At 37.7% G+C, this 72089-nt stretch overlaps 2 protein-coding genes across 3 annotated transcripts; one reads left to right on the forward strand and one right to left on the reverse strand.

The window, feature by feature from the left end:
- Positions 1 to 751: 751 nt before the first annotated feature.
- LOC134655532 (ATP-dependent RNA helicase vasa) lies at positions 752 to 11430 on the reverse strand. Its single transcript, XM_063511003.1, has 13 exons — positions 11398 to 11430; positions 10724 to 10844; positions 10216 to 10350; positions 7403 to 7680; positions 6788 to 6973; positions 6556 to 6642; positions 6331 to 6468; positions 5518 to 5694; positions 4853 to 5048; positions 2813 to 3010; positions 1836 to 1966; positions 1566 to 1691; positions 752 to 938 (listed from the first exon to the last, which is right to left on the reverse strand). Exons 1-13 carry the CDS (start codon positions 11428 to 11430, stop codon positions 879 to 881), a joined length of 1866 nt encoding a protein of 621 aa, XP_063367073.1. The 3' UTR covers positions 752 to 878.
- Positions 11431 to 12376: 946 nt separating this feature from the next.
- Positions 12377 to 48601, forward strand: LOC134655530 (tyrosine-protein kinase hopscotch). Of its 2 annotated transcripts, none has more exons than XM_063511001.1 (22): positions 12377 to 12841; positions 13004 to 13155; positions 21419 to 21577; positions 25423 to 25600; positions 26317 to 26471; positions 26954 to 27046; positions 27531 to 27650; positions 28510 to 28658; positions 29913 to 30047; positions 30166 to 30293; positions 30600 to 30736; positions 31170 to 31364; positions 32216 to 32366; positions 33236 to 33374; positions 36231 to 36308; positions 36998 to 37110; positions 37752 to 37949; positions 39386 to 39538; positions 45542 to 45712; positions 46749 to 46921; positions 47442 to 47591; positions 48314 to 48601. In XM_063511001.1, the coding sequence occupies exons 1-22, from the start codon at positions 12602 to 12604 to the stop codon at positions 48450 to 48452; spliced, it is 3306 nt and encodes a 1101-aa protein (XP_063367071.1). In that variant the 5' UTR covers positions 12377 to 12601; the 3' UTR covers positions 48453 to 48601. The 2 variants fall into 2 exon arrangements, with proteins under 2 accessions (XP_063367071.1, XP_063367070.1); XM_063511000.1 differs by lacking the exon at positions 31170 to 31364 and adding an exon at positions 31389 to 31583.
- Positions 48602 to 72089: the final 23488 nt, after the last annotated feature.

Below are 72089 nucleotides of genomic sequence, written 5' to 3' on the forward strand. Positions count from 1 at the left end.
TGCACCTTGGCCACTCTTTTTAACTCTTAAGTACTAGAAATTGACTGCGCACAGGCCAGTGACGTACTCTACGGTCACTTCCACATAAGTGTAAGGCCTGAGTGGACGCTCGAGTTGGGCGTGCAGCGGGGCGGGGCGTGCGGCGTGCATGTTAAACAAATGCAAGCGTATAGGAGCGGCCTTAGTGCACGCTGCTCAAATCACTTGTGAGCCCGAAGCCACGCTGCACGCCCCGCCGAACGCTCCGCTTCGAGCGTCCACTCAGGCCTTACACTTATATATCTTATGTTCATTGTACTTTACAAAATAACGATAAATCTATGTACTAAATGCAACTAATATTAAAATTTAAACTGAGCAACTTTAATAATAACATCACAGAATTGACTGGGTATAAAATAACTAATTTGTTTTTATGTTGTTAAAGAAGAAAAAAGAAAAAAAAAAACAATATGCAGGCTTAACTATGCGAAATGCAATCAAGAAATAATGAAACCTTAACACTAAAACACAACAAAATAATGATCCATGTGATATTACAAATGTGAATCGGAAATGTTTTAAGTATGTTCTATTGATGCAGGAGTTATTAGTTCTTAAAATTAGGTGCTTATATCTAAAATACTTGTCCATATAAGTTGCAGTCTTGTAGTCATGACAGTATAAATCTATGGGCTAAACTTTCTTATACATATGTATTATTGTTATTTGTACAACCAACTCCTAAGAGTTTTTGTGTAGGTATTATCTTTATTCTTGTCACTTAAAACTTTCACAGCGTCACCAGCACCAACAAATCAAAGAATTCACTTGTTCCATCACATGGGCGAATTTCAAGAAGTCTTGAACTTTTATATCTAACACTCAATAACTTGTATTTACCACTCTTCCTCGGGCTCTTGGCCTTGCGACACAGCAGCACCCGCGTTGTTAAAGTTCTGGAATCGAAAATAAATACTTGTAATGTTAATTGAGCGATTTTAAACCTTCAAAGGGTGTAAAATGTTATCACTACATAGTATAAAACAAAGTCACTTCCCGCTGTCTGTCTGTATGTATGCTTAGATCTTTAAAACTACGCAACGGATTTTGATGCGGTTTTTTTTAAATAGATAGTGTGATTCAAGAGGAAGGTTTTTGTATAATTTGTTAACCCGTGCGTATTTGAAGGTTTGACGTATGGGCGGCTTTTAATGTTTTTGTTGTAAAAAACTTGAGACTACCTTAGTAAATTCATACTAGTTGCATGGTTATGGTAGTAATACTAATAAAATAACAAATGCACGTCTTGGCCCACACTCCCCGTGTCCCAAACGAGAGTACACTTCTTAAGCCCCGTCTCCATATCGCGCGGCAAGCTATCGAACATTGGCTCGCGCGGCAGCCGCGCGCAATGGATACCGGGCTGCCGCGCGAGCCAACCCGGTATCCAATGCGCGCGGCTGCCGCGCGAGCCAATGTTCGATAGTTTGCCGCGCGATATGGAGACGGGGCTTTAGGGTACCATTTTAGGATTCCGAATATATGGGTAATTTTCATGGTAATATTGTTGCTAGACTACTTACTCGGACGTCGCTACCGCCATATTTGTTGCCCCGATACGTAGCGGTGCCTCCGCCCTGCAGGAAGTCCGGAATGGGCTGGTCGGCTTGCCGTAGTATTTTGGCCAAATCCGCGACTAACCCTGCATCCTGAAATTTGTTATAAGTAGAATGAAACTTGTTGGTGAGTCATGCAATTTTCAAAATATCCAAGTACATATTGTGGGCCTAAGACAACCAGCCATGACATGACATACTTTTTTTTTGACAAATGGTAAATAAACGATGGCTTACTTGGTCTGCATCAAAAAAGGAAACAGCTTTGCCACGGTTTCCAACGCGGCCCGTGCGCCCGATCCTGTGGACGTACTCGTCTATGCTCTTGGGCAGATCATAATTTACGACGATGTCGACGTTCTTGATATCTGTAAAAATGTTCCTTTTTATTTGAGTTTTTCTTTATCGCATAATAATAGTTGCTTAGAAGTTCAACTAATGATATTAGAATTGGACATAGGCTATAATATATAACATGTAAGTCCTATGCTTAAAGGCACATTATGTACTGAGAGACTTAAGGGCTCACAGATTACCAGTTATACCACAGATTACTGCTATCATCCGGAGAACTGGTGGGCTCCCATAAATCACTTTGAAAGTTGGTTCCCTTAAATAAAATACATACAATCAAATTGTTTAAAAGGATACGGAATTACGGATCCTCCGTATCATTGTTGTCAATATTAACCGACTATTTTGTAAAGCTTAGACAGAATAGGGTTTTCTAATAACAAATCCTATGTAGGTACAGTCACCTGCAATAATAGGTTACTCTTCGGAGGCCGCAAAAAAATGTGACACACTCTTTATGGCTCTACAAATAAGATTATGTCAGATATTTTGGCGGCCTTTGTTATGTAACATATTATTGCAGGTGACTGTACATAGGGTAAATCGTCAATTACTGGCCACGTTAGGGTATTTATCCTCTACATTAGTTGGACAGTAGCGGTAGTGTCGGTAGCATAGACTAGGAATCCTCTAGACTGAGCATAGTAACGTTACCCCCTCTGCCACTTATACGGTAGTTTTACTCCATCTTCGAGTCAATCCCGTGCCGTGATTGGTCAGTGTCTTTAAACGGACCAATCACGGCACGGGATTCGCTCACCTCGTCCCCCCGCACCCCCGTATTTTTGGCAGCATCGGTTTCATGAAATAATTGCTCTAAACTCAGTCTAGAGGATTCCTAGTCTATGGTAGGTAGTTACCTAAGCCGCGCGCGGCCACGGCGGTGGCGACGAGGATGCAGTGCGCGCCGGTCTTGAAGTTGTGCAGCGCCAGCTCGCGCTCGCGCTGCATGCGGTCGCCGTGGATGGACGACGTCAGCATCTGCTGCTCCGACAGCAGCGACGCGATGAAGTCCGCGTTGCGCTTCGTCTCCACGAACACGAGGACGCGCTTCTTGTCTAAACGTTTAAAGTGTCATTCAATAGAACTTGCTAACTATGTAAACAAACCGCCATACTAAAATTGACACTGAATGTCAGTTTACTAGTAACTTTTGTTTACATAGTTAGCAAGTTCTATTGAATGACACTTTACAATCTACATTACTAATCCATAACGAACAATTTGATAGAATTTTAATTTTGAACACGACTTGGGGCCAGTTGCACCAACCACACTTAACAGACTGATCAACATCACTCAACAGAGTACTATGAACATTCCCATATATGAAAAGACGGTTTCTGTCATCGTTAAAGCGTTCGCTATATTTTATTGTATGGGAATGTGTGAACGTGTCAACTGTTCGTATCGCTAAACTTATAATAGTACATTACTGCAGACGCCGGGAAAGAAGGGCTTGCCGGGTGAGTAGGTATAGCCGGCCGACCGTAGGGAGGCCGGATAGTGATACGAAGCCGGCAAGACCTTTTCACGGCTAGGCATGTATAGTGCTTTTCTCAAACATGCAATGAAATAAAAAAATACACCACTCAAAAAAACAAATTTATAATCTTTATAATAAAAATCCAACTTCACAACAAAAGTTTTTTAATTTTTCTTCCAATCCCGCCATAATTGTTTTTTTTTTTTTACGGAAGTCGTCCGTATTTCGCGTGTGTAGTGTTCGAATAGACCTTATTAGGGCCATTATACACAATCTGATAATAAGAATCTCAATTTCAATAAATAAAATAAATGCAGAGGATTTAAAATATTGTCTATGGTCTCTGGTGACTTACGTATAGACAAAATTTTAAATTTATTCATCAACACATTGAATCATACAGATTCGTATTCTTAATATCAGTACGTTCGTGTATAACAGGCGTTAACACGGATATTTTGGTCCGATAATCATTCATTCACCAAAAATATAAAAAAAAAATATAATTCGGCTGTTTAGTCTGTTCATAGACACAGACCCCATGTTTACATTAGAATTTAAAAAAAAAATTACTTCCCGGCCTAGGCCTTCAATTTCGTATGAAATTCCTTTACAGTTCTCTGGAGTTGCTCCGCCCTAAACGTGATACTTCGAAGCCTGATATAACGCCCGGAGCGACGACATTTCATTGCATGTTTGAGAAAAATAAATTTGACAGTTTGGTACAAATCTTGCGCTGACTCTCGTGAGTCTACCTACATATACCTACGTTGATACTAACTTAGTACCTAGTACCTTATGTTTTTGTTGCTATATTTTGTAGACTGCAATTTATATACTTAATAAGGAAACTCCAGGTCTTATTGTAAGAAATATTATAGTATTCTTGTTTGTAAACGACTGTTTGTTTCTTAAAAAAAAAAAGAGTTCGCTAAATTTTTATGTATGGAAAGTTTCATAGTAAAGCGCCGGGGCGCGCCGGCTGACGTTGATCAGTCTGTCAAATGTGGATGGTGCAACTGGCCCATAGAGGTAACGTTAAATGCAAAGTGAGGCCCGCCTGCTGTAGAATTGTAGATAAATTAAAATAGACAAATGAGTTCATTAATGTTGGATTTCCTCACAAACACAATGGTTGTGAGTGCGGTCGCAATGATTAACCGTGTGAACGCCAAGAGCACCTAAAGATGTAACTAGTCGTGCACACAGTACCTGGGATGACTATAAGTGTTAAGGAGGATGCTGTCAAAGTAACCTTCACACTTTCAAGTACATTAGTTCGCTTGCGCCCGGGACCTTGTCGTGTCAGTGAAGTTTTTGTTTATGACGTAAAGCGTTCAAAAGGTTAAAGCGCGTTAGCGAAATTAGGAACTCTAATTAATTCAGTATAATTTGATATAATATAATTTATTACCGTTCTCTTCAATCAGTTTCTTCAAAGTGTTCTGCTTTTCATACTTTGTGACCTGGTGAAATATTTGTTCGACGTCTGCGCTTGCACCGCCGACTATTCCGACGGCCACGAATAAATAGTTGTTTAAGAACTTCATAGCCAAATTTTGTATGTCCTCAGGGAAGGTCGCGGAGAACATGAGCGTTTGACGTTGGTCCTGAAAAATAAGTACAATATATTTATTTCAAAAACAACAAAATCGGTGTTACATTTAGACGGTGCGAGAACTCGCATGCGAGTTTAATTACATTGCGATCAAATATCAGTCGGCTGAATTGGATGTTACGTAAAGAGTCCGCAATGTAACTAAACTACCATGTGAGTTAGCGCGCCGTCTAAATGAGCCCTTATATGCTGACCCTGTTATGTGTGTTATGACCAGTGCTTGAAAAATAAGCAATTAAGTATAATAAACTAATTTTCACACCTCCTATTCGGAAAAGAGCTTTTTCTTCCTTGCTAGGAGATCCCTCCACTAACACTTTTCTGTTCAAGCACACTATTTTTACATTTTTTTTGCACATTATTAATACGACGGATGCAGCGTGTTTTGAGATAGATAACAGATGATAATAGTTATTTCAACTAAGCACATTAAACGGTGTTGGTTGGTAGTATTCACTTACACTTGGAACCATAGTGGGATGGTCCATCATCTTCTCGACGCTGGGCATGAAGCCCATGTCCAGCATGCGGTCGGCCTCGTCCAGCACGACGAACCGGATGCTGCCAAACGACACGCGACTGCGATCAACGAAATCGTGCAGACGTCCTGGTGTCGCGACGAGAATGTGACATCCTCTCTGTAAAAATGTCAGCAAGTTAAATTTCTCTGTCGTCATTAGCGTGGTTTACATCGAGTTACTTATTCAATTTACATACATATAGTTCGTTTTTTTAGCATTAGAACTTGAAAGAAGGTAAGCGATTTTGACATGTCTTTTAATTGAAAAACACTTTAAAAATCAATAACTATTACTTATGAAAGCAGAATACTATAAAAGATCGTATTAGATTCATAATTGTTACATATTTACCGTAACTTATTTTTAAAATGTGTTTTTCAATTAAAAGACACATCAAGATTGTTTACCTTATTTCTAATGCTAAAAAAAACGAACTATAGGTATGCAAAATGTTAGCTTCATCATCAATCATTTATTTTGCTAGCTAACCAGCCAAAACAGCAGCAATAGCGGTAAAAACCACCAGTTTAAGGAATCTGAGCATCATCATAATTTAAGAGCATGGCTTTTGTCGACGGAAGTATACGCCAGTTTTCGCGGTTCTTGGCCAGGTTCTTTAGGAATCTCAAAGACCCGCTAATGTTGTTATCAATGGTGTGACTCTAAGAACTCTCAAATGTTCATTTGTGACTTGAAGAGCCGCAATTCGCGGATAATTATAATATGTATGTGTAACTGAACTACATAACTTACAGAAATATTATCTCCTTGATGTCTGACAGCTACTCCTCCATAAGCGACGGCTATTTTTAAGACTGAACCATGCGAGAACTTTCTAGCCTCATTAAAAATTTGTATTGTCAATTCACGAGTAGGCGACATTATCACAACCTGGAAAAATAGACTTAAGTTAATACTCAATGACCATATAGTCTCAAACTTTAATTTTTAATACTGTATTTGTTAATTTATGTTTACCTGTGGTTCAGCACAACCGCCAGGTCCAACGACTAACTCACGGGTGTCTTGAAGCAGTGTATTTATAATAGGAAGGAGGAAGGCAGCCTGAAAAAAGGAAAAGATGTTCATAATGGCAAACAAGTCAAGCAGAGGGCTTAAATTTTCTCTCACGCCAAATAGGCGTTAGTGTTATTTGCTTGTTTAAAGAGTCTTACTTGGTAATATTTCCTAAATCCAAATTTTTACTTACCGTCTTTCCAGATCCGGTCTGTGCGCAGCCCATCAAATCTCGGCCACCCATAATGACGGGTATGGCATGCTTCTGAATGGGCGTAGGCTTCTTGTAGCCAGACTTGAGAATGTTGTCCAAGACATACTTTCTGAAGTTGGCAGTTTCAAAACTGTCAATGTTTCGTGGTGGATTTTCACCACTTACCTGAAAATGATCAATAAATATTGTAACACGATCCAACATTTGAAAGCACCTGGCTTTGACCTGGCCGTGAACACTACTCATGCACTGTTATGAGTAGTGTTCACTGGCCAGTGCTTGAATATTGTGACCTAGGCTCTCCGAAACATGTCGCGCGAGTGACTAAAAATACGCGGGTTAAACCGTTTTCTTAGCTCGAGCACCCAGTTAACCTGGTTTATTTAAAGAAACCAATCAAATCATGTAAAAAAACTTAAAAATCAAACTATACCAAAAATAAAAATTTGACTGCTCTAAAGCCCCGGTCTCCATATCGCGCGGCAAGCCGGCGGCAAATATAGTTTGCCGCGCGATATGGAGACGGGGCTTTAAAGACAAGGAGCTTATCGAGTGTCGGGAATAACAAATCTATTACTTAATAAAATATCTCACTTTGACAGCGATGTTGTCGAACTTGTCAAAGTTGATTCCGGAGCTGATGCCGCTGCCGAAGATCTCGTCCTCGTTCTCGGTGGGCTCGGGCGGCACGTAGGTGACGGGCGGCTTCTTGGGCTCGCCGTTCTCGTCGAGCTCGGGCTCCTGGTCGCCGGCCGCGTCGCCGTCCCCGCCCGACCCGAACCCGCCGCGGCCTCGGCCCCCGCCGCCGCGTCCACGCCCCCGGCCTCGGCCGCGTTCACCGCGATCCCTGTCGCCGTCGTTGTAGTCGTCGCCTGCCGTATACGATTATGATTAATACCGACTTGAGCCTCGTACCAATGAGTTTTTCGGAACTTATGTACGAAATATCATTTGATATTTACCAGTCGCTTTTCGGTGAAGGAAAACATCGTGAGGAAACCGGACTAATCCCAATACGGGCCTAGTTTACCGTCTGGGTTGGAAGGTCAGATGGCAGTCGCTTTCGTAAAAACTAGTGCCCACGCCAATTACTGGGATTAGTTGCCGAGCGGACCCCAGGCTCCCATGAGCCGTGGCAAAATGCCGGGACAACGCAAGGAAGATGATGATACCGACTTGAGCCTCGTACGTCCAACGCTCGTACAAATATACATGTCATTTTTGTAATACCTGCGTAGTTGCGAAACGTATCACGCATAGACTGTTTCTTCGACTTTTTTCGTTTATTTATTTAAATTGGGGACCGGAATATGAGAAAAATATATCAAGAATACTAAAAGGAAGGAATACACAAAAAAAAATTACAACGAAATCACGATAATAATATAGTTATTTTCGATACAAGTGCGAAAAAGAGGAAATTCGAAACGAGTGGCGATAAATTAAAACACGACCGAAGGGAGTGTTTTAAATCGACACGAGTTGCGAATTACCTATTCGCACGTGTATCGAACAACGTTTTACAGTACATATGGCACTTTAAAGTTTCGACATACGCACGAAAAGTGCTATTTTACGCACTAGTGCGGAAAAGTAGCCCCATATGTACTGTAAAATTTAAAGTGGTCGTTTATCAAACTTGTATGACCTCCTCCTCTACAACTGCAGCTTTGCATTATAAACACTTTGAACTAACTGGTGTGACTTAAGAGTTCCAAAATTAACCCACTTGAGCTTTTCATGGACATTATGAAGTGGGTAACTAAATATGAAGTGAGGGTTTCAAATTTCATTGTTATGATTTCTTCTCAAACGAGACGGTGATTCCATTGTTATCGTTTGCTACAATAGGTTTGATTATTATCCTGTACAAGTGTACATGTTTATATGAGTAGTAAGTATTACATTACTTACTGAGTTAGTTTATGTTTTAAAGATATTCAGCTATTTAACTTAAAAAAAAAAAAGTATTTAGTCAGTCAATATTAAATTACATGGCCTACATAGTAAATGTAGGGGAGCCTGAAGGACAAATTACTTTGGGAAAGCCGATCATTATCTCAAGGTAGGTCAAGCTTCAATTGGACTCATCTTTCAAGTCCAGTTTTCATTCATAGGGTTTTTATTCATGGGACTCGTTCCTCCCATACATATATTAAAACCACTGTCAATTTACTTTATCTAGTTCGGAATCAGACCAGTTTGGCGACTTTGTTCCAATTTGTATCAGAAGTTTAAAATTCAAATTTGAAGAGGGTAGAAAAAGGCGTAAACCATCACAATGAGGGGCCTCTGCACTTGTATTGCAATTTTAGACTTAAAATTGTAAATAATGGCTTTAAAATTAGGCCTTGATCAAAACCAATTATACAGGGTGCCCAGTAATTAATGGATAACCTTCTAACCACCGACAGGGCACCTTAAGCTGGTCCAGAAAATGCACTTATAGGTCTAGTAAAAGTTTTGTGGTTTTCGAGATAATCGCACTTTTCTAAATTTGAAGTATGGTGCTAGCTATTAAAAAGCGGACAAGTGCGGGTCGGACTCGCCCATGAAGGGTTCCGTATTTAGGCGATTTATGACGTATTAAAAAAAACTACTAACTAGATCTCGTTCAAACCAATTTTCGGTGGAAGTTTACATGGTAATGTACATCATATATTGTTTTTAGTTTTATCATTCTGTTATTTTAGAAGTTACGGGGGGGACACACACATTTTACCACTTTGGAAGTGTCTCTCGCGCAAACTATTCAGTTTAGAAAAAAATGATATTAGAAACCTCAATATCATTTTTGAAGACCTATCCATAGATACCCCACACGTATGAGTTTGTTGAGTTTCAGTTCTAAGTATGGGGAACCCCAAAAATTTTTTTTTCTATTTTTGTGTGAAAATCTTAATGCGGTTCACAGAATACATCTACTTACCAAGTTTCAACAGTATAGTTCTTATAGTTTCGGAGAAAAGTGACTGTGACATACGGACGGACAGACAGACAGACATGACGAATCTATAAGGGTTCCGTTTTTTGCCATTTGGCTACGGAACCCTAAAAAAAAAACAGAAAAGTTCGATTATCTCGAAAACCACGAAACTTTTACTAGACCTATAAATGCATTTTCTGGACCAGCCTAAGGTGCCCTGTTGGTGGTTAGATGGTTATCCATTAATTACTGGGCACCCTGTATATAAAGCAGGGCTCTACAAACCCCGGGCCGCGGGAGCCAGGCTCCAGATGTTCAGCCCTGATACGCCCCCCCCCCCCCGGCGCCGACGGTGGCCCGCACGAAAATTCTGATCTCCATTTCTGTCGCTTTAACCCCCTGTATTAAAGCGACAGAAATGGAGATGAACGTATTTGGACAATCGCAGTTAATGGCAGACATCCTGAAATGGAGAACTTACCGCCATTATCTTCATTGTCTTGGTCCCGGGGCTCCCAGCCGCCGCCGCCGCCCCGCCCGCCGCGGCCACCCCGGCCCCCGCGGCCTCCCCTCCCGCCTCGTCCGCGCCTGTCGCCGAACCCATTTGATTTGAAGTCTGTAACAATTTGCAGGAGATTATTAGTGCAACCCTATTGATAGACAATAGAGCGTTCCAGCAGTTCTTTATGCATGCTCCAGCCTTTTCCTATTCCTGAGAATGCTATTTGTCTAAGTTTTGGTTTTACAAAGTTTTTAAAGCCATGTAATATCATCCAGCAAAATAGACTTCCTAAAGAAGCTTGTTGATCACGATAAGGATGAATAGATTTTGAATCAACAATGTGGTGTAGATTGCAGGGAAAGACTTCGACGAGCATAGATTGTTAATTCTCACCTATGTATGACCACAAATCTTTTATAGTTTAAGAATTCCTTATTCTTAAGCCACAAAAGATAAACCATAACAGTATAAATTAAAAGTTAATTACCATTATCTTCTTCATTCTGGAAGGATGTAAAACCTCTTCCCTTAGATAAGCTGTGACCCTCATCCACATCATTGGAGTCATAGTTGTTATAAGTCCTGGCTGCTGGTGGTGGTACCGCCACCTGGAAGAAATTAGAGACAGATTTAGCAACAGATAGTCGTTTTTATATGTCCCTGTGTAAATAAAACAACCTGCGCTTGGATTTTCTAAAATTTGGTTATTAGATTAAGATGCCAAATTTAGGATTAACACTTTTGGTGATGGGCGCCCCGTCTCCAGTACAAAATGAAAACACATATGTGTTCTTGGCAGTGAATGTGTTAAAGTTAAAGTTGGAACCTGGCAGTCACGTCACTGTGTTAACTGTGAGGCAGTTATCATAGGCATCATACCAACAAATGACAAAAGAAAAAGTAGATTTATCCACCTAGTTTCAATTTAACATAAAATTTGGATACCTTAAAAATTCCAATTATTAAAGCCCTTCCAGTGAATGAATGGGATGGGGTGGTCAGTCAAATAATTACATTATTGTGAACAAGCGAGTGTTTTGCATCGGTCAAAGGTGTTACACTAACATACTAAACATTTATCTTCCTCCTATTTCATACCTATTAAAGATCTACAAAAAAAACAGTCTGGACAAAAAGTATGTTCAAGGTCAAAATACTCACAACGGCCGAAGAATCATCCCATTCATCATCCATGACCTGAAAGTAAATATTTTTATTATCAGTGGTGTGTTTTGTTAAACTTACAAACTTATGATACTGACTTACAAAACTGATGATATTTAATAATATCAACATTCTTCAGACAGATACACATACAAGTCAGATCAGAAGATTCAGGAGTGCCAAAAAAAATCAAATACTCGCAAAATGCAATAAGCGGCCGTTCGGGCCGTTTATATTTGATGCTCGATTTGAAATTGTGTTCCCTTATCGCGGTAGGTATAAAATACAAGATGAGCAACACACACAAGATTGTAACAAGAAGTGAAAACAAGTCATGTAGTTTAGATATTTCCTTTCTTTTTTTACAAAGGACTTAGTTTAGTTATTAAACCAAGCACACTCAAAACTAAATTCAAAAGCTATGAAAACTATGTTAGTAGAAAACTAAAACCGGCAAGACATACACGTGTATTTATATACAAGTATTATGGCTCTATAGATGCAGTAATGACGTTCATTTATTCGTTATAAATACAATATTGTAACTTACTGTATGTGTCTTCAAAAGGGTTCTGTAAATAAAGAATATATTATATTTTTTCCAGTTTTCAGAGTAGCAACTAGCAATGTAATGGCGACCGGCGCCGGGGGAAAAGAACAAGGAACGGAAACAAATACATCTAGCCAGTGATTGAACGACGCCGATTGGCTGTTCTTAGTCATAGACAATTTTTTTATTAATAAAGGGCTGTATACACATTGAAACGACCCTCATCGTTAATTGGATACATATTGTGAATAATAACTTGTAAGTTATAATGAATCATAATGGAAATATCATAACATTAATATTTAGAAAAATTAATGATAATTAACTCATTTTCTACATTTAGCATAAATAATTTCCAATGCCGGTTTTCAGCACAATGGTACAGCACTATGCACTATTGATATTGACAACTGTCAACCGAAAATAAAAAAAATACAGCGTAGTGGTGACGGTGACCTTAGTTTGATATAAAAATAAACATTAATTATTGAAGATCCCGTATGTACACACATTTGGTGTAGAGTTATCAATTGCAAAATGAACGTGTTATTATCGGGGCTAAATGAACCCCTAGTTACTCGAATTTAATCGGTGTGGTGTTAATCTGTTGGCGTCCCCTTGTTTTTTATGTTGTTTGTGCATTTATAAACGATGGAAGGAGGCGAGACTGTTAAAGTGTCGGTAGTGATTGATCCTAAACCTAACATAATACCATGTTCGAACACATTTACCGCCGAGGAGTTGTGCATATTATTATGTAAACAGTACAAAATACCACCACTAACCCGTACTTTATTTGCGTTAAGAGTGAGAGGAAGAAATTACTTTCTCAAAGATAACACCCGCGTTTTATCAAGCACAAGAGATTATGAACTAAGGATTCGTTTCAAGGTCTGTACCATCTCACCATGTTATTATTTCCTCATTTTTGTCATTATCATAAAATATATCAAGTATTAGATTTTGTTATGCTAATTTTATATTCAAATTCGTACTGCAATTGCATACAAAATTTTGTATTTCTCTAAATATAGTTATTAATATTTGTTATAGGTGCCAAGAATAGGACTTCTAATTACACTGGATGAAACTACATATGACTACTATTTTCAACAAGCAAGGAATGATGTTTATGAAAACAAGATACCTGAAGTCAAATACCCTGAGCACAAACCGGATCTTCTGGGCCTGGGTATCACTGACATGTAAGTCATTTTTTTACTATGTACAGTATAATGTAAGTAGCTATACATTTATGGAATGAGATTTGTATAGCAACTTGCAAATGTATTATTTCTACTGTGAGTTTGCTAAAGGCTGCCTACTAATTAACACAACCATAACTGTCCAAAAGGAGTTCTGCAGTGCTGTAATGTAGTATCATAATTGAAGTAATCTAGTAGTATAACATTTTATATTTAAAGATAGCCCTTGGCATGATATTGGATTGATATTTTTGGACACTTTCAATAGGTAATACTGTGATTTACGAAAAACAAAAATGATAAAATAACATGTTTTGAATTTACAAAAGGGTGTCCAATGGAAATAGTTTGAAAATAACTAAATTGGCCAAATTCTAATTTATATCCATTCAATTTTCCCAAAAACTGGTGTAAAGCATTTTAAGTGTCAAAAAACATGGAGACATGGGATAAATGAACACAGGATTTCTTTGACTGCAATAATGTTTATTTAACACTAAATTTGATCTTGTTTATGTTGAGTTAAAGACAGCATATATAAATCCCTGCTGATTACAAAATTCCTAGCATTATCAATTATTATGATACTCGGCTTATTCTTAATTGGCCTTTATTGGTTGCCCTAAGTAATCTAGGTTCAAAGACAGACAAGTTTTATTGCTACTTTGCTAGTTAGATTGTTATAATAATTATTATATATTCCAGTATATTTATTTTGCTAGATTAATATTATACTTTTTTGCATTTATTTAAATTAAAAGGGTATCCTAATAGGTAAACTTATTCTGGCAATTGTGTTATAAATAAACATCACATGCTTAACAACTTCTTTGCTATAAGACAGTACAGTACAACCTTTATCAAAATAAATAAATTTTTGGCAAAAATTTAATTTTTGGTACATGCTTTTATCGCTGACTGTACTTTTCTTACGACAGACAACTAATACTCATCGAGACAATTCTAAAAACCCCAAATACAATTAGGTTGCGTTGTTTCATCACAGAGTTCCTATGGCCACCTCCTGTCTCCAAAATCAGATCAGCTCGATAGTACCATAATATTGCATTGTCACCCGACTTACATGTGCATGCAAAATTTCAGCTCAATCGGAAACCGGGAAGTGGATCAAATTTAACTTGCAAGATTCCATTACAATTCAGTTACATACAGGTTGTGTTCCTATGGCCACCTCCTGTCTCCATCATCAGATCAGCTCGATGGTACCATAATATTGCATTGTCACCCGACTTGCATGTGTATGCAAAATTTCAGTTCAATCGGAAACCGGGAAGTGGATCAAATTTAACTTGCAAGATTCCATTACATGTTAGTTACATACAGGTCGACCTAATAAAAGCGTGTTAAAAAGGGGCATGTATTATTATTATTGGGGTGGTATCGGGCCTTTGAGTGTCACGTCGACCAAGTATTGATCTATTGTGACGGCCCTTTAAAGTTCATTACTAATGCCCGTTGCATCCAGAAAATTACAGATGCTTTGGGCTAACGTTCTGTACCTCATAGGGTTGCAATACATGCCGCCCTAAGTAGGTACTTCTTTTTGACATTAGTGGTCCACAGGAACAGAGAATGTGCATTGCAGTCTCCTCTTGACTCCTGGCAGAACCTGCATGTCGCATCTTGTTTCTTGCCAATTTGAAACATGTGCTTGTTCAACTTACAGTGTCCAGTCAGTATTCTAGTCACCGCGCAAGTTTTGTGCCTTTTGAGCCCCAGAAGCTCCTTAGCGATTTTGCTGTTGAACCCTTTGATTAGAGCTTTCGAGTGTACTTGTCCTTTAGCGAACTTCCACCAATCGATTGCTCTCTTTTTTTCTAAGTTGCTGAGCAGAGAATATGCATCCCGTTTTGTGATTCCACAGAACGGTTCTGGGCCGACCAGGGGTGTGTCTGCGCCCTTTCTTGCAAGTTCGTCTGCTTCTTCGTTTCCGTTAATGTCGGAGTGCCCTGGTACCCATCTAAGTGTGACTTTGTTGGAGTTAGCCAGTGCATTTAGGTTTGTTTTACAGTTCTGGACTAGTTTTGGGCATGTAGTTGAATATTTCTAAGGGAAAGAAGGGTCTTTCTAAGGTTCTATAATATATAAATAAATAAAAATTGTTTATTTCAGATTTAAAATATCCATAGTTTTGTTAGTATACTTCTATCAAAACTTAAAAACTAGATGTTAGTTGGTCAAACCAATTTGTCAGTAAATGGGAACAAAAAAAACTATACTCATCCTTTTCTTTTGAGTACTAGTGTAAGACAAAGATAGTATGATTCTCTCTGTCTATGTTTGAAATGAGACAGTCCTTTGACAAACTTTATATGTTGGTTAATTATTCTGTTTTCAAGTAGAAAAAATGTACATTATACCTATTTGTATAACATTCCAACATTCTCATACCATATCTAATGTTGCATGTTAAAACATTTTATGATCTCATACTCAGATAAAAGACTTAATGTGTTTACACATGTCACAAAAAATAATAAAGCAAAGTAACATGTCATCAACTGAATATTATATTTTCCAAATTATTACCTCTTAACATGCTATGATATTATAGTTGTAACTATGAAATACTTGTTATAAAAACAGCTTGAGTTAAATATTTATATAGCAGCAGCTAAGCTAAGCTTGGGCTTGCCTTTACCAGCAGAGGTTAAGGCAAGCCCAAGCTCAGATGGTTGGAAGGCGTTTACCAGGACATCAGGACCTTAGGAGTGCAAAGTTGGAGAAGGAAGGCCACAAATAGATCGGACTGGAGAGACTCGCTTGACCAGGCTAAGGCCCACCCGCGGGTGTAATGCCTCAGATGATGATAAATATTTATATTATTTTTATTGAGAAACATTTTACGGTGTAACCTTCGGATCTGGGTATTAAACATTTTATAGCCTTGTTTTTTAATTATAAATAAATCACTGTTTTGTTGATCATGACATGTCATAGTGTAGATTTTGTGGTAAATGCCTATGCATAACTGACCTTCAGGAATCCTAATCCTAATCTAGAACTCTAAGAAAACTACTGACTGACTGACAGACACTGACCTGACAGTGTGGTTTTTAGAAATTATATTAACTGAGATCAAATCTACTCAGAAACAAATTGATAGAGAACATGTTTTGCTCTTACATTAAACGTGGAAAATTCACTGTTTTGGGTGATGGGTTTAGACGTTTCTGCTTATCACAATATAATGTTTTGATCATATAAAAAAAACTTTTTTTGGCTAGATTTACATGTAAACATAAGGTTTTAAAATTAATAATTATACATGTTTAATTCCTGTTTACGCAAATAATAAAACATATAATTGATTCGAAAGCCTAGACTTTGTTAATCACGTCTAATTTGATACAATTACTTAATGGGCAACATTGCGCAACGCAAAGCTGGCAATTACTTAAGTAATTTATTTAGAATATGTTAATTTCTCCAGTTACATTATTAGTGGATTAGTTTGCACCTGTAGGTACCTAATTTGCTGAGATTCTTATCACGATTTTATTCCAAAACGTTCCAAGTATTGTAATAGCTATTTACGATACAAGTGCGCAAAGGAACCAATATGTCAAAATATTTTCAATAATGTTAAAATAGCCAGAGAGGAAAATGAGGACTACGTTTGTATGAAAAGGCGATTTCTCGCGGGTTCTCCACTTCTTAAGTTACAGGTGTGAGGTGAAACGCTCAGAGAATATCCAAGGCGCATCGTATCCTGTTTAGTGACTGACACCGATATAATGGACCATAAAACGTAATTGCTGCAACGAGGAAACAATGGGGCCTTAATCACACACATTACAGGCCAATTTTCATTGTTTGCTGGTTATTTGTTTAGGAAGTATTAAACTGTAGGTATAATATAAGCTGAAAGCTGAAAAGAAAAAGCGATTGTGGCGTGTCCGCAATTCTGGTGTTATTAACGCCTCCGTGTACTACGGGATTAATACATGGTATGTAGGTTTAAAATTATATTGGTAAAAATAATCGAGAAAAGTGCGAGTCGGACTCGCGCACGAAGGGTTCCGTAACTTCCGTACCATTACGCAAAAAACCGGTAAAACGTTTGTTGTATGGGAGCCCCACTTAAATATTTATTTTATTCTGTTTAGGTCAGTCATATAAATATTTATTTTATTCTGTTTAGGATAGTCAGTCTGTATATGGTCAAACACTTACAGCAATTGCCTCCTAGATTCCAATTTACACATTTCACCCTACACGAAATGATAAAGGTGTGCAAAAGTATTAAACGAAAGGACTCAAAAGATATAAACGATATGTCGACCCGCGTACTTACTACCTTCCTCCAGTCGTTATATCCTTACTGTTAACGTTATTTAACCAATGTATTGATGTAGGTAAATATCCTGAAATTCTAAAGCAAGTAAAAATCCAACCTGTATATAAACGTAAAGGTGACATGCACGAACCTAAAAATTACCACCCAATCTCAATAATCCCAGTAATATCAAAAGTATTTGAGAGTTTGTTGTGTAAAAAAATAATGTATCACATAAGCACAAACGACTTACTGAATTGTCACCAGTATGCATACCAACCTGGTCGATCGACGTCGGACGCGACTCGTGATGTGGTCTCGCGGGTTCTGGCCCACCTCGAGGGCGGGCGACAGGTCGCAGCGGTCTTCTGCGACCTGTCGCGCGCGTTCGAGATGATAGACCACTCCCTTCTCCTTGAAAAGCTATCTGTCTACGGCTTTGATGGAAGCTTCCATGACACAATCGCTTCTTTTTTAAAGGACCGTAAACAAAGTACTTGCGTCCAAAACAAGAGGTCTCTGCTGGAACCAGTGAGCGGATGCGCAGTACCCCAAGGCTCGAGCATGGGAAACAACCTATTTCTCATGCTAATAAATGATATCACCTCTGCGTCGTCTGAGCCAGAATACGTTATTTATGCCGACGATACATGTATCATAGTACACGCTGAAAACATTGATGATCTGGTTTCAAAACTGAGTCAAACCATGATAGAGGTCGATAAGTGGTTTTCTGCAAACGGAATGCTCCTCAATCTAGACAAAACAAACATTGTGCACTTCAGGTTAAGGAGCACTGACATACCCCAGCTAAATATTAAAATAAATAACATTAAAGTCCCACAAGTAAACCAAACTAAATATCTAGGATACTTAATCGACTCTGGAAATACATGGTCCCCGCACATTGATCAGTTGTGCAATTCGCTTTCGTCGGCATGTTTTGCCTTGTCTAGGCTCGCGCCCACCCTATCGGCAGATAACCTAAGAAAGGGCTATTATGGATACTTCCACTCGATTATAATCCGCGGTGTCGACCTTTGGGGCTTGGCTGCGAGTCGGGACAGTGTATTCAAAATACAAAAGCGGGCGCTGCGGATAATATCTAAGAAACCTTACGACCACCCAGCTAATGAACTATTTACACACAACAAAGTGTTAACGCTACCATCGGTCTACATATTAGCAGCATGTCAGTACGTCAGGTCAAACCTCGCTAGTTACAAAACTAATTCTAGCCGCGCTGGGAACAACCGCAGACAGCCAATGCTGGTTGCCCCAGTAAAGAGACTAGCCAAATTCAGGAGATCACTCAGTGTCATTGGGGCTAAAATCTACAACTCAGTTCCACCCGATATAAAATCAGCGAAAAGTGACATTGAGTTTACCAGGAAACTCAAATCGCTGCTAATCGCACGGGCGTGCTACAGTGTAGACGAGTTTCTTCGTGGAGATCATTAAATGAATGTTTAAGTAGTTCTAAGAAGAAATTGTAATATCATTATTTATGTCGAATTAATTGCGTAGTTTAAGATTTAGTTGTAAATGTAAAAATGTGTAAATATTAGCATTTTAATCTCATTATGTAAATATGTAGAAATCTTGACTTGTAAAACAACCAATTTTACCAATAAATAAATAAATAAATCAATCAATCAAGTATTTGTTGTTATAGCGGCAACAGAAATACATCATCTGTGAAAATTTCAACTGTCTAGCTATCACGGTTCATGAGATACAGCTTGGTGACAGACAGACAGACGGACATCGGAGTCTTAGTAATAGGGTCCCGTTTTTACCCTTTGGGTACGGAACCCTAAAAAACAAGATCGGAGAAAACACAGCGCATTTAGAACCTTAATTTACAAATTTACCCACATACTCATATCTATTGCAGTAACTAAGGGTAACAGACAGCTCCAGATAATACCTACAGCTGCATGTTTACTAACCTTCTAGTACAGTCGCCATCAGATATATCGAAGCGGCCAAGGCAAGGTGTTCACAAATATCTGAACGAAGTCTCTACTTTCAAAACGTTGAAGTGTTTCCACAGATATTTTTGAGCACCTTGACCGCAACGATATATCTGGTGGCGACTGTACCCACAGAAGATAGAAAATAATTAGAAATAAGAATTTGTTTCCGACTTTTAAGTAACGACTTGGTCAATCCATTTTCTAAAATACCAATCTACGTCAGGCCAAATGTTTGTTTCCTACTTCGTGATATGTGTTTGATAGGCTAAAGGCTTCGGCACACAGGCGCGTTTTCCGGGCGGGACGTGAGCGGGGCGTGAGCGTTTTGTAATGTAAAAGCGGCGCGCCCCGCTTACGCCGCGCCCGGAAAACGCGCCTGTGTGACGAAGCCTTAAGTCCACTTGTTAAACTGAAACTTGGCACGAACATTAAAGTAAAATATAGTATATTTTTGTAGTAGGTAGTCGAGTAGAATTTTTGCAAGTAAAAGTTGTATGATAGCGGCAAAGTTCTTTGGACTCTTAATGTAATTGTTTGACTAAAAGTACAAAACAGAATAAGCGTCTCGTTTTATCAATACAAAAGATTCTCTTTGTTCCAAACCAGGCGTGGCTCACTCCGCGATTTCGTCGCTTTGCTACAGGTAGCTAAAAGTACATCCGTTCCACCAATTTTGTGGCTAGCCATAAGCCGCGCGTGGCGCTGTCACTACATAGCGGCCATATCTGTGCTGATCGTAACAGACGCGTTTTGTTAGAGAGTGAGTCTTCTGTACACTACTTCTGTACTATTATTTATTCTGTGTCCAAACTTTAAAAACCAATAACTGGTAGCTTTACTATGTTAAGAATTTATTGATAGCGCTCTGTCGCTTGCGGCATATAAATAGCAAATTTGAATTAATCATTATTTATTCACGGTCATAAGTTATCGCAAATCAGAAATGTCATTTGCATAATAGTTTTCGGCGAACTTAAGAGAAAATCATCATGTGTTTTGTAGCCTTGGTAGGTATCGCTTCTAAATAATAATAAAAAAACAGCATATAAAACAGATTTGTAATAATCACAAAAATTGATGATAAAAATGATGGTTACGGCAAATCTTAAGAGTTCCTAACTAATTAAAAAAGACTCAATTCGTCCAACACAAAAGTAAATGCCTTTTTGTAATTTTAAATATTAATACCTGGCTTTATTTTTACAGACAAATTGTTAAATATTAAATGACATGAACTAAATCTAAAGTTAAAACTAAAATAAAACTGTCATTTACATTTAACTTGCGTTTGTTAACTATCTTCATTTTGTTAAAACGGTAATTTATGTATTTCAGTGCCATAGTGCTAGTACTTGTGTATCATCATCATCATCTTCTCAGCTGAAAGACGTCCACTGATGGACAAAGGCCTCTCCCGCAAACCACTATACCAATATTGACTTGTGTACCTGACTGTAGCTAATCAATTAATGTACGAGTACATACACAATTATGTGTTTAAGTTTACCATGTTTACATAAAACCTACTAAGTAGCACCAAATGTGCTAAACATTCTAGTTGTTAGAGGAACCTTTTGTTACTTATTCGTTAAATTATTAGCCTACGGATCCATAAGCCTACGTAATTAATAAGAGCAGTCTTCTTCATATTTAAGTTATTTTTTCGCAAATGAAACGTCATGTTTCCCATGACAAATCCCCCTGGATCCGCCTATGTATCGTCGTTATTATATAAAAATATTTTCACAGATAAGAAATTTGTAGTTTGTGGTTTTTAAACTCTTCATAGACGGTTTCTGTAATAATTTAAGAATGCAATATTAAACGAGCTAAACATAATTTTAACCATACCTATACCCGCGATGATGGAGCGAGATAATTGTGTTGCCATGACCCTTAGAAATGCACAGTTAAAATCTACCTGCCTGGTACACAAAAGATAAGATATTGGACAATTTTTAATTAAATATATTTTTCATTACAGGACACGAGCAGTTGTAGAGAAAAATATGACACCGAAAGAAGTGGTAAAAAATTACAAGAAATTTATACCAAAAGTAATAGTGACGAAACATGGGCCGTACCCGAAGAAATACGCACACGACTACCTGCCCAACCTAGTCTCCGTCGGAAATAGTGCAAAGTAAGTTATAATAGTCAAACATTTAAGTAATTTTAGGCCCATGAAGAAATTATTTAGTAGATGGGCCATTTTATTTTAAGTTGTCCCCTACACTTTTTTTCCAAAATTGGGATTTTTTTATGTTATTTCTACTCAGAATCATGAGCTCTTTTGATCCTAATAGGAGAAAAAAAGTGTCCCAAGATTTCCATACAATTTCGATCTTTCCATCCCGAAACCGCCATACAAAGTCTATGAAAAAATGGCAACGGAATGGGAAAAAAATTTTGGGACTCTTTTTTTCTCCTATTAGGATAGAACGAGCTCGTGATTCTGAGTAGAAATAACATATAAATTCACAATTAAAAAAAAAAGTGTACTTTAAATAAAATGGCCCAGGTATGTAATTGTTTCTCATGATTGAGGCTTTAGACCAGGGGTACGTTTAAATGTCTGAAAAATAAGTACTTCATGGTGAACATGCATCCATTTTATTAATTAGGTTTATTTCCTATAAGAATCAAAAGTAACACTTGCAAAAATACGAGTATGTATGGCACCCAGCAAGGTGATAATCAGCTCTCCCTCAGAAATGAGAAAACTCCGAAAATACCAATATTTACTATCTTGGATATTTAAAATTATGTCCAATAGTTAATCCATTTTGTACCCGACATCATTGGAACCGCAAGTCAGGCGTATACAATAACTCATAACAATCTTCAATTACTTACGATCGTAATTTTAAGACGTGAATGATAATGTTTACTTATTACACAGTTAATTTTGAATGCGTTCTAACACTATCTTATCTTCCCTATAATGCTCAAAACAATCATTTAAACTAGGAATGCTGTAGTTTATCGCATTAAGAAGCTTTTACGGAGACTTATAGTCCCACAGTCATAACACATATATGCATGCTGCTACTTGTAAAATGCTGCGCCGCGGGCCTATCCACTCAATCAAATTTAGAACAGTGGTTCCCAAAGTCGACTGGGTTCCGACCCACCTAACAAAAACTGCCAAAATTCGGAATCCACCTCTTGGCTGTCTTAAATAGGGGGCATATATTAGTAACGCTCAGACGCCTTAGTAGTTTCAGGGTCCATAGTTTGGGAAATGCTGATCTAGAAAATGATGACAAAAGCACATGTTCAACACTTGAGCTTACCTTTGTTTTAACTTCTAGCCGCCCAGCGACCTATAAAAAGGTCTCCTGTTCCATTCTAATTTGAACTTTGTGTTGACAAAATAAAATTTCATTTTGCTTGGCAAGGTTTGACGTATGGGCGGCTAGAGGTTATGTAGGTAAAATCTCGAGTGAACTCCAAGTGAACTGTCGACAATAGTTGTTTATTGTCCTCCTACGTCCGATCAATCGCGAGGCTAAGTGCGCCGTAAGTGGCCCAGAGTTATACACTCGCTGTGCAGCTACTTACTAAGGTTAGCGACCTCTCGGCTTTAGGGAGTTTAGGGCTTAGGCGAACCGGAATAAGTCAAAACTCTGAACTGCGTATAGTTGTTGCGTACGAGGGGCGTTCAAAATATTCTCGGTATTGATATCTTACAACCTCTTCTAAGATTTCTTTCGTTACTGGCCGCTAAGGTTTATTCATTGACATTAAATAAAAGTATAATTCGAACCGAGATGTTCTTTTGTTTTTCTGCAATTGCTGAACAAACATGAACATCATGTGGGAATTGACAATGTTAACTAAATTAGAACAATGATGAGTGATAAAATTCTTGACAAAACAGGGTAAAAATCAAAAAACCATATAAGAGGAAATGGATTGTGTTTACCGTGAGTCTGCTCCTTCTTTATCTACCATTCAAAAGTGGTCAAGCGAGTTTAAACGTGGAAGGGAGAGTGTTGAAGACGACCCTAGACCTGGCCGGCCTGTAGTAGCTACTTCACAAGAAAATATTGATAAAGTGGAAAAACTTATATTGGAAGATGGTCGAGTGAAGGTAAAATCTATAGCACAAGTAACCAATCTCTCTATTGGTACCGTACATGATATTATCCATGACCATCTTAATATGTCAAAAGTAAGTGCAAGATGGGTTCCGCGAATGCTGACTCGGCTTCAAAAAGACATGCGTGTAGCTTGTTGTTCCGATTTTATTGACCTGTGCGGTGAAAATCCTGATGAGGTGCTGCAAAGAATAGTTACTGGAGATGAAACCTGGGTTCATCATTATGACCCAGAGAGTAAACAAGAGTCCATGCAGTGGCACATTAAGGGTTCAGCTCATCCCAAGAAGTTCAAGGTCATCCCTTCAGCTGGCAAGGTCATGGCCACGATATTTTGGGATTGTGAAGGAGTATTACTGATCGATTATAAAGAAAAAGGTGTAAATATCACAGGACAGTACTACGCTAACATTCTACGTCAATTAAAGGATGCAATCAAAGAAAAGAGGCGAGGAAAGTTAACCAAAGGTGTTATGCTTCTGCATGACAACGCCCCCGTCCATACTGCTCATATTGCCAAGGCAGCTATTGTTGAATGTGGGTTTGAAACTGTTACTCACCCACCGTATAGTCCGGACTTAGCCCCCAGCGACTTCTTTTTGTTCCCCAATCTTAAAAAGGATCTGCGTGGAAATAAATTTTCCGATGATGAAGCATTGAAGGCGGCAGTGGAGGAGCATTTTTACACCAAAGATAAAAAATATTTTTATGCAGGATTAAAAAAAATAATTGATCGATCTTTTAAGTGTATGAACATAGGGGGGGAGTATATTGAAAAATAAAAATATCAAACTTTTCGTACTTGTTTGTTTTCATTCTCATACCGAGAATATTTTGAACACCCCTCGTATATGCTGAATATGTAGGTGTCTATTATATAATATAAAAAAAGACATGTAAATATACGAACTTATATAAAAATGTTTCTAAGCTAAGATTAGTAGTTAAGTTTAGTATGTAATACAATGTCTTTTTACTGAAATAAACAGTTTAATTTTTTTATATAAAAGGACACGATCTAATTAAAGGCAAAGAAAGAGGAAATTAAGGAAAAAAGGATAATCCGACACACACAGCAAGCTTTTTACTTTCGTCGCGTAGTATAGGTATTACAACACAGTCATTATGATATCATAAAATTTATGATTGAATCGTAAACATTATGGAAATATTTTTGTGTTTTCAACGTTTTTTAAATCCGCAAAAACTAGGGATAAATAATTGATTATCCTACGTTTTCAGTTGCCAAACTTGCGCACACTTCACGTGTCTGCTTTATTGATAAACTTAACACATATAATAGAGTCAGTTATTATTTGCTATAAATGCTATAATATACTTTATATTTTCACGTAATAATTAATTTAATAGGTACCTAATATAACTGTGTGCGTTAAATGAACTTTTATATTACCTATTAAAGATTGAAGATCGTAAGTAAATCGTAACTCCAGTTACCGGAGTATTCGTTATGAAAGAAAACTCATAATACTCATATGTAGGTAATTATTTGTCTTGTATTTTAATGGAGGAAAGGTCTGCCCGAGTTTGAGTGCTTGCATATGTTTCTAAATAGACAAGTTAAGTCTTGTTTTTATCAACCACATTACCGAATGTATGTATATCGGACAACGTGACTTCAAAGAACTGTAAAGCATAAACGCAAGTTTAATTTGCGTAGTTTTTTTTATAAATTACTAGCGACTTGCCCCGGCTTCGTACGGGTTAGCAAATTATACATAAACCTTCCTCTTGAATCACTATCTATTAAAAAAACCGCATCAAAATCCGTTGCGTAGTTTTAAAGATCTAAGCATACATACAGACAGACACAGCGGGAAGCGACTTTGTTTTATACTATATAGTGATACCATTTCGTTTTCAGTCGCGTGAAGAAATTATACCTCCAACATTTGTACGGATTGGCGCCGAACTACCTGGCGGAGGAGTTCGATAGCGTCCTCTGGCGAAACGGCAACGACACGGTGCCCGTGCGCCTCGTCGTCACCCCCTTCCACCCTCACGAGCCGGGCGTCAGGCTCTACAACACGGTCACTAGGAAGGTAAGCTTACCCTGTATTCCCTGTATCCCTGTAACAGGCTGGAGGTACGTTGACAGGTGGCCGTCCGTGTCATCATCCGACCAGAATAACTTACTTAAGTTATTACCTTACCATTAGAGCCCAAAAATTACCTCACGTGTATGGTGCCGTGAGAAACTGAACTGTACAGCGCGCAGTTTGACAACGCCAAATATTGTATGCCGCGCTAAGTTTTGATTGTAATTTTATGTTAGCAAATCAGAACTGTTAAGGACCAATCACAATCACTTTTTTTAAAGCCGGTAAATGTATATTGAGTATATTCAAAGTTGAAGGTGCGGTATGCATGGCATTTGTTTATGGAGTAACCTTTCATTACTTTAGGTAAGGGTGTTTTTTAGAATGGTCATTATTGTAATTAACCTTGGTGTGATAGTTGTCAATGAGTGCACGAATTTATTGACATGTTAAGTTTATTCAGGTGCTCTGTGAGCGACTGAGCGTCGCCATTACATTTATCGACTTTTGTTTTGGCCAGATGGCTGCGACCTCGGTGACGCTCGCCAAGAAATGATCCTACTAATAATGTAGAAGTTTGGATGTTTGTTCATTTCCTTTCACGAGGGATATGGTTTAAAATTCGCATTAAATAACAATGATGTACGATTTAGTAGTCAATGGGAACTGAAAGTCATTGCCGTTTTATTACTTTGTTAATATCTAACTTTGTATTTCAGTGGTTCCACATGTGCTCGATAGAAGAATTAATTTATTTGACGCGAAACGGCGACCTTTGGCTAGAAGTTTCTAGAAGAGGAACTCCTTTATTTTTTAAATTTAAATCGGAAGAGCAGTTGTCGTCGTTCATCTCTGTTTGTGATGGTTACTACAGGTGAGTTGTATGTTAAAGATGCGCGGTATAGATAATCAGTGAATGATAAGAGCTACGTTACCTAATGTTGTTTTCAGCACCGATTAAAACCTTAAATTATCATTATGTGCTATATCCTGTCTAAGAATATTTTTGACTGTAAAGCATAAAATAATAATAAAAAGTCGAATAACAAAATATCTAATACCCGCTGGTATTTAAGATGTACTATTTATCTGAATTTAGATACTTAATTAAGTAGATCACGGCATCTAAATTTGTTTGAGGTAAGTATATCAGCCAATAAGCTAAACCAGGGGTTGGCAAGTTTCAAAGAGAATTTCATACCTAGGTATATACGAGTACATCAGAATAATTTTCTTTTTGGAAATTAGAAAAATCAGTTGCGAGACACGTTTTGCCGATACCTGACATTAGCTATTAAATTATCAAATGCAGCCTTCGTTATAACGTGTTGTATTGATTTTATTATGAAATTACAGGTTGATGGTGAAATGGATTTTCAATTTATCTAAAGACGATGAGACTCCGTCTCTGAAAGAATTACAAAGAATAAAATGCCACGGCCCCGTTGGGTGAGTATTAATATTATGACTCTAATTACATTAACCAAATTAACAATTAAATTGGTTTTCGTTACATTACCATACAATTGTTATTAAAATGTTTAATGATTCTTGCGTATGTGATCATATGGATAGTATAGACAAAAATAAAATCTAATATTTAAAACTTTCGCATTTTGAACACATATTAATTCACACTTGTACGGGTCTTTACGTCGGGTAGTTGCACAAATCTCTGTTTTGACATTTTGCTGCGACATCAGTTAGCCTCGACCACGACCAGTGAAACCTGTGTCGAAACGTCGGTAAATAAAGGTAATTGAATAAATTTCGCGATAGGGCGTGTGTAAATGTGAGTTAAAATAAAATCTGATTTGTTTATATTTTTCGCGTGATCTCTAGAGACAAATCCCTGTATGTGTTACGAAAGCGACGCTGGAATACTGTCCTCTCTACACTACATTTAAATATTTGTGTTCTTTGTTTGTTTCAGCGGAGCATTTTCGTATAGAAAGTTAGAGGAGAAGAGAGCTAAGAAACACGGGAGTTATATTTTAAGACAATGTCAGGACGATTACAACTTATATTATTTAGACGTTTGTACAAAAAATAGGTAACTATCCCATATTTATAACAAAAACATATCGTAACATCGTTCATTTAGCGTCATTGAAATCTTGAAAAATGACAAGTCAACTTATTTTTCTCTTATCGTTCATTTGATATAACAGTTAATCAAATAATTCAATAAGGGAAACCCAGAAATATTATCATCTCTTGTTTTATCTGCATGTGGTTTAAGGAGCCACGACATCGATCTTGGTGATATAAACCCATAAGTAATTAGCTTCTGAACAAAAAAAAAATTAAGTATGTATTTTGATTGTTTGCCCTGTATCTTATCTATTCATTTGGTCATAAGGTCTGTGCACACCGAATGCGTGGGCGTAGACGTGTACGGGTGAATTGTAATACATTATACAGATTCTTATGAGAGACGGCACACCACTTGCGTTACGTGTGCGTGCACGGCTCCAACAGTGTGGTGTGGCGGTGTGAACAGGCCTTTAACTGATCACACATGTAAATGTTTTAATTTTTAACAAGCAGAAACGTCTGCGAACGATGCTATTAACCTTTTGGACGCCAATGACCGATATATCCACACCGTAGGTTCAACGCCAAAGACCGATTAATCGGTCACAGACCACAGAGCAATATAGACCTACGTGCATATGCATAAAGTTTAATTTCAGTTTTGACACTTCGGTGACGTGGCGTCAGCGTTACAGCTTTTGTGTTTGACACGGCGTCGAAAAGGTTAAGCTTGGAATAAATTTAAAAGTGGAAAAATTACTGTCTTGTGTGAGACTTGAACTCACGGCCTCTGGATCGATACTCCAGCGCTCTGCCATCTGAGCCACCAAGACCTCATCCATCGCCAGCAATCATGTAAATATTTTTTTTTGCAGCACGACAGAAACGTACCGCATAGAATACCACGGCCACTGTTACACGTTCAACGAGCAGGAGTTCCATAGCATCGAGAAGATCATCGAGTACCACCAGAACCCGGACGGCAGGATATTCTTGAACGAGTGCATACCGCCCTCGGAGTATGGTAAGGTTTTATGACACGTCGATCATATCGTCGATGTAATTTCATTGCCGTTTGGAATTTTTCATCACACTTGCTCGAAAAAGATCTTATTTCATGCAGGCGTATGAAGGACAAAGGCCTATATTGTTCCCGCGGGAGTGATGGATTCTGAAAAAAAAGCTATAACTCAATAGAGTTAGACCAAGAAAAGTCTGCAGTGATTTTGATAGCCCACGCACTGAAAGTGTTATTTACACGTCATAAATTCATAGAAGTTTAACGTTTAAAATGACACTTGCACTGCGTGGGCTATAAAAGTCACTGCAGACTTTTCTCGGTCTGACTCTAGTGAGTTATGGCTTTTTTTTAAATTATGTCACTATTTCATACGAACCAAGTAGTTTTAAATGAGTTTTACATTGAAAATACTGACGTTTATAAATTACTTTTTATGAGTATGTTTAAAAAATTAAAAAATATTTAACTTGATTAAATTAATAGCCGTTTAAATTATTTTTTACACAATTTTCAATTATGGCTGAATCCGGATGGGTCTGTGCCTTAGAATCCTAACCTGCCAAAATGGCGGAATGTCACCGTATTTAAGAATGATTTCGCTTAAACTTTAGTTTTTACTTCGCAAGTGTGATGAAAAACATTGTGTGTAACTCCGGGGGTAAAAATATTGTTACTCGAGTCTTTAATTCATTCCAGCCTGCGGCTGTCGTGAATATATATAGACTCTCGTACAATATTTCACTTACCCTTGACGTTGCACAATGTACTATAGAATGGTTATCTCTATTATCTAATTCTTTTCTGTGCCGTTGTCAATTATGTCTCTTCAGTTTGTTATATTTCCCCTTAAGCGGGTACAGGTCCGGATTTAGAGACCTAGGGCCCATAGACTCTTGGTATCGCACTCAGAATTTAGGGAGCCCCCTTTCTCCATCTTCGCCGGAAGATCAGCGCCGACTCTCGGGTCAGCATTATGCTGAGGCGAGCCCATTTCGTGGTAAACAATATGTAATTATGAATTTATAACCTTTATCATGTTACTTTTGTATGTTTAACTAGTTTATCACGAAAAATAAATGATTTATGATTTATTTATGATCTTAAACCATTGCTAGGTTGCTCTGAACATAGTGAACCTTGAGCGGGTCGGATCTCCAAAATCGCCAAAATTGAGACTAAATGTAGTATCTATCCCAAATGTTATCTCCAAATTTGTTGTATTATTTGTGTTATCAACTATTTTTCCTTTTTTCTCAGACAAATCACAATTGCTATTGTGTGGAGAACCACAAAAAAAGGGTGTGAGAATTGACCAGGCAGAGTTACAGGAGATATTAAAAGATAACAAGAGTCCCCGTTGCTTGCCAAGCAAAGACATACTGCTTTATACTGGTAAGTTTTTAGACTAATAAAAAAGAAATAAATAAAGTTCCGTACCATATTCACCGGCAGTGACATACTTACCAAATTGTCCAAATTAAATAATTTAATTATCACCAACTTGTTCTAGGTTCTGAAAAACTAGGCTCAGAAGGTTTAACGGCGACTTTCAAAGCGCTGTGGAGACTTGATGAAACTAAAAAATTAGTAGTAGCATTCAAAACGCTACAAAGGGAGAAGACTAATGACTATTTAAAGGTAAAATATATTTTTTAAATATTATCGTGTCTTGAGAAAGATGCGCAGAATAATACAAAGTATATATGTGGTGCAGAGTGTTAACCTTTTCGACGCCGTGTCAAACACAAAAGCTGTCACTCGGACGCCACGTCGCCCAAGTGTCAAAACTGAAATTGAACTTTATGTATATGCACGTAGGTCTATGTTGCTCTGTGGTCTGTGACTGATTAATCGGCCTTTGGCGTTGAATCTGCGGTGCGGATATATCGGTCATTGGCGTCCAAAAGGTTAAACTAAGTATTTTAAACTGTATAATCGTTGTAGGATTTCATCGAGCTAGCCAGCAAATGGGCGTGCGTGCAATCCACCTCCATCGTGCGTTTGTACGGAATCACTCTGAGTTCGCCGACTGCCATGGTGCTAGAGTATCTTCCTTACGGCCCCTTCGACGACTACCTCAGGTATAGTTGGTTTTATTACATTTGAAAGTATGTGAGATCTATTTAAATATCGATTTTGCTGTTTAAACATACACATGTACAATTAATGGTCTCTCTTATTCAATACTCTGTAAAATGTAGAACTAGAATTATTTGTTATATTGTACTAGCGACCCGTCCCGGCTTCGCAATTTACACAAAACCTTTACAAATTATACACCAAAACCTTCCTCAAGAATCACTATATTACCACCAAAATATTACCACCAAAAATCTCCCTTTAAGGGGGTTAAAAGGGGGGTGGTAGTTTGTATGGGGAATCGTTAAAAAGCAGATTGAGTAAAAATAAGCTACCCAAATTACTAACTCCACGCAGACGAAGTCGCGGGCAAAAGCTAGTATAAATAAATAAACAAGAATTGCTCGTTTAAAGGTATAAGATTGATAATGACAGGGAGCACGGGTCGTCGGTGTCGGTGCTGATGCTGAAGAAGGTGTCTGCGACGCTGGCGCGCGCGCTGTGGGACCTGAGCGAGGCGGGCGTGGTGCACGGCTGCGTGCGCTGCGCGCGCCTGCTGCTGGCCGCAAGGGACGCGCGGCTGCAGGTCAAGCTGGCAGGCCCCTCGCTGCGGGGCTACACCGCGCAAGAGTACGTTTATAATGATAATGACAGGGAGCACGGGTCGACGGTGTCGGTGCTGATGCTGAAGAAGGTGTCGGCGACGCTGGCGCGCGCGCTGTGGGACCTGAGCGAGGCGGGCGTGGTGCACGGCTGCGTGCGCTGCGCGCGCCTGCTGCTGGCCGCAAGGGACTCGCGGCTGCAGGTCAAGCTGGCGGGCCCCTCGCTACGGGGCTACACCGCACAAGAGTGAGTTTTGATACTCTGACCCGTCAATACGGCGCGTTTTTGGCGCTCTAATAGTGGTAACACACTATCGCACCGCTCCGCGACCTTAGGAAGATATCTCAGTCTTGCGAAGATATCACTTTCTCGGTTTCACTTATGGGAGCGACGCACCAAGGTCGCGGTGCGGTGCGGTAGTGTGTAACGGGCCTAATGATACCATGTTGCAAAGGCAGTGGCAGTACAGTATGCACAAAAATGCAACATAATTGATGAACGCAGAAGCGTGACCATATAATATCATCTCGACTGCTTACGGTCGCCTAAAGAGTCAATATTAGGTAAATAAAAATGAAGCGCTGCTAGTTTTTAGTTAGTATATGAAAAATGAAATGTGATTTATTTAGGTAAATGTTTCGTTTTAACAATACAGTTAATGGAGTCTCCTAGTAAGTAAAATATACCTGTGACAGGAGACCCCGCTCTTCCCAGCCAACATGTTCGTTCTAACAATTCGATATATATTTGAATTTAAAAATTTATATGGCCAAATTGACTCCCTGAAGTTACATTAGGTCCTTATTTTAATGAGTAGGTACGAGTTTTTTTAACTTTAACCAACGAGCCAACAAGTAAACATACAATATTTTCCACAGTGTTCACTGGATCCCGGTGGAGTTGCACTCGGACATGAGCCTGGCGCGGCGCTCGGTGGCGGCCGACATCTGGGCGTTCGCCACCACGCTGTGGGAGGTGTTCTCATACGGACAGTCGCCCACAGACACCAACCCCATCCTCACGGCGAGGGTAAGTTAACAAACAAATCCATGTACAACTTTCATTTATATTTATAGACGGGTCTATCGCGAAATTAGCTAACTATCCGTCTATAAATGTGAGTTAATCTGTTCAAAACGCGAAAGTTTTAAATATTAAACATTCATTTTACATTATCTAGTTCATAAGCCACGATCTACGAATTTTATAACTCCTACGAACAGTGAAGACACTAAGGCCACGGACTACCGTTTCAACCGCGGCGGAGCTGCTGATATTGTTATTTTAACCGTTTCGTTGCGTGTTCCATTTTCGAAAACTTGGCTGTGGCGGCGAGCAATTATTTCATGACACGACAGGCGTGCCTTACGCCATAGAATATGATGGCACGCCTATCGTGTCATACGCCACACGTTAAAAACGTTGATGACACGCCTGTTGTGCCATCCGCACCGAATCGGTTAAGTTCGCGGCTGTTAGAGACAACCAAATTAATCATTCGAGCATGCAAATACGTACACAATAGCGGTGCGATGCGCTGTCATACTAAAGTCGAAGTTCCAACCGCAAGTGGCCTGTTATTCTATGCCAACCAAAATAATCGTCACTCCTTTAGTTTCGGCTTAAACGACGCGTGTCTCTTGGCGAATTTCGTGCTTGCGGAATCTCTAAAAGAATTCCTTGAAATAAATTTTTAAAAGTGGAAAAATTACTGTCTTGGGTGAGACTTGAACTCACGGGCTCTGGATCGATACTCCAGCGCTCTGCCATCTGAGCAACCTCAGATCGCATCGGGTCGCAAACGTTTCTGCTTGTTAAAAATTAAATTAGATTTCCTTGAGTTTGTCACAGGTAAAAAAAAATAGTGACTACTTAATAGTTGCACTTGTTTAATCCAGAGCTACGAGATGGGGGAGCGACTTATGAGGCCGGCGCGGTGCCCTAGCGAGGTGTGGGCGCTGCTGCGGCCGTGCTGGCAGCCCGACCCGCCGCGCCCGCAGGCCATCATGCGGGACATCAACCACATGCTGCACGCCGGTAAGCTGTTACCGCGGTCTTAGGGTCTCCCCATACTTATCGACGCGGATTCGGCGAAAGCCGATAGTAAACAGCATAAACAGGTAAGGTTCGGTTCGGCTCCGTTCGGCCGTCGACGGCCGACGCCTCGGCGTCTTTTTCGCTCTTATTGCGTGGACATAGTTTCATTTCTATTGGCATTGCCGATTCCGCGTCGATAAGTTTGGGGAGACCCTAAGGGTCGGTTGCACCAAACTGTTTATCATCGTTAAAGAGTTCGCTAAATTTTATTGTATGGAAAGTTTCATAGTAAACCGCCAGTAAAGCGACGTTGATCAGTCTGTCAAGTGCGAATGGTGCAACTGGCCCTAAGTTATGCGCGGGTCAACGCAGGGGGTGCTCGGAGGAGTGGGCAAATAAAATGAGTACAGTATGCGACACAGTCGGACGTTAAAAGGAAAATGGACGATCGTTTCTCCATACAAACGTAGTCCCCATTTTCTTATCTGGAATATAAAATATATAATTATTACACAGAATGATGTATTTTAATCATAGTTATGTCTCTTCACTAGGGCTTGCAATTCGAATATTCGAATTTGTCGAATATTCGACCTGTTTTGATATTCGAATATTCGGCCGCTCAGGTTTCGAATATTCGAATATTTTTTATTACTATAAAAAAATCTATGTTATCCGCTGTAGTTACAGTTTCTGTGTGTTTTACGGGTATTTACAGTGAATGAGGAACGGTAGGTACCCAAATACGAAGGAAATAATATTTTTTACTGTATTCCTCTCGATAGACTTCGTGAATACAGTGAAACCTAACTCAATTAAAAAAAAAACGAAATCAAAAAGTATGTTATTTTTACGGTGCGTAAGTTTTTAGTTAAAGGGTAATTCTGTTTATTCAGTACAAGCGTACGTTAAGCGAATTTTTGAAGTCTAATCCTTGCCACTTATCGCAATTCTCAAATTTAATCATACCAAACCTGCCCAACTTGGTAATCTAACCATGCACCTTTAGCTGACGAATAATCCACCCAGTAGTCAACTAACGTTTTCCCTTAAATATTCCAATATTATATAATTAGGCGACCATTAGGAATAATAACTTGCCAAAACAAATAAAGTCAATAAAGATTCAAAATAAAATGAAATTAAAGGCCTTTTTACAGGCCTCTGAGTGATTACAAGTTAATTTAAATCGGAAAATAATTACCTACTAAAAAAAATATCTTACATACCTAGGTGTTTGGATGGTTAATAGTACATTATTGCAGAGGCCGGGAAAGGGCAATTCGTGGATGAGTTTCGATTTTGTCGGACGACGCGAAGCGGAGTCCGACAAAGAAGACGAATCCACGAATTGCTATTCCTGCCGAGGCATATATAGTGCTTTTCTCCAAACATGCGAGGAAATAAGGTAAAATAATAATTATTTAAGCATCAAGCACTTGGAGGATATAATCAAACGGAGACGCCACGTCTGTAATTTTCTGTACAAAACAGTCTGCCGATTTTTGCGGGGGAGGGGAACGTCAAATGTATGCGTAACGTAAAAATAGCCATGTCAGATAAACGTCAGTCCATACATTGTGTATGACCGTTGGCCGCCTATTTTCGACAGAGGGGAAAGCCTGTTAATGGCTACTCCGTTTAGTTGTATCCTCCAAGATCAAGCATGACTCAAATCGAACCTTCACATCAAAAATGTCAAAAACAATTTCCCTCTAAAATTTATTTTTAAAAGTTAAGGGCACAAAGTTATTCTGCCATTCAGTACCATTCAATATTCGTTCATTCAATATAATTGTGCAATATAGTTGGTCAAACCAATTTGTCAGTCAGTAAGAACCAGGAAAACGTTTTCTTTTGGGTACTAGTACTAGTGTAAGACAAAGATAGTATGATTCTCTCTGTCTATGTTTGAAATGAGAATGTCCTTTGACAAACTATATAAACTTTATGTACACGGATGAGATCCTTAAAAAATATAAAAATAATCTTTGATTTTATTAAGCAGTATTCGCACGATCATACACGAGCACAACGGTCTTGTAAGAACGAGACAAGTAAGGTCGTTTATCTTACTATCTCACTCTATCCTATAGCTTGAAATGGTAGCTGATCGGGTCGTGTAGACGCGGCTCGCGGCTTTGATAATTGGCTGTTTGCGTTTTTTATTTTTAAAAAGTAAAAAACACTACAGTAATAAGTTATTACTGTAGTGTTTTTTTCATTCCCGTCCGCTAGAACAGGACAGCGATAGTTTGATTTTTTTAAATTAGAGTTTGACAATAACGTAGAACTTCCTGTACTATTTTTGATTCAATAAGGTGAACATTTCCGAGCATATTGGAGAAAAGTTATATTATTTCACGCAACGACGCATTTATAATAAGTTTTATCTAGAAATATTAAATACGTCTAATTTTGGCGTTTTACTTGTTTTTATAAATGTGGGCATCTTATAAATAGTAGGATGATAAAATCTAGTCAATTAAGTGGATTTCTGCCAAATATCCTTAGTTTTAACAATATGTGAAAAAAGCTTTTGAATAAAACGATAACAAACCGATTTCTCGTTCCTTTTCTTATTTTTTATAATATTCGAATAATTATTCGAATATTCGAATACGTCGTCAGAAAAAGTCGAATATTCGAATATCTGAAAGTTTCGAATATTTGCAAGCCCTACTCTTCACTTGACTTCGATTTATTGATCATAGGAGTTAGGAGACAAAAACAAACCCATACAATTTTTTTAAAGCTCCATACTTTACTAAGATGTATGTCAAACGAGCCGCAGGAGAAATGAACAATTTGATCCCACGAAAGTATTAATTATACAATTTATGTTTTTTTTTGTAGAATACGTACCTGTACACCAATATGAAGAACCAAAGATATCTCTAGATAACAACATGGACCACGCAGATACTGTTTCAAGTAAGTTCTTACAGAAAACCATTATCGTGCCTGTTGCTTTCATTTATTTGTTTTCCAGCTTCTGTTATTTTCTTGATTAGCAATTCAAATTTGTTTCTCCCAAGTTCCAAATATGCTAGTTGGATTGCCATGTTCACACTCGTCTTTAAAGGGCCTAAGGGTGTTCGCTAGCTGGTGCGGATACACGGAGCGCGCGCACGCATGCGTGAGCCATTGTAGGTAAGATCCGTTGCATGCTGACTTTCATACGCTCGAAAAGTTGAAAATGGCTAATTTATAATTTCGGTAAATTTCGGCAAATCAAAGTTCTTTAGACAGTTCATTAAGTACATGGGTCACGATGTAGATGAATTAAGCTTCAGAACTGACCCAGAGAAGGTTTCAGCCTTTTTGAACTTTCCCATACCCACGACTGCGTGAAGTGAAGACATTTTGGGGTTTTGCTCCTGGCACCGTCGGTTTAAAAGGAACTTCGCGACTATAGCGGCGCCTTTAAATAAATTAACTTCGGTCCGCGCCAGTTACCGTTGCTCATCATATTTTTCGTTAACTCGCTCACCCGGTTGCACAGAGAGGCCAGCTAGCGGACGCCCTAAATTGTACATTTTCAAGATTCTTGTCGGATTGGTGTTCCTCCTAGTTTTTTTCTACAATAAGAACAGAAACTGACATGAAACATAATTTTGTAGGTGACAGATTCATTCCGAGCGAGAGCGACGCCGGCAGCAACAAATCATTGATATCGGAGGATAGCAGCGTGCAGTCTATGAACGGAACGCTCTCCGAACAGTACAACAATTCGGTAAGTACACACATGTGTAATCTTGATGAAATATAATATGTTAGTTACAGTCAGACACGTTTCAACTATTTCAAGTTTTGATTAGCTTTTAATGAGATTACTATGGTCTCCATTTTCACTTGGAATTTGTTTAAACTCTCGACGTATCAGCGCGCGTGTATTTTCTGAAAATGGAGAATCGATTTGTTGTATATAACGGACTATCGGTTTTAATATCCCCTATATTTTCTCTGCGGAGTTCAATAAAACGTAGTAAAACGAGTATTCTGTATTCTGTGAGCGTGTGTTACGCCCCGTTTACATCTATTCCAGTAGCATTCCAGGCCAGTGACCAAATCCAGTGTAAGACTGGATCAAAAAGTTTCCATTAATTCCAGTCATTTTCATCATCCAGTGAATTTATGGAGAATGTTACTAAAAACAATACATGTTCACTATTTAATGTTCTATCCAGCACCGGATAGGCTGTCTAAGTGTCTACACTATTCCAGTCACACTGGATTGGGCAAACTAGAATTAAAAAGTAGACCGTCAATTCAGTCACATTATTCCAGTAACATTCCGGTGGATTCGATCACTGGACTGGAACGCTACTGGAATAGATGTGAACGGGGCAGTAACTCGGGTGTGTGTGTTATCAGTTCGGCGACAGCATGCGCTTCAACTCGCTGGGGTCGCTGGGGCTGCCGTACGGGCTGCGCGGCGGCGCGTCGGCGCGCTCGCTCAGCTCCGCGGGCGCGCCCGTCGACGAGCTGCCCGGCGCGCAGCCGCGCCTCATGGAGTCCATCATCAGCCAGGGCAAGACCTACCTCGTCACGCTCAACCGGAGGATCGGCAGCGTGAGTATACACCCTTCTACACTACACCGCTATTATTCCCCCCTCCGTCACATATCTAGGTCGAGAGTCGAGTCGAAAGGTCGAAAACAAACAAGATACAGGTGTACCATCCTTTTTTTGATGCGATACAGAACCTTTTAGGCCGCTCTGTTTCTGGATAAAGTTAGGAGACTGAATTTCAGTGACCAAGAGGGCATAGTCCGCATAATACAATTCCGAATTATTAAGTTCCATAATGTTGACACAAACAAACACAGTCACTCATCAATCATGTGTAATCTCGTGTTCCTGATGGTGACTAAGGTTTCCAGTGCCCAAGGATGAATCTTTGTAAGCTTGTAGGGTTGTCAACGCGCGTGTAACCCCACTAGAGTTGGCGGTGGCTGCTTAACATCAGGCGCGCTTGTTTGTCACTGTCGTGGTTGTTAAACGCTTGTCTTGGGCGTTGGGGTCCAAATAAGTAAATTAATTGAATTAAAACGAAAAATGTACGTATGAAACGAAAGATATATTGTCCAAGAAGACAGTTGACAATGTTGGCATAAACTTTTTAATGTTGGTATAAAAACTCCATGCTGAAACAGTGGTATAAAATAACTTTTTGGACAGCAAGCTTTTTCCGTGTCGCAATTTTAATATGTAAATAATAAAGTATTAAATACGGCGGTGGCAGAATAACAGCGTCCGTTGCTGGAAGTCTTTAGGGCCGCTGTGCCCCGTAGTCTTTTGGCACAGACATTAGCTGAGCCACCTTCCCTTTCAATTAGTTTGTAAGCATTATTGTGTACTTTTATTATGTACCTATGTTCAAACTCTTTGAATAAACGTCTTTTATTATTATTTGTATCTCCTTTTTTGATAGGCTTGCGTGGGGATATAGATCCAACACGTAGAGGCCCTTTGGAGAGTTTTAATGTCATGTAGAACGCCGAAATTATTATTATTATTTGTATCTCCTTTTTTTGGGATCACGGGCCTATAAGTCCCGGTCTTTTGATAGGCTTGCGTGGGGATATAGATCCAACACGTAGAGGCCCTTTGGAGAGTTTTAATGTCATGTAGAACGCCGAAATTATTATTATTATCTTTATTTACTTATCTTCTTAGTTTAGGTTTTTTTACAATATGAATATGAAAGTAAAATAAAAAACACTTACAAAACAATAAAAAATACATATAAACATTTTACAAAAAAACCTAACCTAGGGTGCCGCCAGCAGCGGGGCAAGGCTCAAGCTGCCGGTGGTCAGGGCCGCAGAGAGAGGAACCGGCGGACTATCCGCGCCGTGTCCAAGATCACCGCCTTCTGCATCTGACCCTTGATCCAACCACCTAGCGAGAGTCTCTCAAGATGTTGGTCGAGACTCTTCGCTATTAGACCGTTCACTGAAGCAACTGATTTATATATTATTATTATTATGAATTATCTTATCCAGGGTAACTACGGGCACGTGTTCAAGGGCGTGATGGAGTGCGACAACCAGGAGTCGGACCGCAAGGAGGTGGCGGTGAAGAAGCTCACGCGCAACGCCGCCGAGCGCAACTCCACGCTCTACGAGGACTTCAAGAACGAGCTAGAGATCATGAAGGTAATGTGGACTTATTATATTCTAAATTTCTCAGATTTCTGATTTAAAGTTAAGTTTATTTATAAGTTTTCGTAGCAGAAAAAGATTTATTTCGAATAATTAGTTCAAATTGATTAAACATACAAATTATAAACTAAAATAAACCTAAGAATGAGTAAAACTAACTTAACAAATAAAATATTACCCCCCACTCTGATTGTCCCCCCGACCCAATGTGCCAAAATTACTGGCGGCATTACCTCGCTGAATGGCCAGTGATATCTGAACAACAACAACAACAACAAAAAACAACAACAACAACAACACAACAACAACAACAACAACAACAACAAGTAAAGAACCAGAGCGAGGGTCGCAGGCCCTATCCCTTAATCGTTGCCCTATATCTATATATATAAATGCAAGTGTCCTGACTGACTGACTGACTGACTGACTGATTCATCAACGCAGAGCCGAAACTACAAAAGCTAGAAAGTTGAAATTTGCACACTAGGTTGAATTTATAAAGTGTACAAGAGATAAGAAGCGATTTTGAAAAATTCAACCCCTAAGGGGGTTAAAAAGGGGATGAAAGGTTGTATGGGGTGCAAGTTTTATTTTAAGCTAGGAATTTGAAACTTTGTAAAAATGTACTATATTAAAAAACAAGAAAACTAATTTCTGCGTTTTCGAAAATTCATCCCCCAAGGTGGTGAAAAAGGGGTTGAAAGTTTGTATGGAGATCAAATATTTTTGTGAGTGTTGGACTTGAAACTTTGTATATGAGGTTATTATTAAAAGACGGGAAAAGTTATTTCAGCGTTTTTGAAAATTCATCCCCTAACAGGGTTAAAAAGGGGTTGAAAGTTTGAATCCATTACAAATGCTTTGAAACTTCTTAGAAAGACATAATAGCCGATGACAAAAAAAAAGGAATTGCGACGTTTTAGGTAATTCAACCCCTAAGGGGGTAAAAAGGGGATGAAACTTTGTCCTGGGGTGCAAATTTTATTTTAAGCTAGGACCTTGAAACTTCGTAAAAAGGTATTAAATTAAAAAACAAGAAAACTAATTTCTGCGTTTTCGAAAATTCATCCCCCAAGGTGGTGAATAAGGGGTTGAAAGTTTGTATGGAGATCAAATATTTTTGTGAGTGTTGGACTTGAAACTTTGTATATGGGGATATTATTATAAGACGGGAAAAGTAATTTCAGCGTTTTTGAAAATTCATCCCCCAAGGTGGTGAAAAAGGGGTTGAAAGTTTGTATGGAGATCAAATATTTTTGTGAGTGTTGGACTTGAAACTTTGTATATGGGGATATTATTATAAGACGGGAAAAGTAATTTCAGCGTTTTTGAAAATTCATCCCCCAAGGTGGTGAAAAAGGGGTTGAAAGTTTGTATGGAGATCAAATATTTTTGTGAGTGTTGGACTTGAAACTTTGTATATGGGGATATTATTATAAGACGGGAAAAGTTATTTCAGCGTTTTTGAAAATTCATCCCCTAACAGGGTTAAAAAGGGGTTGAAAGTTTGAATCCATCACAAATGCTTTGAAACTTCTTAGAAAGACATAATAGCCGATGACAAAAAACAGGAATTGCGACGTTTTAGGTAATTCAACCCCTAAGGGGGTAAAAAGGGGATGAAACTTTGACCTGGGGTGCAAATTTTATTTTAAGCTAGGACCTTAAAACTTCGTAAAAAGGTATTAAATTAAAAAAAAACAAGAAAACTAATTTCGGCGTTTTTAAAACTTCATCCCCCGAGGTGGTAAAAACGGGGTTGAAATTTTGTACGGAGATCAGATATTTTTGAGAGTGCGGGACTTGAATCTTTGTATTTGAGGATATTATTAGAAGACAGGAAAGGTTATTTCAGCGTTTTGTAAAATTCATCCCCTCATTTAAAAGGGGGTTGAAAGTTTGTATGGAGTTCAAATTTTATTTTAAGTTAAGAACTTGAAACTTCGTAAAAATACAAGAAAACTAATTTCAGCGTTTTTGAATTATCATCTCCTAAGGTGGTAAAAAGGGGGTTGAAAGTTTGTATGGATATCAAACATTTTTTCGAACGCGGGACTTGAATCTTTGTATTTCGGGATATTATTAAAATACAGGAAAAATAATTTCAGCGTTTTGTAAAATTCATCCCCCAACAGGGTTAAAAAGGGGTTGAAAGTTTTAATCCATTACAAATGCTTTGAAACTTCTTAGAAAGGCATAATAGCCGATTACAAAAAAAAGTAATTGCTACGTTTTTGGAAATTCAACCCCTAAGGGGGATAAAAAGAGGATGAAACTTCGTCTTAGGGTGCAAATTTTATTTTAAGCTAGGAACTTGAAACTTTGCAAAAAGGTATTAAATTAAGATACAAGAAAACTAATTTCAGCGTTTTTGAAAATTCATCCCCTAAGGTGGTGAAAAAGGGGTTGGAAGTTTGTATGGATATCAAACATTTTTTCGAATGCGCGACTTGAATCTTTCTATTTGGGGATATTATTAGAAGACAGGAAAAGTTATTTTAGCGTTTTGTAAAATTCATCCCCTAACAGGGTTAAAACAGGGTGAAAGTTTGTATAGGGTTCAAATTTTATTTAAAGCTACAAACTTGAAACTTCGTAAAAATGTATTTTGTCAAAAGAGAAGAAAACTAATTTCAGAGATTTTGATAATTCATCCCCCGAGGTGGTGAAAAAGGGGTTGAAAATTTGTTTGGAGGCCAAACATTGTTTTGAGTGCGGGACTTGAATCGTTGTATAAAGGCATATTATTAGAATACAAGAAAAATAATTTCAGCTTTTAAAAAATCATCCCCTAAAATGATTAAAAAGGGGTTGAAAGTTTGTATAGGGTTCAAATTTTATTTAAAGCTAGGAACTTCAAACTTCGTAAATAGGTAGTTAGGTAGTAGGTTTTATTAAATAGAGGACATGAAAATCTTCTAAGGGGGTTTAGAGGGATTATAACGAGGACAATTTTATTCAGTTATGGGCTTGAAACTTCGTAGGTTGTGAAAGACAAAGTCTCATGCGTTGTATAATATTAATAATTAACAAATGATTAACCGTCCTACCGCAATCTCTTGATTCTCTTGCTGCATAATGTTCTAAGCTAATGTAGAATATATAACCACCAATATACAAATCCACGCGTACGAAGTCGCGGGCAACAGCTAGTCTATATATATAAATGCAAGTGTCCTGACTGACTGACTGACTGACTGACTGATTCATCAACGCAGAGCCGAAACTACAAAAGCTAGAAAGTTGAAATTTGCACACTAGGTTGCATTTGTAAAGTGTACAAGAGATAAGAAGCGATTTTGAAAAATTCAACCCCTAAGGGGGTTAAAAAGGGGATGAAAAGTTGTATGGGGTTCAAGTTTTAGTTTAAGCTAGGAATTTGAAACTTTGTGAAAATGTATTATATTAAAAAACAAGAAAACTAATTTCAGCGTTTTCGAAAATTCATCCCCCAAGGTGGTGAAAAAGGGGTTGAAAGTTTGTATAGAGATCAAATATTTTTGTGAGTGTGTGACTTTAAACTTTGTATATGGGTATATTATTATAAGACAGGAAAAGTAATTTCAGCGTTTTTGAAAATTCATCCCCTAACAGGGTTAAAAAGGGGTTGAAAGTTTGAATCCATTACAAATGCTTTGAAACTTCTTAGAAAGGCATAATAGCCGATTACAAAAAAAAGTAATTGCGACGTTTTAGGAAATTCAACCCCTAAGGGGGTAAAAAAGGGGATAAAACTTTGTCTTGGGGTGCAAATTTTATTTTAAGCTAGGACCTTGAAACTTTGCAAAATGGTATTAAATTAAAAAACAAGAAAACTAATTTCAGTGTTTTTAAAAATTCATCCCCCGAGGTGGTGAAAAAGGGGTTGAAAGTTTGTACGGAGATCAAATATTATTGAGAGTGCGGGACTTGAGTCTTTGTATAAAGCCATATTATTAAAACTCAAGAAAAGTAATTTCAGCGTTTTTAAAAATTCATCCCTTAAAAGGGTTAAAAAGGGGATGAAAGGTTGTATGGGGTTCAAGATTTATTTTAAGCTAGGAATTTGAAACTTTGTAAAAATGTATTATATTAAAAAATAAGAAAACTAATTTCAGCGTTTTCGAAATTTCATTCCCCAAGGTGGTGAAAAAGGGGTTGAAAGTTTGTATGGAGATCAAATATTTTTGTGAGTGTGTGACTTTAAACTTTGTATATGGGTATATTATTATAAGCCAGGAAAAGTAATTTCAGCGTTTTTGAAAATTCATCCCCTAACAGGGTTAAAAAGGGGTTGAAAGTTTGAATCCACTACAAATGCTTTGAAACTTCTTAGAAAGGCATAATAGCCGATTGCAAAAAAAGGAATTGCGACGTTTTAGGAAATTCAACCCCTGAGGGGGTAAAAAAGGGGATGAAACTTTGTCTTGGGGTGTAAATTTTATTTTAAGATAGGACCTTGAAACTTCGCAAAAAGGTATTAAATTAAAAAACAACAAAACAAATTTCAGTGTTTTTAAAAATTCATCCCCCGAGGAGGTGAAAAAGGGGTTGAAACTTTGTATGGAGATCAAATATTTTTGAGAGTGCGAGACTTAAATCTTTGTACAACGCCATAGTATTAGAACACAAAAAAACTTATTTCAGCGTTTTTAAAAATTCATCCGATAACAGGGTTAAAAAGGGGTTGAAAGATTGTATAGGTTATAATTTTATTTAAAGCTAGGAACTTGAAGCTTCGTAAAAAGGTATTTTATTAAGAGGAAAGAAAACTAATTTCAGAGTCTTTGATAATTCATCCCCCAAGGTGGTGGAAGGGGGTCGAAAATTTGTATGGAACCCAAATATTTATTGGAGTGCGGGACTTGAATCGTTGTATAAAGGCATATTATTACAATACAAGAAAAGTAATTTCAGCGTTTTTAAAAATTAATCCCCTAAAAGTTTAAACAGGGGTTGAGAGTTGGTAGAGGGTTCAAATTTTATTTAAAGCTATTAGGATTTTCAAACTTCGTAAATAGGTAGTTAGGTAGTAGGTTTTATTAAATAGTGGACTTGAAAATCTTCTGGGGGTTGAGAGAGATTATATCGAGATTATCGAGAACAATTTTATTCAGTTAGGGGCTCGAAACTTTGTAGCCAGGTTGTGAAAGACAAATCTCAAGCGTTGTATAATAATTAACAAATGATTAACAGTCCCTACTGCTATCTTTTGCTGCATAATGTTCTAAGCTAATGTAAAATTTATAACCACCAATATACAAATCCACGCGTACGAAGTCGCGGGCAACAGCTAGTCCTTAATAAAGGCTTTGGCCTCGGCACACCAAGGCCCCGCCGTCTCGACGGCAACCGGGACAAAATCGTACACTTGTTTTCGTTGTAATATTACGTTTTAGGTTTGTTTAATAAACCAATATGCAATTCAGAGTTGGTTAGGTCAGTGGTCGGTAAACTTTTAAATAGAGGAGCTAATCGCAAACGAACCGATCCACAAAAGTTCATTTAGGTTGTCTAAATCCTGTGTTCGTTTTTTGGTGTCTTGAACTTGAAGTTGCAGGCCTGGTTGGCGACCTCTGGGTTAAGTTATTAGGTAACGAGTTATTCAAACATTTAATGAATTAATTTGTAATCCTATAATAAACAAGCGATATTAAAACCACATTTCGGCGACCGGTCTGGCCTAGTGGGTAGTGACTCTGCCTGTGAAGCCGATGGTCCCGGGTTCGAATCCCGGTAAGGGCATTCATTTGTGTGATGAACACAAATATTTGTTCCTGAGTCATAGGTGTTTTCTATGTATATAAGTATGTAAAATAAATTTACATAATATAAGCTAAGATATCTTATAATAATTGTAAATAATGTTTGAATCTGACGATGTACAATTAATACAAATAAATATATTCTATTCTATTCTATGTATATCATCGCCTAGCACCCATAGTACAAGCTTTGCTTAGTTTGGGGCTAGGTTGATCTGTGTAAGATGTCCCTTAATATTTATTTCCCTTCCAGTCCCTGGTTCACGTGAACATCGTGGAGATCCTGGGCTACTCCTGGGCGGGTGGCGACGTGCTCATCGTGATGGAGTACCTGGAGGAAGGCTCGCTCAACTACTACCTCAAGTTCCAGGGCGACAAGCTGCGCACCGCGCACCTGCTCAAGTACTGCCTCGACATCGCCTCTGTGAGTAGAATATATATTATAATTATTAATATTGTTTTGTATTCATCAGTGGCGGCGCGTCAAACATATCCATCGGCAAGCTGGGGCTAATTTGGCTTACATATTTCCTTAACAACTCTGCTCAAACGTCCAAAAACAGGCAAGGTGGGAATCGGCGTTTATGGACGCGCCGCCACTGGTATTCATGTTACCTGTCGTGATTGTTTCACCGGATGGTCTCATCGGAAGATCAGCGCTGGAAGTCGCCAGCAACATGCTGAGGTGAGACCATTTCGTGGCATTTTATCCTTTTATGTTTCTCTGTTATGTATAATTTTCTATTTTGTGTTTGTGCTCATGAACAAATTATTTCTATTTCAATAATTATTAACAGATTCATAATTCCAAATCAAAAATTACGAGTATTTCTTTATTCTACTTGCCCTCCTCGCAGATGTGGGAGGATAATCACAGTTCACGCACGGCAATGGCGTTCTATTTTGTTTGTTCGCGTCTGTTTTGAATTACGTGGGAGAAAAGTTTGAAAATAAAGCAATTTTATACTGCACAATATGGGCGGACGCGAGTGTTTTAGTAGGGAAAACGACACGACCGGATAATTTCCTTTCCTTAAGAGTAACTTACAATATTCTAAATAAACTGTCCTCTTTTCAACACTTATTTCCATTGAGCCTTAGGTAGCCCTTTCCCTTCAAGTCGCTTCATAGCTTAACGGTCTTCGATTCTTTGAGCTATCCACAACCATATCCTAATTACTATTAGGGTATTCGACTACCCGTCAAATCAGTTTCTTTTTTCGAACTGTCAAAACGATTTGGCTATTATGGAATTTATATGAAACACGTCACGATCAAATTACCTACTCTTTATAGTTTTATACGAGTTTTAAAATATAATTGTGTCTAAAAATAACTGCTCTCTATGTTTCTCTATTAATATTCTGGTGCTTTATTTCATGCATGGTGAAAAATAATTTATTTTAAATACAGTAATTTACCCAATACTGCCAGTGAAACTAAAGAGCGGTCTCTTGTAGGGCATGGACCACGTGTCATCGAAGGGGATCGTGCACCGCGACCTGGCGACGCGCAACATCCTCGTGGTGAACAAGTACCACGTGAAGATCTCAGACTTCGGGCTCGCGCGGATCCTGCCGAGGGAGGAGGACAACTACCGGCTCAAGACGCTGAGGCTTCTGCCCGTCAACTGGTCAGTGACAAGTGGAAATGACGACTAAATGACGTATCATCACACGTAGACGGACAATGCGGTGAATTGGCAGATATACACACTACTAGTGTTTATAAAAAGTAACAAAAGCAATTTTTTTTTAAAGTTTGAAACAGCAGTTCAGTTCTTTTACCTACCACATTTGATTTTATTTGATGCTTAAACCTAGATTTAAACTTTGTTGCTTTGTACAGTTAAGCTATCGACACCGTCATGACGACCGTCATTTGCATGACGGCACCGCTTTTTGACGTTATGTTGACAATCAACGCCGTCTAGGAAACCGCGCCGTCTTGTTGTTGTTATAGTGACGTCATTCACCGCTGTATTGCGGCTGCTATATGACGGCACCGCTTTCGGAGGAAACCAGAACTTTACAGACTGAAAAAAAAAACTGACGAATGCACTGCCGTTGCACGGACTGTTGACTGTTCTTGTAATCTTCAAGTGACCTTCATTAGTACCTAGCTAACATTAAATAAATTTCTGGTTTATATAGGTACGCCCCCGAGTCTGCCGTGAAGCCGTACAGCTTCTCGACGAAGAGCGACGTCTGGTCGTACGGCGTGACGGCGTGGGAGATATTCACGCGCGCGGCCGTCGAAGTGCCCAAGTTCGACGACGAGCGGCCCCTGGAGAGAGCCTCCTGGTGAGTCCACGAGCCGAACTGTTCTTGTAGGTTACCTATGAAGAGCGACGTGTGTCCGTCCGGCGTGACGGCGTGGGAGATGTTCACGCGCGCGGCCGTCGAAGTGCCCAAGTTTGACGACGAGCGGCCCCTGGAGAGAGCCTCCTGGTGAGTCCACGGGCCGAATTGTTCTTGTAGGTTACCTATCAAGAGCGACGTGTGTCCGTCCGGCGTGACGATGTGGAAAATATACACGAGACCCTTCTGGACACGGAGTGCAATGGTTTAGTTCAGCGGTCAGCAACCTTTTAGCAGCCAAGGGCCACATAGTAGTTAACGAAGTTGACGCGGGCCGTACTTTGTTAATATTTATGACTTTATCAGACATTGTCGTTTGTCAATATTACATACAAAATAGCCCGGTTCACGGGCCGCAGGTTGCCGTCCGCTGGTTTAGTTTATGTAGGTGCGCACACGGTGCGCATATAATCGGTGGTAATGTAATACTGTGACAGTGCAAGAGGAAGAGGTGGACGTAACTGTGATTCAGTATCTGAACACTTAATAAAAGTTTAGCCAATTCGATAAAAACTCCAGGTTCACTCGGATTATAGGATACCAGCTTCTAATGTTGCAGGCTTAAGACATCGTCTGAAAGACCATATCTCGTTTTATTGTACAATATAGAAACTAAAACCTTTTATAAGTAGCAAAGTACAATTCTTTTTCTCTGTTTGGCACAGTTTCCCCAACCCGAAAGACTGCCCCTGGGAGCTATACGAGCACCTCATGAAGATCTGTTGGAAGCTCGACCCCAAGCAGCGGCCGACGTTCATCAACCTCGTGCACACCTGCAAGCGCTTCATGGAAGAGTACAAATGAGGTACCGCCTCATAACTCCACGGAAAGGTAAAGATTAAACCCTACAGGGGTCGTCTAATGCGATTTATATAAACCACATGCGACTGACCAAATAGATGTGCTGTTAACACATTCGCTCCCATGCAACTAAAATACAGACAGCAGCATATTAGTCACTCGCATTGAACGTGTTAAATAAATGCCGTGGAGCAGGTGAACCGTGGCGTTGTTTTTTGGTTGCATAAGTGCTAACACCTAACTTGACAATCGAGTGTCTAAAATACAATATATGGCTATTAATGGCTCGTTAAAGCGCATTATTTCTAGACTTCACACGTCTATTCTTTCAGGTGCCTGTTGAGTAGGGTAAAGGAGATTAATGCGATCGTCATACTGACTACCAAATTAATGTAGTTGAGCAACTGCAGCATATGATATTTTTTATGTATATGACAAATTTTGCCTCACTTGCCATTGGAAGATCGTTGGTGTATTTTGAGTGTACGGGAGGAAACGTGCAATTATGTATATATTATGTTTTTTCTATCATATAAGCGTTCTAATTTTATATTTTAACATAACACATTAAATCATCTTTTGGTTTGTTAGATTCTGCTCCGAAGTCGTTAAGGTCGATCCTCAAATGCTTGCCTACTCGGAATCAGAAATGATAATTTTGAATGCAATGTCGTCTAAAGGACAAGTAGGGAGAGTTGTTGCTCACAAAAAAGACAGCAACAGAACGGCAGCAGCTCAAGCAAGTCTGCTGCAAATTACCGGAAATAATTAGAAATTATAGTGTTCGTTAAAACAATAAAAGTATAATATATAATATGTATTACACAGATTTTGTAATTCGGAAATAACGTATTCTGTAAATGTAGGTACTAGTTTATTAACATGAACCTTATGTTTCGTGTTATTGTGTCTCTTTTATGAATGACTAAACGGGTAAATCATCTTTATCATGTATAATGTTATGTTGTATGTATTATATATTGTAATAACGAAGCGATAATTTTTTTCATTGCACAACGCGTGCTCCAAGTTATACATTTTTTAAGTAATGATCATATTGTGGTTCCTGAAAGCATTTTCATGTGTATCTTTTCATAGTTTCATTTTATACTTTATATAGTCTTATTTATTTGTAAGTGATTTTACTCATATTGTTTTATTCATTTGATGAGATAGGTAAAGTTGTCGAGAAAATGGTTGCAATATAATTTTAATGTTTTATAAGATCTAATTGTTAACATAATTTTAATATTTGACTCTAGATATGTAGTTTATGGATTGATGGCTTAGTGCTTTTGCTGCTTTCGATATTGGTAAAGTTGAAAAGAAATTAATCGCACTTATGCCTTAATTCAGTGCGCAGAGTAGCCTACTTTTTGGCCTTTTACCTACTATTTCCACGTAAAATGGAATAATGCCAGCCAAGAGGTCTAATAATTCATGATAAGCGTCAAAAAGGAGCTTTCGTGTTGTTACGGAATGGATCACATTGTGACCTTTATCTATTTTCATTGAAAGGTGGGAGTATTAAATGACTAAAGCCAACAACTAGTCTGCGTTTGCCAAGTTTCGTGTGTAAATAGTCTAAGGGATTTTAAATTAAACAAAACTTTTATTGCACTCGTGTGTAATGTGTATTTGTTCTGTATTTATCAATCTAATAAGTTAGGTATCTACAGATAAAAATTGGCAGCCAGAGGGCGACATCAAAAACACTCCAAATCCGCAAACATAGTAGCGTATACTTTGCTGTAATATCAAGCGTCACGAGAAATGGAATAGAACTCCCTGATGCATATAATGAGGACGAATATCAATGTCAATATATTCATGAGTCCTCTAGGGAACCCTATGCCTAGCTCAGATCGAATCTTGCGACTGTGTTCCATGTCTGTAATCCAGTGTTGAAGCAGCAGAAAGTATCTAAAACTAACCGGAAATGTTTGTAAAGAGCTTGGATACTGTACAAATTATGTAATTATTGAACTACTAAGAGTACGTTAATTATTAAATACGCAATGTATATTTTGAGAAACTTTTTATAGACTAGTGTCTCAGTTCAGGGAAATAATTAACAATAGGTGTTTTCAACGGTAAATGAAATGATATTTAAATATGTTCTAGAAATCATTTAGAACGAATGGTATTCCAAAAACCCCTACAATCCGCGGAGCTTGTTTGCAAGTGCATGTGTTTTAAATGTTTTAATGTTGATGAAGAAAGTCTGCTAACCAGATACAATAATAAACCTGCGACGTTCTAGTTTATGAAAAGTTTCTTAAGTACTATTAAATTTTGCTAGTCCAATTGTACTAGACAAATCTCTGCAGTCATCGTAAGAATAATTTTAACCACATTTTACCCTCATAGCGTGATCAGTCTGAATTTTCATTTCCTAAGAAAACAATCTTTACTGTGTTTGTCAATTCATAAACATGTACAGTCGAGTTCAAAAACACCTTTATAAGCCAACGTTATAAAAATATATTTACACGCCTCTCAGACACTGACAATAAGGTCGCGTAAATATATTTTTGGAACGTTAGCTTGTAAAGATGTTTGTGAACTCGACCGTACAGTTGAAGTTTTATCCTTAGAAATATTTTTGTTTTAGGCATATAGGTACGCAGTATATTTTTAACATGGATTAAATCTGTACTGTAGGATAAAATATATTAACGACGATGTTGTACACGTAATGGTAACTGTCTTAATGATGAAATTGTTGCAGAAATTAGCGATGGAGCAAAAGTCAGACTGGTCACACTAAACATGAAATAATGATACCAAAGATGTTATTAAAAATCATTTAGTTACAAATATAGTTAGAACAATTTATTTTTTAAATGATATTAAGTATATTATTAGTATTATAGTTTACAACGCTGCAAATTGCTGTTATCGTGAGAGTTATTATATGTTAGATAAGCTTTAAAACGTAATCTTTAACGTAAGTGCGTTAAGTCGAAAATTTTATGACCTTCATTGCATTGGTAAACCATTAATTTTGGCGAATGTTTAAAGTACATTGAAAAATGTCCTAAAGTGTTATCGAAATTCAACGTCGAAATTATATTAGAATTTTGAAACAGAGACTGAAAAAAAAACGAATAACGGTGCTAAAAGTAGCGCAAATTGGGCCTTATATTACATTGTTGATCGTTGCGAGGTTTAGAGTCGAAGTAAATTACGTTGCGGTAAAGAAATTACGCGGGAGGAGATGCGATGTTCGTATATAACAAGCGTGCTATATTATGAATTTATAATATACCTGTTGGTAGTTAGTTGGAGATAAAAATTAGTTAGTTCGAATTACATTTGGGCCTAACATCGATTGAATGAGGATCGCTGTTAGTGACAACAGAAGCTTAAAATCGTAGTGAAACGAATGCTTTCCTAAAGCAAGGCGTAGATGCAATGCGTGCATGCAATTTACGTTACATTGCCGACTACTAAGGAAAACGGCATTCAAAAGTTTGATCAGATACCGCAATGTAATGGAAATTGCATACAAGTTCTTGCTAGTCTAAGCCTTGCTTAAGGATTTAAGAGAAGGGAAAAAAGATCTCGTAGCCTTTAGTAGCGTTGAGTTGATATGATCAATTGATCATCATTCGCTAGTATAGCAAACGTTTTGGAATAGTAAAAGTTCTCAGAGTTCTTCAAGATACACATACGTCATATTTTCATTGAAGGTTGTAGGCATTTTCTAAGCTTGCTTAACTCAGATGGACTCTTATTTCAAGAAGGGTATTTTCGACATAGCAATAAACGTGAACATGTCAGCCCTATATATAAATTGGAATACGACAATAAACTAGCGTCGTATGTATAACACCACTTCATTTGAATTTTACTAGAAAGTAAGGCCTACTAAGGACATATTAATTTTAACTGAACAATATTCTAAATTTAAGGTACATTTTTAAATATTTTTGGTACAACATTTTGTGTTCCTTTTTATACGTTGATGCTTCCAGAAATTTAAGTAGATATATGTATACATACAATGTATACTTGGTTATGTGTTTGAGAAATATGCGAATGTATCGAGTATCGAGATATTAGTTCAATGGAAACTACTGTTTAAAACTAAAGTCAATTAAATGCTTGAATTAATCGAAATTCAACGAAAACTTGATGTTGTGACTCCGTAAGGTGTTTTATAAGATACAGTGTCCAATGAAAAACAGTACCTAAATAAATGTTCTTGTAAATACGTAACTCTGTCTTTTGGCCGTTGAATCAAACGAGCGGTTTATATTAGGTATATTTTGCAGTTTAATAATACGCGTAAAGTTCGTTAATTACTAAGTGATAATGATAAGAAGGCGATGAAGTTTCTTTCAGCGTAAAATAACATACAAGTAATTTGGTAAAAAATAAATACTATTTCAACTACCGTCGTGTGGTCCTGTTTAACCTTACTTATTGTGAACCTCATACCAATTTTCAAGTGGAAACTATTTTGCAAAGTTTTTTTTTATACAAAGGCTTTTAAAATGGTAGGTACTTTCAACAGTTTCAACCATGTTAAAGCATATTTTAAACTTTTACAAACCTATTAAACGTTCCGAACATTTAGCTTTGTTTTTATATCCTTTATAATAAAATGACAGTTCTATTGACCAATTTCGTTCTCATCAACCATCACGCTATTGTATTAATTTTGATGCCGTGAATGATTGTCCCAACAATCCCTCTTGGGCTTACTGTGGGACTTAAGCTTTGGATTCCTCCGAAAACGGTGCCGTCATATGACGGCCGTCATATAGCGGCAGCAAAAGACGGCCGTCTTTACGGTGGCGACATGTGGAAAGTACCACGGCGTCATAACACACCGTCATCCACCAAGGTCAAAGCGGCAAATTTGAAAAATGTAGGCGCGATGGGATAACGTCCCATAGAAAATTTGAATTTCGCGCCTTTTCCTACTGACAAGATTTGCTTGATTATCTATAATTTACTTGGAGGATGAAATATCATCAGAAGAGGAAAATAATCGTAGTACGGAATCATTTATTCAAATCTCGTGTCATTTATTCAAAATGGCGTCACCGCTATCTAATAAAACGTTCACGAAACTATCGACAAGGTCATGACGGCCGTCATCTTACGTTACGTTGACAATCAACGTAACGTAAAGCTTTGGTTTCCTCCGATAGCGGTGCCGTCATATAGCGGCCGTCTCCATACAAATACTACGACATCCATATTTAGCCGTATTATTTAGTATGGAGACGGCCGCTATATGACGGCACCGCTATCCTAGGAAAACCGATCTTAACGCCGTCTAGGAAACCGCGCCATCTTGTTTACATAGACAACGTTCTAGTGACGTCAGTCAACGCTATATAGCGGCCGTAATATGACGGCACCGTTTTCGGAGGAATCCAAAGCTTTAGTCAATCTGTCCTATAATATTATTTTATACTAAAAAAATGGCGCAATCGAACTGTTATTTTAAGATAGAATATGGAATATAAATATACAGTTGTGACTAGTCCTAGGGATCCTAAAATGGGCCCACGCGGCGGTTTAAAGTTATAATCTGAATGACTTAGAGTAAACTGACATTTGTAATAAGATTACTGCGTAAACTAACATTTAGGTACAATCAGCAACACTATTAGCTTAGCACCCCTGCGTACAAATATGTGCGGAGGGGTGCTAAGCTAATAGTGTTGCTGACTGTACATTGAAATTACCGCGTCATCGTATACATAGTAGTGACAGCGCTCTTAACTCTCACTTTCCTAAGCATGCCGGCAGAGCGTGAAGGGTAATAAAGTAGACTTAGGGTCGGTTGCATCAAATTGTTTGTCATCGTTAAAGAGTTTGCTAAATTTTATTGTATGGAAAGTTTCATAGTAAACCGCCGCGGCGCGCCGGGCGACGTTGAGTTGATCAGTCTGTCAAGTGCGGCTGGTGCAACTAGCACTTAGTGCCAACTGGTGCTTAGTGCTTAGTGTAATATAACTTTAACGATGACAAACAAGATGTTTGATGACGTAGTAATAGGCTTCCTGTATGCGGTATTTAGCTCGGTTCTCATATGAACTCATTGTCATAGTGAAATTTTACTTACATTCAATTCAATTATTTGTTAGTTTTACATGAGAATGTGACACGTGGAATTAATTTATTTTTGTCTAAATAGGTGACAAATCATTATAATTATGCATATAAGAATAATTATGATAATTATGAATTGTGTTATAACAATTGACCCATTGGATGCAAAACGACTTGCTTTGTACACTGTAATTTATTCGTAATTATATTTAGCTTGTGTATTAGATATTGTTGTTTTACACTGAGTGAAATTGCACCACCTTTGTTATTTGCCATACATTTTAAAATAAATCTATTAAATATTAGTACATCATGTATTTTTATTGTCCACCTTCCTTCCCATCAACGAACTCGTAATTCCAACGGATCCTACCCTTGATATTAGGAGGATCCGTTGCCCAGTAGTGGGACACCTGAAAAGTAAGAAAATTAAAAATTGTAATTGGGAATTGTAAGTTTCTGTTTGGCCCAATGGTTAACTGGTGGAGAATGCCTAATGGCATTAAACCGCCTTTTGTACTTTCTTGTATGGTGCAATAAAGGTTAAATAAATAAATAATAGTCAAGGAAAAAAGTGTACCTACCAATAGTCGCATCCATAACAAACATTGTTCCTGAAAAAGTCCATACAAAAGTTATTGCAGCCATTTGGCATCATCATCATCATTTAAATGTAAATTGGGTGGCAATGCAATATAATTCTGGTACCATCGAGCTGATCTGATGATGGCGATAGGAGGTGGCCTAGGGAACTAGATGAAAAACAACGTAATCTATGTTTGGGTTTGTTAGAATTGTCTCGACGAGTATTAGTTGCCTACCTGCAGGGGCCCATTTCTCGATTGGTGTTAGACTAATATTATTAGTGTTATTGTAACCCATATGATTGGACAGTTCGTGTACTAATAATATTACTCTAATACCGTTCGAGAAATGGACCCCTGAAAGAAAAGTACAAAGTCAGAAGTAAGTAGTCGGAGAGATAAAGAACTTAACTAAAATAAAAATATTTTTTTATAATTTTTGTTTTGCACAGCTCAAGGTACCTAGTAGTAGGATTATACATTATTCTTAACGATAAAAATGGACGAAATACAAATGATTCGTACCATTTCCCGAGATACCCGGCAAGCCTTGACAAATGATAAAACTTTATGCGGAACGGCAAAAAGTTAAAGAAGCCGATTTATTTCACAAAAATATTGTCTATATTATACTTGTTTCTTTTGTTATTGTATAATCGAGCCATTAGATACGTATGTATTTACGGTAGGTACCTACTATAAATGTTTAAAAATCAGAAATGGTATTGTAATAAAAAATAGGTAGGTACGTAAGTATCTGTTAGGTAGGTACTTAGGTACATGAAATAAAAGAATTGAAGTTTTCAGAGAGATTCCCAAAAGCTAAAACTGAACTTAAAAACTTACCAGCCGTTATTTATGAAGGTGCACTTACCTTTACTCTCTTCTCTTATTAGTACTTCACAGAAAGCTCGAAATGGACGAACATTACACAGGTCATACTGAAAGTTCATACAATTTCAAAAACTGTAGTAGATATGCAACATTTTGTTACCTATATGATTGCTTTTTTAACTTTTTCTGATAATGCGGTCAAATTTTGTTTACAATGGGATAAAAAAGGGATAATATTAATATTTACGATGGGATCAATCTAAAAAGTACACGGCCCGTTTCTCCTAAGGCACTTTTTGTTTGAAAATTTGGGCTCTAGATGGTTTTAATTGTATGGCGGTTGTGGGGTATCTGTTTAGTTTCATTTTTTAAGAATAAGTATAAGAATCTTTTATTTGCAATAAACATTACCAGGTACATCGGTGTTCATGCGATAGGTGGTAGGTTTCATGTTTAACCATAAATGGTATGCAAAATATGTACAAAACTTATAAACTATCATGCAAAACATATACAAATAATGTCTCTATTTGTAATATATTAATTATTAATGTTATACAAGTCAAGTCTAATTAATTGAATTTCATGTCCAAGAATTCATTTGTGCTATAAAAATTGTAGTTGTTTAGCCATTGATGCAATTTTCGCTTGAATGCTACAATATTTAATGTCTTCATATCATTAGGTAATTAATGTATTATACATATTAAGACACATTATTGTGCAGCTTTTTTTATGTTTAGCTAATCTCGGATGTTCATCAGGAAGTAGTCTATCCGGATTGCGGCAAGAGCGTGGATGGCTATCACAGGCTTTTTTAAATATGCTTATGAACAAACATGCACATTTCATAAATATAAAGAGACGGAAGTGGTAATAAACCAAGCCATGTAGAATTATTATAACTTAACCCATTTGGATACCTAAGGCTGTCTGAATCTGCAGATACCTATGCGATTTTTTTGAACTTTTTATTTATCATTGAGCACAAAACTTCGATTTATTATCCTCCGTAAGATTAAATTACGAAAGTGACTAAAATTTTAAAACCTAGAGCTTCATTATAATATGATAAGATACCTATAAGTATAGAATACTCGAAACTTGGTTTGACTTAGTTGTCGAATGATGAGACATTGAACGTAGTAGGTATGACACGAAAATTCAACACGAAAAATTTCTCAGATTGAAATTATAAAAACGCTCAACTTAAAATTTTCAATCTGCCGGTAGGTAAGTACCTATCCCTAAAAATACTCATCATCATCACATAAATTGTACTTGACAAAAAAAAATGAATAAAGAATTATATTTTCAAACAATACCTATACTTTTTCTTTCGCCGAGTGATCTCTACGTGGCTCGTTATAGAAACTTTCAGTATTACCCATTTACCTATAAGTACTACATTTTACAAATTATACCTACCTACCTAAAGTGTAGGTACCTAGTTTCCGCTGCTGTTCACTTTGTTTCCATAGTAAATTAAAAGCGAACAAATGCAAGGTAAAATTATGATGATAGAACACGAGTAGGTACGCGGCAGATTTGTGGTCGTTCGCTCTAAAGAGATTACTTGCTCAGTTGATGGACGTTAGAGTTATCTTGTTAGATGTTTAAAATAACAAAGCACGAAGTTTATTGCGGGGATGGTCGTTATGGAACATATGAATACAATTACATATATCGCTTACGGCGCTGAACCAGCAAGTTTTTATTAAAAAGGAAACTCAACTTTTCCTTTGTTGATTGAATCAGGAAAAACATTAAACGAACCGGCTCTGATCTAATAACGGTCGTTGCCCCTGAATTCTGCTTTCTAGTATTTGTTAGGTACTTATAATTGTTATTTATTGCGAGGTGAACACTAGATGTCAAACTTCTATGAAATTATGACGTTTATATTTATATATAAACACATATGTATCGGAAGTAAAACAGTCTGTGCTATCAAAATTGCTGTCGAGTGTGGTCTGACTCAACCAATATGGTTTCCACTCCGGATCACTTATTTGTTGTCCGTCTGTCTGTCATTGCCGCAAAAAACATATAATTCGACACTCTTCTTTCGGGAATCAAAGTTTATAGGGTAGGTACTTCCCGTTGACCTAGAACTATGAAATTTGGCAATTAACATATTCTCTGCTAGGAACCCAACTGGTGGGCGCTCGTGAACTTTGCTCAGATGCCGGACAACCCGCTGGGCGGGCTGTTTTATTTGTTTTATACGCAGCTATAGACGACCGGTTTCGGGGGTAGTGCGCCGTTTTTGTCTGGCAGTGAATGTATTTAATACCGTCTTAAACTAGGAGGTCTACAAGTAGGTACAGGAAAAAAATCTAAAAACTATACATTTAATAAGTTAAATTTGTACGGAACCCTCGGTGGGTGAGATCGACTCGCACTTGTCCGGTTTTTTATTTAGATTAATAGCGAAGCCATTATTCGACACGTCGCAATAGCTGCAGCCAGATTCCGTACAGCGTACACTCATTAACACTAGTAACAAAAACCAACTTTGTTCTCTTGTTGCACAGTTGCACAAATAACTATTTTCTATGATCACTTATATAAACACTGAAAGCGGTGAGCCCGTACCGGACGAACGTTAAGCAAAAGTTGTTGACATTTTAATGAACAGTGGATAGTACTAACGTAATATAACCGCACAAATATTATCACAACCTTGAACCATCATGCTAGTCAGAAAACGTCAGTACGAACAGTATAAAGAGCTATTAATGTCAAATTTGTTTACTAAGTACTTCGTTCAGAATATCTGTTAAAAAGCCGAGTTCCGGTGAATCAATGAAACGAATAACTCCAAAGTCTCGTTTGCCCTGAATATTAAATATACCTACTTTATTAAGCTTATTTTATTAGTTTGATTAGCTACTTTATTAGTTTGATTCAAAGAAAAGTAATTTTGGAAAATCTGGAAGTACCTAAAACACGAGGTATTTTATATCAGAAGCTATTTAAATTAACTAGAAAACGATTAAAAACAGACAATTAGTAAATAAAAAATAGCTATATAGTTTTCACTGTTTCACAGTACCTAACTGAATCTTTAATATTTTACACAAATTCTTGTTAACTGAGTCCTTAACCTGGGTTTCCACTAGAGATGTGCGAGGTAGATGAGCGGTGCGAGGGTGCTTGTCGCGTAGCGAGGATACCTATCCAACGTTCTTAATGTTTCCACTAGAGATGTGCGAGGTAGCTGAGCGGTGCGAAGATGCGTAGCGAAGGTGTGTAGCGAGCGTTCTTCAACAAGCGAGCAGGGCGTGGTGAGGCGAGAGCGCCACTGGTCGCTGCTTTAAAACAAAAATGTCTTGCAACACATTCCTCGCACACATCCTTGTATGTACAAAAACCTGAAAAAGCTGTTTCCACTAGAGCTTTGCTGAGCGAGGATAAGTACCTAAATGAAGTTAGTATTTCTATTGATTTATGACTAACACATACCTCGTTACGCATCTTCGCACATCTCTGGTGGAAACGCAGCCTAAGTGGATTCGTGGCGTAACAATGATTATTGACTAGCTGTTGCCAGCGACTTCGTCCGCGTGGATTTGTATGTTGGTGGTAATATATTCTACATGAGCATAGAGCATTAATGCGGCAAAATATAGTATTCAATTCAATTCAATTCAATTCAAAAATAATTTATTCAAGTAGTCTTCTTCTTCTTCTTCTTTAATTGCCATGCCCTGACGGATGTCGGCGACCACCTAAAGAAGATAGCAGTAGGGACTGTTAATAATTATACAAAGCATGAGATTTGTCTGTCACAAACTACCTACTCATGAAGTTTCAAGCCCCTAACTGAAAAAAAAAAATTCTCGATAGAATCCCTCTTGCGTGGCCCTTAGAAGATTTTCAAGTCCACTATTTAAAAAAAAATCGCGCCCGATGCATACTTTCAACCCTTTTTCACCACCTTGAGGGATGAATTTGCTGGAATTACTTTACTTGTATTCTAATAATATGCTTTCGTACAAAGACTCATGACCCGCACTCACAAAAATGTTTGATCTCCATACAAACTTTCAACCCCTTTTTCACCACCTTGAGAGATGAATTTTCAAAAACGCTGAAATTAGTTTTCTTCTCTTTTAATTAAATACCTTTATACGGAGTTTCAAGTTCCTAGCTTAAAATAAAATTTGAACCCTATACAAATTTTCAACCCCTTTTTAACTCTTTTATAGGATTATTTTTATAAAACGCTGAAATTACTTTTCTTATATTCTAATAATATGCCTTTGTACAAAAATTCAAGCCCCGCACTCACAAAAATGTTTGTTCTCCATACAAAATCTCAACCTCTTTTTCACCACCTTGAGTGATGAATTTTCAAAAACGCTGAAATTACTTTTCTAGTATTCTAAAAATATGCCTTTATACAAAGATTCAAGTCCCGCACTAAAAAAAAATGTTGATCTCCATACAAACGTTCAACCCCTTTTTAACCCTTTTAAGGGATGAATTTTTAAAAACGATAAATTTACTTTTCTTGTCTTCTTATAATATGCTCTTGTACAAAGATTCAAGTCCCGCACTCAAAAAAATATTCGATGTACATACAAACTTTCAATCCCTTTTTCACCACCTTAGGGGATGAATTTTCAAAAACGCTGAAATTAGTTTTCTTGTATTTAAATTTAATACATTTTTGCAAAGTTTCAAGTTCCTAGCTTAAAATAAAATTTGCACCCCAAGACGAACTTTCATCCCCTTTTTAACTCCCTTAGGGGTTGAATTTCAAAAAACGTTGCAATTACTTTTTTTGTAATCGGCTATTATGCCTTTCTAAGAAGTTTCAAAGCATTTGTAATGGATTCAAACTTTCAACCCCTTTTTAACCATGTTAGGGGATGAATTTTACAAAACGCTGAAATTACTTTTCCTGTCTTTTAATAATATCCCCAAATACAAAGATTCAAGTCCCGTGTTCGAAAATATGTTTGATCTCCATACAAACTTTCAACCCCTTTTTCACCACCTTAGGGGATGATTTTTCAAAATCGCTGAAATTAGTTTTCTTGTTTTTTAATGTTATACCTTTTTACAAAGTTTTAAATTTCTAGCTTAAATTTAAACTTGCACCCCATACAACCTTTCATCCCCTTTTTAACCCCCTTAGGGGTTGAATTTCTCAAAACCGCTTCTTATCTCGTGTACACTTTACAAATGAAACCTGGTGTGCAAATTTCAACTTTCTATCTTTTGTAGTTTCGGCTCTGCGTTGATGAATCAGTCAGTCAGTCAGTCAGGACACTTGCATTTATATATATAGATAGAAGATTTTTGAAGTGTAACTACACTATAATTAAGTCGTTTGTAAACAAGTTCTAAATCAGGGATGTTGCGGATGCAGATTTTTTGACATCCGCGGATGCGGATGCGGATGCGGATTTTTAAAGGCTCACATCCGCGGATGCGGATGCGGATGCGGATGTCAAGATTAGGTACTTAGAAAACGTCAAATATTACATTTTTAGTATTTTTTTATTTAAAAAAACCAAACGTTTAGTATTTGAGCAAGAATATAGGTGCGTTATATTTAATAAACAGTAACTTCGCCGACTTTTCTGGATCTAGACGATTTCGTTATAGGTAATGACGAAATTACCTAGCACTTAAAGTCTATTTTTTTATTCGGTAGACTGAAATGACAGTTAATAGTATGAACATGAAATGTCATTCCATACTATTAACTGTCATTTCAGTCTACCGAATAAAAAAATAGACTTTACGCCGCCGCTAAGACGTTCCTGTACCGACTTGTTCAACATCCGCATCCGCATAAGCTCCGCATCGATTTTGTGCGGATGCGGATGCGGATGCGGATGTTGAAAATAATGCGGATGTTCCGCGGTTGCGGATGCGGATGCGGATGTTCGCAACATCCCTGTTCTAAATGTCTAACACTTACAGCGCGTTCAAACCAAACACGAAATTGTAAATCTTAAGCTAAACTCTATTAGCACCAATTTGGCAGTGACAATGCAAACATAGGTACAGTCGCCATCAGATATATCGGAGCGGCCAAGTTTTTTATAGTATCTGAACACGCACTCTAACCTAACGCCCTGGCGGTCAAGCATGAGTTGCGTTTTCGCGCGCGACTACCCATACATCTTGCGCGACTTCAAGTATGGAGTCATGCGTGAGAACGCAACTCATGCTAGACCCTAGAGAGAGATGTATTTTTTTTTACTTATTTTCTCGTAATGCATGTTAATTATAAGATGTAATTTTTTTTTTAAAAGATGTGTCCCGCCGAGTTTGTTGCCGGTCCCATATTGGGATTTTGGGATACCCTCCTCCAATTGAGGGGGGACTTAAATCTTCTCGGGGCAGAGGTGTAGGGTTGGAGCCGGTCTACCTATAGCTTTAATTGACGTTCATAAGCGCATTGTAATTATGCCTACTTGAATAAACTATCTTTTATCTTATCTTATCTTATCTTTACCGCCTGTTGTGAGCGCCACAGCCGCTCCGATATATCTGATGGTGACAGTTTATAGGAGCGGGATTTTAAAGATCCTAATTCGTCATAACACTCATAACCATGTACAGAACGCGCAAGGTTAGGTACAAATTCGGATCTCACCATTTTTTTTTGCTCAGCCTGTATTAAATTAGCCTACCCGTGGCACTCGTGGCCTATGAGTCCTATTAGTCTACATACATTACATATTGGCAATTAAACATACCACCTGCAACGTGGGATTCGTTTGAACGCTTCTCTATTTATAGATCAATGCCAGGAATCAGCCCGATATCGAATTTCACTGCCATTGAATGGATGGCACCAATTTATTTGACGAAGGATAGTACCGTTTGGATATTGGCCTTTGAGCACTAGCGATGCACTAGTATTGAACTTTATGTTGCGCCGAGTGATGAACCGTGTTTCTGGAATTTTCCCCAAACGGGTAAGGGTTCATTTAGACGGTGCGAGAACTTCATTCATTACATTGCGCCATTTGATCGGTCGGCTGAATTGATGTCACCTCAATGGCCTGCGGTGTAACTAAAATCGTATACGAGTTCGCGCGCCGTCTAAATGAGCCCTAACTAGGGTTGCCAGATGGTCGGGATTCGGCGGGATTCTCCCGATTTTCAGCATGTGTTCCCGATTCCCGACAAAGTGAAAATTGTCCCGAAAAACAGCATCGCGTTATAAAACAATAATTTCAAGTTCTGAACTGTCGTCGAGCGAACCAGCGACCCGCGTCAAGCCCGTCAGCGCGCGCGCTGTGGGCGCGTGGCGAGATTGGGCAGAGCAGCTGACGTAGTGCCAATAATGTAAAATATCGTGGTTTTTAATACAATTAATTTAATTTGAATCGTTCATTTTCCCGACTTAAGGCCCCAAATCCCGAAAAATTGATATTTTTTCCCGATAATAGCGCCTTTCGATCTGGCAACCCTAGCCCTAACGGTGTGTTCTTCACGGGTCGATTTTTGAATTTTGTCACTTGAAAATCTGTGGATAACGGGAAAATGATAGAAATTGGGAATCTAGTGGTATTGAACACTAGGTGACACTAGTTTTCAATTCTATTACTTAGTAGATTATTAAATTCTACAACGGGACTTAATCGCGTGTCTAAGTTTTAAGATTTACCTCCGACGTTTCGAGGAAGGCGTTGTCCCCGTCTTCTCCGAGACCACGGGGACAACGCCATCCTCGAAACGTCGGAGGTAAATCTTAAAACTTAGATACGCGATTAAGTCCCGTTGTACAATTTAATAATGTGTAAATATCATGAAAGTTTAAATCAGTCTATTAGTAGAATTTAAATGCCTAGTAGTGGAGATAGTAGACACTGAAGCCCGTTAACGATTTTAGAGCCAAAATGTAAAATTGATAGATTTAGTCGTTGAAATTGTACACCTTTTGTTACGTAATATCTAAATAACAAGTATTGGTTTCTATTAACACGTCTTCACATCTTGCCTTTTAATAATGAGGTCCCGAGTGTGCGTCACCGGCAATATATGACGAGAAGGGGCAGTTTAAAAAAAATCATCAATAAATTATAGTGGTAACTTATACAAAATAATGTTTAAGAAACAGTTTCAGGAAATGTTGTAGATTGTTTAAGTATCAAAATTACGTTGAAATTAAGTCACTTGTTTTGAAGTAATTTCTGGTGAAAATTGATTTCGTCTAACTTTCATTTACTCTTGTTCAATATCAAATAACAGAAATGTAGTCTATTAAAGGTGGAGTACAGGATATACAACTTGTGTAATACAAAATTACCATTTTTAGCAGTCCAAACTTTACGAAATTTACAAATAATATCGACAAAATCAGTGCTTTATGTGCGTTTACCTAAACGTCCATCAGAAATAAATCATTACTAATTTAGTGAGTCTGTTTTCAAAAAATGATCTGTAAAAGTGCAAGATAAGAAGACGTGCTAAATTGCTAATAGATACCAGTACTTGTTATTTCCTATCAATTTTACATTTTTGCGACTAAAATCGATACCGGCCTTTGAAGGGAGCCACACGAAATCGAGCACTGGAAATTTTAAAATCGGTCCCTGATTGATTTTCACCAGGTCTTACAGCTCACAGAGACACTAATAGTTAGTTATATACCTACCTATTAACATGTGAAAACTAATTTTAATTAATAGTACGAAAATGTTGTCATCCCGTGATTTTTCACAATTTATCAAGCTGTGCGACAAGCACGGCAAATTTTGCAAGCCCCTCACCTTAATTGATGTCTTTCACATCAATTTCACATTTAATTGATGTCATTCAGTTATCGTGCAGGATTCGCTTGTACTTGTCGGTAAATGTATTGGCGCGGGCGAGACGCACGATAATTAAACAACATGATTCAATCATCCAGGGCTATAACAACGAAAATCGAATTTCGTAGGTAAATATCGAGCACTATTTCTGTCACATTTTAATTAGGTACGTCTTAATTACTTACGGAGTAAAACAGAAAGATGTCGCAAATTTGCTAACGTATATGATGGCACCGCTTGCCTAGGAAACCAAAGCTTAAGGGGTAGGCCCTCTGATGTCAGTGTACGTTTGCATTTAGCCCCTTTGATACTGCACGCCGTTGTATGGGAACCTTGCACTTTGTGACTATGCGCTGAAACTTGGCACAGTTGATCCTTAGGTGGTCTTGAGTTGATAGAGACCGGGAGACAACGAGAGCCAACTCACATTTAGTGGGGGGGAGGGGGGAATTTCGACGCTGCCGCGCTTCAATTGAAGCCACATTTCTCTAAAGCTATAGGTATTAGGGTATGTGATATATCATTTTCAGATAAATTAAGGATAAGGAATCTATTTTTAGAACAAAAAAAAATGCACTTTCTATCAAAAAAATGAATAAAGTAGAAAAGACTAAAGAAAGTGTATTCGTTTTTTTATAATTACCATTTTTTTTTAAATATAACAGAAAAATCCCAAAACAAAAAATATAGTCGTAAAGATACACTTATCTAGTTTACAAAAATATATAGTTTATTATATAAATCTGTTGAAACAGCGCCACTTGCATCATCCCACTAACCCGGGATTAACCGGTTAAACCTGGAGTTACCATGGTTACCAGTACAATTCGATACTGTGTTAACGGTTTACCCGCTTAACCCCGGGTCAGTGGGATAGTGCAAGTGGCGCGTAGTATTTTAAATGAAACAACGCAATGTACATTTGGCAAAATGCCGGGGCAACGCGAGGAAGATGATGATGACGATCCACTGCACATACAGAGGTCTGAACATTTAAGCTGCCTGTTTTTCCAATTGAACCAGCCGCGGCACTGGTTTATGCATTTGCAGTACATATTTGCACCTGACAATTTCTAAACCTGCTTCTGCAGCAACAGGCAAGTACGTCCATATAGGCTCCCGGTTGTTGTTGACCTTCGTGCAACCCCAAGTAGACGGACAGGGTAGATTTTGAGCTTGTGCCAACTGACCCCATGCACCCCTTGATATAATATGGCTTTTAAAAATGCTGATATAAAGTAGCTTTGGTCTGTGGGATGTGTTCTATCTGCCGGTCTTTCTTAGTATACTGTTTTTTACGGCACTATTTTATTATTATATTTTTGTAAACTAGATAAGTGTAGCTTTACGACTATATTTTTTGATTTGAGATTTCTGTTATACTTAAAAAAAATTTGGTAAATATAAAAAAACAAATATACTTTTTTTAGTCTTTTCTACTTTATTCATTTTTTTGTTAGAAGGTGCATTGTTTTTGTTCTAAAAATAGATTCCTCGTCCTTAATTTATCCGAAAATGATATATCACATGCCCTAATACTGCTTTAATTGAAGCGCGGCAGAGTCGAACTTCCCCCTCTCCCCACCCCTCCTCTAAAAGGAGTTGGCTCTCGTTGGCTCCCGGTCTCTATCAACTCAAGACCAGCTAAGAATCAATTGTGCCAAGTTTCAGCGCAAAGTCACAAAGTGCAAGGTGTCGTGCACTATCAAAGCAGCTACATTGGCCTGTTAACCAAATAGCACCGCAGTAGCGGAATCCAACCTTTGTTTGCTATCAAATGCAAGCATACGTGTAAGAGCTCTGTTGAAGCCTCGACATTTAGTGCAGTATTTCGGAAGGGAGCCGAGTGCATTAAGCGAGTTGACTACCTATAGCTTCTGAGCAAAATGATGATTTCCGTGATAAAAATATCGTATGTGGCTATGTGCCTCCTTTTTGGGAACCAAACTTTGTATATCCATACCATTATGGATATACCTAGAGTTATTTTGCAATTATTAGGTATAGGTAGATGTCCTAGTAAGTATGCGGATGCGATACTTTTATTCCTGCTTATTCTTTGAAATGCGAATATCCAATTGGCTGGGGTTGATTATCGAATGAGCGGGCGAAGTGCTTACATTTAACTTAGAATAAACCTTTTTTTCTAATATTTTTGAAATTTGGTAAAATCAACTTTAATAAAGTACATTTTTTTGAAAAAATTGTGTCGAATAATACTTTTTTTCTTACGGAGTGATTTTTCTAAAAATATTCCTTTACCAAAAAATGGTTGTTGTAGACCCGTATTCGTTTAACGATACCCAACACTATTGGGTTAAAGCAAAAAGAAAAGATTTGTTTTAAGCTTTGATTTTACCGTTCTGTCGCCATGCATGATTTATGTATCCATGGCAAATTGCAGCTTTCTAGCACTAACGATTACGGAGCAAAGCCGTGGACGGACAGACGGACGGACATGGCGAAACTATGAGGGTTTCTAGTCAAGTAGAGGTTCAGGTTTGACCGGAAGTGAATCAAGATAAAATATTACTAACGCTGGGTTTACGTATAGGAGAAGAGGATAGGATAGGGTTATAATATCTCGTGAAAAATAGATGTATTATTTACTTATTTAAATCATAATGTTTCCCATCCCTTCTAACGCTACGGCTTACGTAGGCGGACAACGCGCGAACGCGGCGGCGGCGCGGCGCGGCGAGGATGAAACAAACCGTTGATACGTATAGGTATGTCCTACTCGTACGTGAGCGATTTAGACGCGACGCGGCGCGGCGGCCGCGCGGTGTTCGTGCGTTGTTCGCCTACGTAAGACGTAGCGTAAGGAACATGAAAAACAAATTAGGTACCTAATGTAATGGACCTTAATCCGCGTTGAGGGCCTTTCGTCACGACACGGATAGAAAATGGATAGAAACAGTTCTCTCGCTGAGGAGCTGCCGCCAGTTAATGATAAACAGTAGCATTATACCAATTTTGAGCTCATTCTTGTCATTTAAACATATCTACTTATACCTACGTAGGCAAATATACGTAGACAAAAAAGTCCGGGTCGATATTTAAGAACTTGGCTTTACATATTTAGTATATATACATGTTTTCACATTTGATTTTGATAGGTATTAGTTTTGTACGATATAATATATACCTATAGATGGTCAAGCAAATCTTGTCAGTAGAAAAAGGCGGCAAATTTGAAAAATGTAGGCGCGTAGGGATATCGTCCCATAGAAAATTTTAATTTCGCGCCTTTTGCTACTGACAAGATTTGCTTGACCATCTATAATAGGTCATATTTTGCGACTAATATACTTAATGAAACTAAGAAAATAACGAATTGATAAATTTCAAAGTTTTAAGTTCAAATCCCGCTATAGGATTATTACAATTTGTGGCTACTTTAAAATTGCTATTTAATAAATAAATAATGTACGTTTAATAATCCTTGATACATTTTGTAACAACAAAAAGTTATCGTTTCTGTAAAATCTATGTAAAATCTAAATACTAACCAGAGACAAATATCCACTTTATAAAATATTCTTTGTTTATATTACTTTATAATTATAGCTGGTCAAGCAGATCTTGTCAGTAGAAAAAGGCGGCAAATTTGAAAAATGTAGGCGCGAAGGGATATCGTCCCATAGAAAATTTGAATTTCGCGCCTTTTTTTACTGACAAGATTTGCTCAATATATAAAACGTAAATTGACTCCTCATGGAAGCTGACGGGCACCCTTAATCCATGGTGAATTTGCGTGAACACGAGGGCCCCTCTTAATGACCGACATTAATAACGGATGACGTCAATAGGCGATTGAAAACATTATAACAATGCCTGTGCAACATGGTATGGACACAAATTAGGTACGGCTAATAGGCATAATTAGGGACCTATTCGGATATGTTCAATCGAAGCAGACAAATATAGTTCACTAGCGACCCACCGCGGCTTCGCACGGGTTAACAAATTATACACAAACCTTCCTCTTGAATCACTCTAATTATCTATTAAAAAAACCCGCATCGAAATCCGTTGCGTAGTTTTAAAGATCTAAGCATACAGACAGACAGCGGGAAGCGACTTTGTTTTATACTATGTAGTGATAAATCATGAAAGAAACCAATGGACGTCCTATTGTAGCCAAAACTGGTCGAGCGCGAAAATCAGCATCCTTCGCATGATAATACATGTTGGCAATCATAGTTTAAAATAAAGGTTTTAGAATGGACTGGCGGTCTAGTCTACAATGGACTATGATAAAGATAAGATAAAAAATAGTTTATTCAAGTAGGCATAATTACAATGCGCTTATGAACGTCAAATAAAGCTAACCGACTCCAACCCTACACATCTGCCCCGAGAAGATTTAAATCCCCCCTCAATTGGAGGAGGGTATCCCAATATGGGACCGGCAACAAACTCGGCGGGACACATCTTTAAAAAAAAAAAAATATCTTATAATTAACATGCATTAAAAAAATACAATTTAAATTACTATAGATTTCATGCAATTATACACATAAGGTGTAATAGAAATTTGATTAAAAAAAATATACATATGTACATGGAATCATACAAATACGTAGCTTTCCTATCAAATTCTTACAAAAGGAAAAGAAAACAAAGTTATTAAAAGAAATGGGAAAACACATTATATGAATCCGATTGATTGTTATGAATTACCAACATAAAATATTTGATGTGCTTTCTTACCTGAGCTGTGTCACCTATAACTCTATACATAATACAATGTTTTTAATTGCTACTAGTTTTTATTAGTTTCTGGTTTGGACCATGCATGGAGCGGTAAGTATCATTTCCATGCCTTTGGGTCACAGTGGTTTTCATTCCCCTGTATTTTGATATAAATGTATTATTTATCTTGGGCATACGGTGTTTATAGTCACATGAAAAGTGCATTAATGTTCACATTTGTTCACAACGGTTTCAGAGTAGATGACCAATACTACCAATAGCATACTGTATAGTTTACATTATTTTTATTCTCCTGGTGCTAATTCCCTTAATGTAGACTGGCAAAATCAACGTATGGCATCTCATTGGAAAGGTATTTAAAAACAACATTAAGGTTTTAAAGAGTGTTTTATGATTCAATGCATGATTTTGGAAAAAATCGCTTCGAAAGTTAAGAAGTCCTCCTCATTCCCTTGTCATTTTTTGTCACTTGTGTAATTCCGTTTCATTGGACGTTTTATACATTCTCCTTGCCTTTTCAATTTTATTATTCCCCTGATAGCTAAAATTCAATCGTGTAATAAATGGTCCAAAAGTGATACATATTCGATTGATGGGCTTAGGTATATTTTAATAAAATTTCATATAATACTTGGTCAAAATGGAATTATATGAATAATTGGAATTCGAAGAATGACCCAGAAATACAATGTTGTGCCTTATTGACCGAGTCACGTGTTTTTTTTGTTTAGGTACATATATGTCGGAGTGAGACACCAGAAGGACGTATTGCAGCGTTACATATTTTAGACACCAGTAGAAAGTCGATTAGCAATCTTTGGCTACGTATTATTTGCTTGTAACGGAATAATAAAGTTGCGTAGTGAGTAACGCCACCATCTATTGACGTATTGTTGAACTAAGATGACAGGTAGAAGGCTTTGGAACGTCAAGAGGTGTATCTTGCGCGAACGTAGGCACGAGTTGGCATTTTTGTCGTTATGTTGGTAGACTGGTCAGGCATGTTTACCAACTTGATTTGGAGGCGGGAGCAGTTGGCTCCGCCGCCGGGACTTTCTTCCTTCTTCTTGATCGGACCGCGCTACAGATCGGACGTTAGCCAAGCTCGTGCCTAATTCGCTACGTTCCTGAAGGCTTATACCTGAAGGATTATTCTGAAAGCTTATAGATTCTCACGTTCTTTAACAGTTTAGCTAAGTGTTTTATTCCAAGTGTTATTTTGATTTTTTTATGTGCCATTAGAAGCTTACTTTTGTAAAAATCAAGAAACTATGTGTTGTTTTGAAAAGATGTGTCCCGCCGAGTTTGTTGCCGGCTTTAATCTTCTCGGGTCAGAGGTGTAGGGTTGGAGCCGGTGTAGTTTGACTTGAATAAAGATTTGAACGTTACATGTGATCTTTTTATTTTAATTGAATCCGATTCCATCGTAAGATCGTTTAGTTATTCATCATTCATGTTATCATTTAGTACTGAAATATAGTAGGCAATAGGGAGATTACACAAATGGTGTGCTCACGTGCCCGCAATGTTCGCGAACTTTAAGTAACAAGATAGGCTACGTCAGCCACTTGCGAGCACACCAGAGACAGCAACGGAGTTGATAGCAGTCGCCGTGGCCGAATCGGCCGTGGAATTATTATCTCTTTATTTATCTTTTCTCTTAAGTTAGGGTTTTTATAATATGAATATAAAAGTAAAATATAAAAACACTTACAAAACAATAAAAAAAAAAACATATAAACACATTATAAAAAACCTAACCTAGAATGCCGCCGGCAGCGGGGCAGGGCCCAATTATTATTATTATTATAGTAGGCACTAGTATGGTTAACGAGTCCGAAAGTTTATTTCATGCGTTGGTAGCATATCTACTATTTTGGCTGTGAAGTAATAGGGTAAAGGCACCAGTAGTCAGCCTTATAACGACTTTTTTAAGTTTGAACGTTCGGCATTTCTACAGGATTAGTCGGATAATTAAACAAATGATATGGTTAGATCAATTGTTTATCATAGTTTTAAAACAAAATATTAAAAAAAATAACAATTCTCTTTATAATATCTCTAATTAAGTTTAAACAAAAAATGGCACTTTTCTCCAGTAGTCAGCCTCCAAAATCCAGTAAGCAGCCTCTGTGTACCCAGTACTCAGCCTATATAAACTATTCATAATAATTAGATCAAAATCACTAATATTTATATCAAAATCAACGATATTATAATATTTATTTTTTCTTTATTATTTTTGTTACTGTTATTGTAGTTAGTTGTAGTTTTTAATTTTAGTTTATAATTTTTTGCATATATCAAAATCAATGATGTTATAATATCTATTTTTTATTCATAATTTTAGTTATTGTTATTGTAGTTAGTTGTAGTTTTTAATTTTAGTTTATTATTTTTTTGCTTATATGTATTACTTACTTGTTTACTTATTTAATAAAATAAAAAAATCTTATAGGTACATACAATTCTTATGACACGAAATTTGTTGCCCATAGGTACTTAACTAACACTATTCTTGCAAACTAAGAATCGCAATATTTATTTTCTAATAATTAATCCGTCAAAAATTAACGAGGTAAATCCTAATATATAATTATGTTCCTAGTAGGTATTCGGTAAAAAATAATTAAACGAGT

Source organism: Cydia amplana, chromosome 16 (genome assembly GCF_948474715.1).
Source record: "Cydia amplana chromosome 16, ilCydAmpl1.1, whole genome shotgun sequence".
Classification (NCBI taxonomy): domain Eukaryota; kingdom Metazoa; phylum Arthropoda; class Insecta; order Lepidoptera; family Tortricidae; genus Cydia; species Cydia amplana.

What these genes read in the sequence shown, in the direction of transcription:
- LOC134655532 (XM_063511003.1), bottom strand. Translation starts at nt 11,430, where the DNA reads ATGGATGATGAATGGGATGATTCTTCGGCCGTT. An exon ending in GGGATGATTCTTCGGCCGTT is followed by an intron (nt 10,845 to 11,397) that starts GTGAGTATTTTG and finishes AATTTCTTCCAG; the next exon opens with GTGGCGGTACCACCACCAGC. An exon ending in GAAACTGATTGAAGAGAACG is followed by an intron (nt 3,011 to 4,852) that starts GTAATAAATTAT and finishes TTAAACGTTTAG; the next exon opens with ACAAGAAGCGCGTCCTCGTG.
- LOC134655530 (XM_063511001.1), top strand. Translation starts at nt 12,602, where the DNA reads ATGGAAGGAGGCGAGACTGTTAAAGTGTCGGTAGTGATTGATCCTAAA. An exon ending in ACAACACGGTCACTAGGAAG is followed by an intron (nt 25,601 to 26,316) that starts GTAAGCTTACCC and finishes TTTGTATTTCAG; the next exon opens with TGGTTCCACATGTGCTCGAT. An exon ending in ACCCCATCCTCACGGCGAGG is followed by an intron (nt 32,367 to 33,235) that starts GTAAGTTAACAA and finishes TGTTTAATCCAG; the next exon opens with AGCTACGAGATGGGGGAGCG.